General features: G+C 44.2%; 1 protein-coding gene and 1 pseudogene across 1 annotated transcript; both read left to right on the plus strand.

Annotated features, from left to right (window-relative positions):
* The first annotated feature begins 10,373 nt into the window (after positions 1-10,373).
* On the plus strand, positions 10,374-13,111 carry LOC141409557 (testis-specific Y-encoded protein 2-like). Its single transcript, XM_074030628.1, is given in 7 exon segments — positions 10,374-10,406; positions 10,408-10,851; positions 11,458-11,535; positions 11,664-11,775; positions 11,875-12,020; positions 12,128-12,209; positions 12,909-13,111. Coding segments are annotated over 7 exon segments (918 nt in total). The 3' UTR covers positions 12,932-13,111.
* A 13,666-nt stretch (positions 13,112-26,777) lies between these two features.
* Positions 26,778-28,583, plus strand: LOC141409558 (testis-specific Y-encoded protein 3-like; annotated as a pseudogene).
* Positions 28,584-72,089: the final 43,506 nt, after the last annotated feature.

Consider the following 72,089-nt stretch of genomic DNA (forward strand, 5'->3'; position numbering starts at 1 on the left):
AATACTAATTGTTTTAGTAATAGACTCCTGAAGCTGTGTACCTTTTAAACACTTGTAACTTAAGTTTCCTGTTTTGCAAATTAGGCTGAATAAAAAATATATAAATGTTTTGGGACTTCTAAAAATCAACTTGATATAAAATATATGTAGATATTTTATCAAAGAGGTTGATCCTTTTTTTAGAAAAATGACGTTATGTGTATCCTTTTTTAAAAAAAACACTGAAAATGGATAATTTCCTGGACACTTACACTCTTCCAAGACTAAACCAGGAAGAAGTTGAATCCCTGAATAGACCAATACCAGGCTCTGAAATTGAGGCAATAATTAATAGCCTACCAACCAAAAAAAGTCCAGGACCAGATGGATTCACAGCTGAATTCTACCAGAGGTACAAGGAGGAGCTGGTACCATTCCTTCTGAAACTATTCCAATCAATAGAAAAAGAGGGAATCCTCCCTAACTCATTTTATGAGGCCAACATCATCCTGATACCAAAGCCTGGCAGAGACACAACAAAAAAAGAGAATTTTAGACCAATATCCCTGATGAACATCGATGCAAAAATCCTCAATAAAATACTGGCAAACCGGATTCAGCAACACATCAAAAAGCTTATCCACCATGATCAAGTGGGCTTCATCCCTGGGATGCAAGGCTGGTTCAACATTCGCAAATCAATAAACATAATCCAGCATATAAACAGAACCAAGGACAAGAACCACATGATTATCTCAATAGATGCAGAAAAGGCTTTTGACAAAATTCAACAGCCCTTCATGCTAAAAACGCTCAATAAATTCGGTAGTGATGGAACATACCTCAAAATAATAAGAGCTATTTATGACAAACCCACAGCCAATATCATACTGAATGGGCAAAAACTGGAATAATTCCCTTTGAAAACTGGCACAAGACAGGAATGCCCTCTCTCACCACTCCTATTCAACATAGTGTTGGAAGTTCTGGCTAGGGCAATCAGGCAAGAGAAAGAAATCAAGGGTATTCAGTTAGGAAAAGAAGAAGTCAAACTGTCCCTGTTTGCAGATGACATGATTATATATTTAGAAAACCCCATTGTCTCAGCCCAAAATCTCCTTAAGCTGATAAGCAACTTCAGCAAAGTCTCAGGATACAAAATTAATGTGCAAAAATCACAAGCATTCGTATACACCAGTAACAGACAAACAGAGAGCCAAATCATGAATGAACTCCCATTCACAATTGCTTCAAAGAGAATAAAATACCTAGGAATCCAACTTACAAGGGATGTAAAGGACCTCTTCAAGGAGAACTACAAACCACTGCTCAGTGAAATAAAAGACGACACAAACAAATGGAAGAACATACCATGCTCATGGATAGGAAGAATCAATATCGTGAAAATGGCCATACTGCCCAAGGTTATTTATAGATTCAATGCCATCCCCATCAAGCTACCAACGAGTTTCTTCACATAATTGGAAAAAACTGCTTTAAAGTTCATATGGAACCAAAAAAGAGCACGCATCTCCAAGACAATCCTAAGTCAAAAGAAGAAAGCTGGAGGCATCACGCTACCTGACTTCAAACTATACTACAAGGCTACAGTAACCAAAACAGCATGATACTGGTACCAAAACAGAGATATAGACCAATGGAACAGAACAGAGTCCTCAGAAATAATACCACACATCTACAGCCATCTGATCTTTGACAAACCTGAGAGAAACAAGAAATGGGGAAAGGATTCCCTATTTAATAAATGGTGCTGGGAAAATTGGCTAGCCATAAGTAGAAAGCTGAAACTGGATCCTTTCCTGACTCCTTATACGAAAATTAATTCAAGATGGATTAGAGACTTAAATGTTAGACCTAATACCATAAAAACCCTAGAGGAAAACCTAGGTAGTACCATTCAGGACATAGGCATGGGCAAAGACTTCATGTCTAAAACACCAAAAGCAATGGCAGCAAAAGCCAAAATTGACAAATGGGATCTAATTAAACTAAAGAGCTTCTGCACAGCAAAAAAAAACTACCATCTGAGTGAACAGGCAACCTACAGAATGGGAGAAAATTTTTGCAATCTACTCATCTGACAAAGGGCTAAAATCCAGAACCTACAAAGGACTCAAACAAATTTACAAGAAAAAAACAAACAACCCCATCAAAAAGTTGGCAAAGGATATGAACAGACATTTCTCAAAAGAAGACATTCATACAGCCACCAGACACATGAAAAAATGCTCATCATCACTGGCCATCAGAGAAATGCAAATCAAAACCACAATGAGACACCATCTCATACCAGTTAGAATGGCAATCATTAAAAAGTCAGGAAACAACAGGTGCTGGAGAGGATGTGGAGAAATAGGAACACTTTTACACTGTTGGTGGGATTAGTTCAACCATTATGGAAAACAGTATGGCGATTCCTCGAGGATCTAGAACTAGATGTACCATATGACCCAGCCATCCCATTACTGGGTATATACCCAAAGGATTATAAATCATGCTGCTATAAAGACACATGCACACGTATGTTTATTGCGGCACTATTCACAATAGCAAAGACTTGGAATCAACCCAAATGTCCATCAGTGACAGATTGGATTAAGAAAATGTGGCACATATACACCATGGAATACTATGCAGCCATAAAAAAGGATGAGTTTGTGTCCTTTGTAGGGACATGGATGCAGCTGGAAACCATCATTCTCAGCAAACTATCACAAGAACAGAAAACCAAACACCGCATGTTCTCACTCATAGGTGGGAACTGAACAATGAGATCACTTGGACTCGGGAAGGGGAACATCACACACTGGGGCCTATCATGGGGAGGGGGGAGGGGGGAGGGATTGCATTGGGAGTTATACCTGATGTAAATGACGAGTTGATGGGTGCTGATGAGTTGATGGTTGCAGCACAGCAACATGGCACAAGTATACATATGTAACAAACCTGCACGTTATGCACATGTACCCTAGAACTTAAAGTATAATAATAAAAAATAATTTAAAAAAAAACACTCAAGCATTTTCTCATACATCCTATGGCATCAACCATAATGTATTAATTACATATCTATTTTCCCGTGGCATAGTCTGACTAGCCCACTTACTAAATTTTTTTTGTATTAGTTATCAATGAGTTATTGTATACTACCTAATTATATATAACATTAATAAACACATTTCCTCAAGTAAATATAAACTGAAACAAAGTGAAATATTATCTGTTCAAAATGGAAAAAGGGTAATCTATAAATTAGACAGAACCATGGTCAAATTAATGGTTTCTGGTAAGAATATGACAAAAAGAATGTGAGAATAAAATGCTACAATTGGTTTTGGTTACAAATAAACTAATAATACCAATAGATTTCTAACCATAATTTAAGAAAAATTTTTCTAATATATACATAAACATAAAATTATCTTTACCTTCAGAGCACGCTTTTACTGTTAGGTTATTCATTAGAAAAGAAATCACTGAAAACATAAATGAAAATATTTATGCAGACACAATCAGCTCTATATTGGTATGGTATAGTTTGTGAAGTAAGTAGTTCATAAGTGTGAATATAGAGTGTTTAGACTTTAATGTGTTAATATAAAGCATTTAAAGTGTAGTTTATAAGTAAGTATTTTTAAAGAACTTTTACATTCTGATATGCACAATTTACAAACAAACTCAGAAAAATAAGTTTGAGTTGCACTGTGTAGATATTTAAATGCACTTTCTTATGGTACATTATATTTTGCAACAAAATCCATAGAATGGTGTCATTTTACTGTGGGCAATATAGTCTGTCAGCTAATAAAATATCTTTTTCAGGAATACAAAAGTTGTTTATTTTACTAGTGCTCTGCTAATTAAGGATGTTATTTATTATACACAAATTGAAGACAGAAAAATTGCCTATGTGTATATATAGTTTCCGTTCATTTTGGAAGTTTGGGTTAAATCACTACATTTACGTACTAAGCAAATAAAATAAGGTGTCCAAGTATTTATATTACAACCAAAAAGTGAAGATACAAGATTAAGATGAAAGTTTACATTTCTAATTGACTTATTTTTCTTGCTTTCTTTCAATGTTATTTTACTTATTATTGCTTATTTCTTATAAATTTCTTTAAAAATTAGTTATTACTTTTCCCATGTATGCATTATTTTCCAAAACAAGCAGACATCATGTACAGCGAGCTTATTGCTAATATTTGAGAGGGGGATGAAATATGGATGACTATTTCATAATAAAAATACTTCTTTAAGATTGATCACACTACCACAATTGAAGAAAGTAAAAAAAAATGAAAATAATATAGAACATATTTTGGCATTTTAGTTTCTTTTCCTTTTTGTTTTTTAATTCACAAGTTTCTTGGGCCACCCTTCCTTTGATTTATGTCATGCTCCTCTTACCGTACTTCCTTTGTGGCTTTCGCAGGGGTAGTACCTCCGGGTTCCTAAACTTTTTAGCTGGGTACACCTCGACTGTTCCTTCAGCTTTTGGTGACAGTGTTGCACACAGGTGCTTCCCAGAAAATTAGGGAACTGAGGCACAAAATTCTTAATTTTAAGTGAGAGGACATGTTTGTTTCTCAGGAGAAAGAGTTAATGTCTAAATCATCTCCTGTGAATAGAGGAAATGTGATTATTCAGACCATTTCTCTCGGGCTTTTTTTTTAGCAAATGTTAAGAAATGTTAAAATTGTTATTTAGTGTGGATTTATGTATATGGGTATAACTGTATATCTGAAAGTGTTGGATATCAGTTTGTCCTACCAAAAAGCACCTTTATTTTACGTTTATTTGCACAGATTGGTTTCTTGACAGGAATACAAAGACCTCAAAGTTTTTGGATTTTCTCTGTAAAAGGGAATGGGTTTTCAAAGTGTGGGTGTTGAATTATGGAAGGAAACAGTTGGGAGAGAACTCTTTAGTGCTATTAAGAACTTCACTTTTGTTAAACTCATTGATTTTTCTTGAAGATTCTCTTCTTTATTGTCGGACATGAACGACATGCAGAGAAGTTGTGGGAGATGGAGCTAGGATGCCATTTTTTTCATGTGCACTTTTTGTTAAAGCGATTTTTCTCTGTGAATGTGATCATAAATCAAATATATAGGCAACGTATTTACCCACTATGATTAAAAACTTGTACTTTCACTCATCACATGTCAAATTCGTGATTTCCTTGACAGGAATTATGAAATTTTGACATAAATTGCATTACTTTAGTGATTAAGGAAGTCTGGGGCCATAAATAATCTCAGATTAAATTTGCCTCAGTAAAGCCTGTAATTGTCTCCTTCCTCATATGACAGTATTTGAAACATGTTTCATGTATATCTGGCACCGTAAATAATGTAAACTGAATAAGTGGGTGTAGTTGAGATAAATGGTGATAGCTTAAAACGGAGACAAAATAAATGTGTTTCAGTTATTCTGTTAACTTGGCACACTGACTTATTCTTGTAATCCTACCACTTTGTGAAGAGGTGGTGTGAGGATGGCTTGAAGTGATGAGTTGGATATCAGCCTGCATAATATAATGAGCTCCTTTATTGCCATTTTGGCACTAGGGACCCGTTTAGTGGAAGGCATTTTTGCACAGACAAGAGGTGGATAGGGGGAGAAAGTGATGAGATGGACACCTTAGGGAGATGGGGGGCGGCAGTTCCAGGAGACGCACAGGGCAGGGAGGGACTTCCGGTCACAGCAGTGTGACAGGGGGCAGAGGTAGGGCAGCCGGGCTGTGAGGGGAACAGTGCAGGCCAGCATGGAATAGGGAGGATGGATTCTGGATGAAACTGTTCCACCTCGGGTCACACTCAGACATGACATTCTTCCAAGGAGAGCACCACCTGGATCCTCGCATGCGCAGTTCACAGTGGGGCTCCTACTCCTGTGAGAATCCATTACCTTCCCTGATATGATAGGAGGTGGGCTCAGGCAGTGCTATCTGTTCACCACCTATTCTGCAGCCGGGTTCCTAACAGGCCACAGACAGGTACTGGTGGGAGATAGGGTTTGGGGATCCCTGATCAATTGTATATTTGAAATCACTAAAATATTGTAAAAAATTTAATTTTTTATTAAAAAATTTAATCATTTATTAAAATATCAAGCTGGGCATAGTTGTTCACCTTTGAAATCTCATCACCTTGGTAGTACCAGACCAGAAAATCTTTTGAGCCCAGGAGTTCCAGACCAGCTTGGGTACCATGGGGAAACCAGCGTCTGTTAAAGAAACACAAAAGTTATCTACTAGCTCTGAGTGCCTGTAGCTTCCAAAGTAGCTGAGACATGGGAGGATCACTTGAGGCTCAGTAGAGGAGGCTGCAGTGAGCAATGCACTTTGGCAACAGGAAATTTACATCTCAAGAAAAAGATACATAAAACATCACACTGTACAGTATAAATATATAGTTATCAAATAAAATTATTTAAATGCATCACCCTGCATATTGCAGCTTAAGAACATTACAGGCTGGGCGTGGTGGCTCACGTCCATAATCCCGGCACCTTGGGAGGCCGAGGCAGACGGATCACGAGGTCAGGAGATTGAGACCATCCGGGCTAACACAGTGAAACCCATCTCTAATAAAAATGCAAACAAATTAGCCAGGTGTGGTGGCGGGGGCCTGCAGTCCCAGCTACCCCGGAGGCTGAGGGAGGAGAATGGTGTGAACCTGGGAGGCGGAGCTTGCAGCCAAGATCCGAGATCGCACCACTGGACTCCAACCTGGGCGACAGAGCCAGATTCTGTCTCAAAAAGAAAGAAAAAAGAACATTACAATAGCGTTTCTCATATCATTTTTACAAACACGTTTTTGTCAGGTATGTACTGACATGCAGCATTTGTCCATAAAGTCAGTGACCCTTTCACTCTGCATGTTACAAATTTTACATATTTGAACTAAGAAATATTAAAATGATGTCAGCCTCTGTAAGAGAATTTCCCTTGAATTTCCAATGGTGTGTAATAAAATTTTAACTTTTGGGATTATTAATTATTTGTTTCTGAACCATTTACAGCAAAATGATGGAATTAGATCGGCCTGTCAAGCTTCTCATTGGTAGCCTACGTTTAGAAACCAATGAAAAGATGCTTAAAGCAGTATTTGGGAAATACTGGGAAATTCCATATTGGAATGCAACTGTTATATATATGTTTATGTTTGCATATATATGTTGTGTGTCTGTATATATATGTGTATGTGAATATATATGTATTTATATATAAATATGTATATCTTGTTATTTTGTTATATATGGGTATAACTGTATATATGTGTATATATATGTATAAATACATATATATAAACATATAGATACACACACACATATGTTGGTTTTATATATGTATATTTTCCAAAGTACATACATACTTTCATTACACAAAGTAAAATAGTTATTTGATTTTAAACTGTAATTTTCAAGTTTATATTTGCTCTTCAATATTCTAAGAAAATAAGTTTTATATTAATAGTAGGTGATGTTAAGGAAGCAAGTGTTTATGAACGTAACTGACACTGGGTGTACACACCATCACTCAGGTGCGCCTTAATTCCCAGCCAGGTTCCCTCCCTGGACTTATACTGAGGGTTCGCAGACATTTTGCAATCTCTTCACATTTCCTCCCTGGATGAAACTCTAAACAACATGTACATAAAGAAAAGAGAATATTTGCTCACACTGGAGCCCAGTGTGGTCCTCCAGATTCCCTGTGCAGTGGCTTCTCGTATCCGGGAAGGCAAGGCAGTGGGAGTGAGGATGTCAGATAGGAGAATATATGTCAGGGTAACCTGGGATCATCAAAACAGATTATGACAGGCCTGGGAGAACGTTTCTGAAAGGACGTAGACCTAGATGGCCCTCAGGTGGACATCGGCACGGAGAGTAAGGAGGTCCTGCTAGAGCTCAAACTGAGCCCCAGGTGGTAGCAGGCCCTAGGGCAGTGGAAGGAGCTGGTAACACAGCTATCCCTAAAGCGTTGATTATCACCTACTAATTTTAGCCAAATATATATCACAGGTAGTTTAGGGTTGCCCAATCCTGAAATGTGGGTGTTACAGTTCCCTGAAGTGCCTGTCTCCCCCAGCCATGGATGGCCTGTGATTGCTCATTAAGTCTCCTCCATGACCCTTAGGTCCTCCATGTGGGGTACAGAACCAGGACTCAAAGGCCTCGAAATTCCCAGCCCTAGGCTGCTTGCCTGTTCCCTCTCTAATGTTCCCTCTCTAATGCCGTCTGTTCCCTCTCTAATGCCGTCTGTTCCCTCTCTAATGCCGTCCCTCCCTCCCTGGAGTAGAACTGCAATGGATTGAGCCATAGGCCCTGGCTGATGATCTGGGGGACTGCAGAAGGGGGTCCACCGTAGGTCAGGTCACAGTTCAGAGCCCATTCCCCAGAGGCCAAGGAATGACCAGTGAGGTCCTTTCCCACGATGCACCTGCCACGGAACCCTCCTCAGCAATCTTGCCAAAACCCAGGCAGTCATTTTTTAGCCCAGCAGCTGAACGAGCTCAGGTAGGCAATGTTCTGCCTGCAGCTGGAGGCTCTATCTTTATGATCCCGGAACCACCGGACTGAAGTGCAATGAGACACCCCGTTCCCTGGGGGGAGAGGAGCCAGGAAGTTTCATGCCACACAGACCCTCCCACACACCAGCTCCCCTACTATGCTGGGAGGCACTCCTTACCAAGGATGCCAAAGCAATAGTCCTTCAGGATGACTTTCACTGTGGAAGTTAAAGTTGTGACAAAAGGAAATCTTCATTCAGCCGCCAGTAACTGGGGATGACTGAGTTCCTCCACCTGCCTGGCCAACAAGGAGAAACGGGATGGACTCGAAGCGACCATTTCATCTAGCTGGACTGAGGTGGCCTGCTAGCTGGAGTGAAGCATGAGTTTCCCATTCCCAGCTCTGCCACTGAGACACCGCGGGCCCCAGGGAGGCCTCAAACGGACTCAGACACTGGACCCCTCCCGCAGACCCAGGCTCCCCAGCCTGACCTGCACATCCATCGTGCAGCAAAGCAGGACTTCACCATGGTTTCTGACCCAGGACAACAACTGAGTGTGCCAAACAATTTACCTCTGGTCAAGGAGCCTCCAGACGACTCGTTGAGCAAGTCTCGTGACACCCTGCAATTTTCAAGAGCACAGAGAATCTGGAGCATCTGGCCTGTCGCCCTCGCTTGTTGCTTCTCTGTCGCTGTCTGTCGAGGAGGCAACCTCACAACTGTGGTGGTTTTTGGGGTGGGGAGAGCCAGGCCAAGAAACCTGCACTAACTAGGGAAAGGAGACAGAGGAAGTGGTTGCGGCCGAGGGCGGGGGGCGGGGTGATATAAGGCGGCTGCTTCCTCAGGGTTCAGGAGCCGCAGGAGGCCCTTGTGTGCTGGATGTTGGACACGCTCTGCTGACGTCCAGGTGTGTGGTGTCCTCTTGTCCTGGGCTTCCTGACGGGTGGGCCTGTCCACCTGAGGGAAGCCCTGTAGGTAGAAGGGGCTGCAGGGTCGTGCCTGGCGCTCCCTATGGGAATGGCTTGGGTGCAAAGGAGGTTATGTATGCTCAGGGCCTACACCCCTTTGGGTCCAGCGCCAGCAGGGGGGAGACAGGCGCTTCAGCGCTATGGGAGCCTCTGGGTCGGCAAGGCAGTGCACAACGGTGTGCACGCTGGCTGTCCATGGCCAGCCCTGGAGGCTGGCCTCCGGTACGTCTAGGGCATAGGACGGGAGCCCCTTTGGAATGCTCCTTTCCGTACAGCACCCTCCGGGAGGAAGCCTGCTACGCGGAGTCTGTATTGTCATAGACCTGCCAGAGGGCGTGCCGGCCTTCTGGCCTCTGGAGCAGACGAATTCCACCTCAGCCTAACCAAGAGACTTTCCTCCCACGCGCCCGCCCAGACCCACTTTCCCCAGGCCGCCTCGGCTGCCCTCGCCCCAGCAGCCAGAGAGACTTCTCCTCTGGATCTGCAGTATTCCATTCCATCTACCTGGCCTGCCCAGTGAAGTGAGATGTTTCATACGTGCCGTGTGGGTCAATGGCTTGCCACACTCAGGATGTCAGTGAGGGCACAGGGCTTCCATGCCCAAGATTCCAAAGGCCACGCAGCCCGCGTGTGCCTGGATGCAGCGCTACCTGGCGCAAGCCCCGAGGGCTTCTCAGAGGAGGCATAGCTCGGGAGGTTGGGACTGCAGGCCAGCCTAGGTTGCTGCTGCCCGGGGAGACGCCCACCGCCCTCGCACTGACTGGCCGCCAGGGGAGAACCGCGGTCTTGGAGGGGCTCCTGGTGCCCTTTGGTCTCCATGTCTTCCCGCGGCTCCCTGCGCCCTTTGCGTGCAGTCCCTTAGGGGGCGCCTGCTAGCCCGGCGCATGCGCCCTGAGGGCCCGCCGTCCCACCGGCTGCGGTGAAGGGCAGCGGCAGGGTTCCTGCGGTGAGGGTCCGGCAGCACAGGCGGTGGTCAGTGGGAGTCCGAAGGGGGGCACCGTCTTCAGGATGGAGTCTCTACAGGAGGGGGAGGCCGGGGCGCAGAGCGAGCAGGTAGCTTTGGGGGAGGAGGCGGTGCTGGGAGCGGATGACATAATGGCGGAGGTGGAGGTGGTGGCCCACCAGGAAGCCGACGAGAAGCGGCAGGAGCAGGTCCAGCGGGCACAGCCTGGCCCTGGGCCCATGAGCCCAGAGTCTGCACTGGAGGAGCTGCTGGCCGTTCAGGTGGAGCTGGAGCCGGTTAATGCCCGAGCCAGGAAGGCCTTTTCTCAGCAGAGGGAAAAGATGGAGCGGAGGCGCAAGCCCCACCTGGACCGCAGAGGCGCCATCATCCAGAGCATGCCTGGCTTCTGGGCCAATGTTGTATCCTTTGCAGTGTTTCTTCTGCTTTTCCAGTTGAGAGGTGCTCTTGGGAAGTGTAAGGAACTTACGGGCGGCTCGGCGTCGATGTGACCATTTGGGGAACACGGGTGAGTGTCCACAGACAAATGTGGCTGAAGAAAGCCAGAGCAGACACGGGTACTATTTTCCTGCGTGCGTGAGAGAAACGCTTCATGGTGCCAAGCAGCAGACGTTTGGGGCATCTTTCTGAAGAGCAGAAGCGAGTTCTCAGCAGAACACGTGTTGCTGTGAATCAAGCTATTGTTAAGGGACTGTGACTGCTCCGCCTTGCCAGTCCGATCTGGGACTGGGCTTCTTCGGGTATGAGCAGATTCTGCCAGGCCTCAGACACCGGCAGTTCTCTGCATATCGCCCCTCCCCGTGTCAGTGCGGTCAGCCTCACAATGATACACCCTCGGTGAACCCCGAGAGGTCTGAATTCAGGGGGAGGGAGAGGAGAAAGGGAGGTCATTCATGGATGCAGATCTGAAAAAATCCCCTAGCCGCCCCTCTGGGTGCTCTTAGGCCTTCCCCGTTGCTTCTAGCTTTTCTTTCCGTTGCATCTCAAGGCTCTTTGACCTCAATCAGATTGCAAACCACCCTCAGATGTCGGCCCTGCTCACTGACCAAGATGAAGACATGCTGAGCTACATGATCAACTTGGAGGTGAGGCCGGGAAGACTAAGGCTGGAGGGTTGAGTGGGGGAGGGCAAGGGACATAATTTATTCCTGCAGGCAACAGTGGGCACCTCAGCCAAAAAGGTGTTTAAGCTTTCTCCACCTTGTCCGGACAGGTGAAAGAAGCGAAGCATCCCGTTCATCTCTGCCAGATCATGTTGTTCTTTCGGAGTAACCCCTACTTCCAGAATAAAGTGATTACCAAGGAATATCTCGTGAACGTCACAGGTGACAGGTGGCTCCCAGGATGGGTAGTGGAAGGAGGAAGGTGGGTGGATCAGTGCCAACGTGTTCCAGCCCCCTTACCAAAACATCCTCTGTCTGTAGAATACAGGGCTTCTCATTCCACTCCAATTCAGTGGTGTCAGGATTATGAAGTTGAGGCCTATCGCCGCAGACACAACAACAGCGGTCTTAACTTCTTCAACTGGTTTTCTGACCACAACTTCGCAGGATCCAATAGGATTGCTGAGGTGGGTCCTTGCTGGGAAACATGAGGAATGACCCCGGTGTGTTCCCAGCTGCTTGGGTCACCAGTCTGAGCTCTCATGAGGCCTTTTCCGGTTGATTCCCCTGACAGATCCTATGTAAGGACCTGTGGCGCAATCCCCTGCAATACTACAGGAGGATGAAGCCACCTGAAGAGGAAACAGAGATTTCAGGTGAGGCGTACAGTTGGAACTGGAGCTGTCTGATACCCGGGATAAGGGTGTTGACACACCTCTCTATTCAGGGAGCCTGGAGGCTCATTTCAGAAATGTAGAACCTGGGGGTCCGTCTTATCCATGTGGAAATTCCTTGAGAGGAAGACACAGCATGACAGAATCCAGGACATTCATGGCATTGGGCTGAAAAAGGCACATGAGACACTGCACTGCAAAGCAGGTTATAACTGTGGAGTCTTAAGCCCGGGGAAGCATAGTGCGTGTCCACACTCACTGAGAAGTAAAGCCGAGTTATTACCTTCAATCTGTGGCACTTGGTTCCATGGCCGTCAACCCGACGGGGAGTCATCTTACCAACCCCTAAAGCTTGGGCTCCCGGAATGTGCCTGGTTGTCCTCCTTGCCACAGACCACAAAGGACTGTTTAGATCGATGGATTTCCTTAAGCTATTACCCCATCGGATTTCCGTGTGCTTTTAGTGTACAACGCGTCTTGTTAGCTGACTCCTGTCACAGAGAATACTGGAAATGGGGCAGGTATTGCAGAGAATAGTTTGTAACACATGCACGGCAGGAGGAAGTTGAAGAGATCACAAAAGGGGAAGGGGTAGTCTTTTCTCAGCAGGCCGTAAAATTAAAACATTTTAAATGGTGGCTCAGAGGAGATGCAATTTGACATGTGTTTGTGTTTCTCTAGGGAACGCGCAGATGTTGGGTTGAATATGATGGAGCATCGGACACAGGTGCTGTGTTCACCTAACACGGCAGAACTCCTGAAAACTTACTACAGTATGCAGGATGTCAGCACTCAGCATGGTCTTGTGCACAGGAACTAAAGGACAAGCAGATCCAGTCACAGCAAATGAAGACAGGAAGCGGGGTGGGGGAATTGAATTGTATGGAATAAAAAATAAACAGTATTAAGGATGTGTGGCTCTGTGTGTGTGTGTGTGTGTGTGTGTCTGTGTGTCTGTGTGTGTGTGTCGGTTGATCCCCTGGATTCCGCTGTCATAATGAATTGATCAATCTATATGTTTGATTCTCTTCATGAAAATGACCAGTCTGTGTGGGAGCTGGGCCTCTGAATTTGTAGAGTGAATTGGTGTGAAATGTTTTGGGATTCTTTCTATAGCACAGAGTTGGGGAGGTACAAGAAACAGAAGACAGTTAAGTTGACAGCTTACTTCATCCTATGGAAGCAGAGATAGTTCAATGACATTGGGTGATGGACACTGAGATATCCAGGGCCCAGTTTGCTGGGGTAAGGTACCTGCAAAATCCTTCATTTTGGGTATCATCAGTCACATTAAGATAGCACAGGATAATGGAAATGTTAACGTTATCTTTCGTGTCGAATTCACAGCTTATTTTTCTTTAAAGGCGAATGCATAATCTTTTTCTGGGACAATCAGCCTCTCAGGACTTCTCACACACCAACGTGAGAAGAAATGAGCACATAAGGTATATGGAAGCCTTATGGGAAAGGTTTCAGAGGCATATGAGAAGACATTCAGGATACGCCCTTTTTTTTTTTTTTTTTTTTTTTTTTTCTGGCGTAGGTGACTAAGGCAAAACACAAACATGCAGAAGTGAGGGGAAAGGTGGTGGATTTGTGGAATATAAGATTGCCTGAGGATCCATGCCTGGACTGTCTTGTCACTTGATGACCCAGAATATGGACGATGTTGTTGATGTTTACATCTTTAGTTTGGTTAAGCTTTTCTCCAAGATGCTTCTTTAGGTGAGGAGGCGAAAATGTACGTAGCTAACACCAATGCGAGTGCATTTTGTGCATTTTTTTCTTTACGATTTTCCTTAAATTTTTATTAAAGCAATGACCTGGTCTATTAAATATAATACTATAATGTACAAATCAAACCTGGACACTTACCATAACTCTGATACGTAAGAAATTCCTCTTGGATGGTCAGAATGATCTCTACCACGTCCCCCAACGTTGCCGTCACGGTCACTACATTTACGACAGGTTTGCTACGGTCAGCAGGAACATCTTCAGAAAACCATTTGACAGAACCGGAAACTATTATAGTACCTATATCCTCCAGAGGAATGTTCATCCCGACTAGAATAACCATAATCATGGTATCCATAACCTCTAGGTGGTGGACCATCATCCCTGGTGTCTCAGGAACTCGTATGAATTCTGCTTCCGTAAGTTAAAGCAACAAATTCTAAATTATCAACTTCTCGTATCCCAAACATAACTAACTTACAACTTAAACACAATAAAGGACCAAACACACGAATAGTTGTTTCTCCAAATACTATATGCAAATGCTCAAAAGGCACATGGAAGAAATCATCATAATTAGTTATTCAGAAAATGCATTTCAAAACCAAAATGAGATAGCACACTTCACACACACTGGAATGGGAATACATTTTAAAAAGCAGGAAATATCAAGTGTTTGAGAGGACGTAGATAATTTGGAACCCTGACACAATGCTAGCTGGAATGGAAAATGATGCAGCTACTATGAAGAAATGTGGTGGTTCCCCAAGAAAATAAACACAATTATCACAGGACCAAGCAATTCCATTCTCACATACTGAGAAATGAATAAGGGTGCCCAGACAAATAGGTATGTAGAAATACAGTGGTGGAAACAACCCAAATAAAATAATGGGTCAGCAGCTTGTGTAAGGAAAGAAGTGCTACAATGTAAACGATCCTTCAGGGCATCGTGCAAAGGAAAGGAGACAGTTATAAAAAGTCCTGTATTGTTTGAGCCCACCAACATGAAATACCCGGAACAGGTACCTTCAGAGGCAGAAAACAGATTGCTGTTTGTTAGGGGCTGAGGGAAGGGAGAAAACGAAAGGAACTGCTTAACGGGTAGTGGGGTTGTAGTTTGGAGTGATGAAAATGTTCTGGAACTAGATGGAGGTGGTTGTTGCACAACACAGGTTGTATTAAGCGCCACTTAACTATTTACCTTAAAATGTTTAATTTTGTTTTGTGAATTTCATCACCACAACAAAAGTCAACAATTTTTCCATTTTTCCTTTGCCTATCCTTTGTTGCGTGTAACCCTCATCTCTTGGTGACACATGGTCGTTCTCTGGGAGGAGCCTGGCTCTCTGCGTGAAGGACCTCCGTAATTCTCTCATCCACATGACATGGGACATTGAATGTTAAAATGATTTCATATTATGTAAAGAACACAGATTCTGAAACACAATATTTTTCTTGTCTAAAACCACTTTTTACAATGATTTCTTGTATGACTCTGTCCTTCTTTCCCTAAATTCCTAGACTTCCGTGACAACTAAAACATTTCTCCCGGCTTTGGATAATCCCATGGCTCCACAAGGCCTGTTCTACCAACGAGCTGAAGGCAGACATTAATTCTTAAGTCAAAGTTCATTTTTAATTGTTAGTAACCAGTTAGTTATTATTTTTCTCAGATTACTATACATAAGATTTTTTCCATACCTACAAGACCAAGCAACTTTCAGTTTCTACTAAAACTTAAAATATAAAAGTATAACTGTGAACAAAAAATGGACTTTCTGCTATGTACCAGGAAGTGTGCTAGACGTAAGAGAAATAAAAGCAACAAGGAAAACTTAAATATGTACTTAAGTCAATTTAACGATCAACACATTAATACATGGTGCAGTGAGGACAAAATACCCACAATTTACAGTGAAGAAAAACATGTAAAATGTAAGCTGTTTTTGAAGCATAAATGGCTATTTGTGAGACACACGCTGGGAAGATTAACTCTCAAGAAGTCCAGCAAAGCACGTTGGTGATAGCATAAAGAGTAACGGGAACTAACAGGAGATTGGGGTGATGCAGTAAAACAGAACAACTTGAAAGTGTCCAGAATGCAATGATTTTCATGGTAATATAAAGGAATTCCGTACGTAATAGAAGGACACAACTCTTTAAAGCTGCGATAAACACACAATCCCCAGAATTTAAGATTCAATAAGACAGAGACCATTGGTTGGATCAAAATAAGTCCTCAAACACACTGGGAAAAAGGAGTCATTAGGTATTCATGTTACAACAAATCACTGCGTTAACAGGATAACAATATTTGTAGGAGAGAAAGAGCAAGGATGGGGCAAAAATGCCAGTTAGTCATTCTGTTACCCAATTTCAATCTTCTCATGTTCGTTTCTACTTTCAAGTACTTAACACTTCCTTAAATGTAAAAATCTGGTTGAAATATACTTTCTCAAGAATGTATTTTCAGAAAATGTGAAAGAATCTTTTCTTCTTGTGAGTCTGTCTTGGTGTCTCTCTGTAGACATTTTCCACCTTGTAAGTTTGTCTAGCTGTCTATCCATAGCTTGTCTATGCTATAGATGTATTTCCATGAATTGGAACTAAATCCATTAATAGCTTTTAGGAAATACTGACTGATTTCTCTCCTTTCTGTGAGAGTTCCTTCTAAGTTTGAATGCTGCTTGAAAGCTTTGAAGATCTATTTACACTTGTATTGGAATACAAGTGTATGTACTTGTATTCCATACAAGTAACATACAAACAGGACTGCCATACGTTCATTTACGTAACGTTTATTCCAATATCCTTCCAACTACACTTGCACTTCCTCAGGCAAAAAGAAGAGGATATCTAAAGCATTTCAGATCACATGACATTACGCCACCTTCAAAAGTTTAGTAATACCAAAAAGATCCTGAAATGCTGTTAAGTGAAAAGCAGTTTGGAGATTAAGAATAAGGGACGGTTACATCTCCATTCATATCCTCGACAGCATTTTTAGCATCTGCAGCGTTCTCAAAATACATGCAAAGCATTTGAGCTTGCTGATTTCCCCTTCATTTCACAGAAGAACTAAATTATGTGAAAATATCTTACATTTATATAATGGACTCAACGGAGTACTAAGAAACCAAAAACGAAATTGCATTTCACATCATTACTGTGATTCTTACTACTATGTCATCTCAATCGTCAGCCTATTTTATTCCAATTTGTTCTCCACCTCCACAACACACTTACTTTTGCTCATTTTCCTTTCTCAGCAACAGGTGACCTTTACCACAGACCCTTCACCTGCTGCCATGAGAATTTTCCCAATATGAAATATAAACTTGAAAATTACAGTTTAATAACAAATAACTATTTCAACTTATGTCTCCAGTAAACATATTAACTATACATTTACTTTGGAAAAGTAGAGATAAATAGCACCGACATATTAATGTGTATGTATATGCATATATACACACGTATACATACATACACACATATATACACACACATACATACATACATACAACACACATACACATACACACACACACACACACACATAAACAAACATATGTATAACAGTTGCCTGCCAATATGGGAACATATTTCCCAAATATTGCTTTAGGCGTCTTTTCATTGGTTTCTAAATGGAGGCCACCAATGTTAAGCTTGGCAGGCCGATCTGCTTCCGTCAGTTTGCTGTAAATGGTTAAAAAAAAAAAAAAAAAAAAAAAAGTCTATATTTAGGTAATCATAAATAAGCCAAAAAGATAAAATTTTGTTACACACTCTGTTGAAAACTCAAGTGAGATTCCCTTACAGAGGCTGACAGCTTTCTAGTAATTCTTCTTTTTTTTTTTTCATGAAATGACCGTGACTTTTACAATGCAAAACTGGAGATGTTTACTGAGCACATGCATTAAGGGATCAAACACGAATTCCATTATTCAAATTCTGTGAAAAGTTTTCCAGGATTAAAAATAACACCTCAGAATAAATTAACCCACCACACACTCTGTAGGATAATGTAGCCCAGCTCTGTCTTACAATTTATAGCCCTTTTCATCTTTGTATTCACATCATTCATTTATTTGTTTCAGTGTCCCAAGTTATATGAAAGAATGTGTCATCTAAAAAAATAACATTCTTTGTTCAAAGTGACCTGCCACATTACTTGTTATGAATTGTTTCTTGCTTGTTCTGCTAACACTTACATAAAACGTCCAAGCTACTTGGGAGGCTCAGGCAAGAAAATCACTTGTATCTGGCGGGGGGTAGAGATTGTACTGACTGAGATTGCACTACTGTACTCCAGCCAGGATGATAAAAACTCCATCACCATCATCGTCATCCTCGTCGTCATCCAATAAAATATAAAATAAAATAAATCCTTATGGAGCAAATTAACCCGTCACATTTCTACCCTACAGTGCATTGTACTGGTGTTCTCTATTATGCCCTGAACACATAAATCATTCTCTTGTAAAGTCACATTCGCACTTACGTTTACCGAGGCATTGTTCACAATAGCAAAGACATGGAACCAACTCACATGCCTACCAGTGATACCCTGGAAAAAGACAATGAGGCACATACACACCATGGAATAGTAAGCATAACCATACAAACGATGTGTTTCTGTCCTTTGCAGGGACATGGGTGATGCTGGAAAGCATCATTCTCAGCAAAATAACACCAGAACAAAAAGGAAAACACTGCATGTTCTCGCTCTTAAGTTGGGTGTGAACAATGAAAACACATGGATACAGGCAGGGCAACATCACACACTGGGGCCTGTCGGTTGGTGGAGGGCTAGTGGAGGGATAGCATTAGGAGAAATACCTAATGTATGTGACGGTTGATGGGTGCAGCAAACCACCATAGCACGTGTATACCTAGGTAACAGAACTGCACATTCTGCACGTGTACCCCAGAGCTTAAAGTATTTTTAAAAAAGAAATACATATAGACATATACTCTACGTGTATTAAAATATAAACAATGCATAAATTTCATCTCTATGCAAATACATATATAAATACAGATACATGTATTGTATATGTTTACGAATACTTATATTTTTAAATCCATCATATAGATTACATGGTTTATACATACATTAAATTATAAGATATGAACTTCAAAGTGTAAGTTATACTTTTCTATGACATGTAAATTCCATATTACTTGATGGACAGTAAAACATTTTACATGGCATATATTTCATGAGTTCCATGTAACACTGAGGCATAAATAATGGGAACTCTGGTGAAAAGAGTGAAATCAAATAGTAGAGGGAATTTAGAGGAAAGCTCTAAACAAAAACAGCCTACATACTCAGGATCGTTACCTGAATATTCCTTATGCCCTCAACCAAGTAACTTTAGGCAAGCACAACTTATACAGTCACATGAAAGGAGTGAGTGTATCGTCTCCTCTGCCATTCCGTTTGTTGAAGCGTCATCATTTGTTTGGTCTCTCTGCTTGATTCTGATACTCACTTACTCACTTGCAGCTTACAGTTTGTTCTCCCAGTAGCCAGAATTACACTCAGAGTAAAACCGAAAGGATAGGTCTTTGATCTCACTCAAGCATTTTCCTTCATTCTTGTCTTGCCACATGATGGGAGTATGACTCCTTGCTTCGTTCTAGTCTCAGAATTATTTCAATGGTTATTATCTCGGCCTAGAATTATCTTCCCCCATCTATGTTCCTAGATTACTTCCCTAATAATAATTACTGCCGCCCTGAGACTTTGGTAGCCTAGTGACTCTAACTAGTGATACTACAGTCTTGGCAGGCTATGATAAAACACCAGAGGAAAAGAAAAACAAAAATTTTGGCTTCAGCCTTCTCAAATATCTCTGAATATACTTTCAGCCTTCTCAAATATCTCTGAATATACCTCCAATAAATACAGTTTTTCTACATAACAACCGCTTTCTACTTAATTCCTGAAGTAATTCTTGGTGTTGGATTCATTTCATTCTTCACATTGATTCAAAGCGTATATGTAACGTGAAGGCGAATTCAGAATTTCATGTGTCAGCAAATAAAATGTTCAAAATGATGCAAAATACAAATGTGAAATTGTATTTGTGAACTTCACTGTTCTTTCAAATTATATTTAAATACCTACCCACTCAGACAATTTTTTTTTTAACTATCTGCATGTTCTCCTCAGGTGGGAAAAAAGGTATCAGAGTTCTTGAATAATTTATGAAAGACAAAATGACAATACTATACAAGGTTTAACCTATTCACAATACTGTATTCAGCAAACGGGAACATTAATTTTAAAATGAGTAAGTAAACAAAATATGTGATTTTAGTAATTCTAAAATATGTTTACAGGAAGAACATAGAAGAGGCCTTAACATACATAAACGAACAATTGAGGCTGGGCACGATGGCTCGCCCCTGGAAGCCCAGCATTTTGGGAGGCCAATGTGTTTGGATCGCTTGAGGTCAGGAGTGCAAGGCCAGCCTGAAAAACAGGGTGAAACCCAGTCTTGACTAAAAATACAAAAATTAGCTGGACATTGTGGCGTGTGCCTACAATACCAGCTCCTCGGAAGGCTGAGGCAAGGGAATCGCTTAAAGTTGGGAGGCAGCGGTTGCAGCGGGCCAAGATCGTGCCACTTCACTCCGGCCTGGGTGAGAGAAGGAGACTCCATCTCAAAAGGAACACACACACACACACACACACACACACACACGCACACACACATCCCAAAAACTAATGAAGCAAATAAAGTGTGTTTGAGAAAAAATGCTCACAGGAAACTCACATATCCAACAGAAAAAAAAAAAAAAATCCTTTAAAACAAAAGTTCCAGGAGGGGCACATAAGAAAAAAAATTTAACACTTTGCATATACAGTGCAAATAGTAACCTGAAAAGAACCACGGGGGAAGAAACTCAAAATTTACAACTAAGTGCTCTAAAAGAAGTTGAAAGTCCCTCTCCACGTCCATGTATTGCAAACTTGATCCTAAAAACTGACAGGAGCAGAACAATAAAAATATATCGGAAAAGTGGTAAAACACTTCGGGTCTCATATAAGAATTGTAATGGAAAATGCATCAGTCTGCAGTTTTTCCATACATTTATGAACAAATTACATGTTTTCATACATAAATTTGCTTTTCAGTATTCCAGGAAATTAAGTTTTATATTAATAGTAAGCAATGTTAACTAAGCAGGTGTTTACGAAGGTAACTGACACTGGGTGTCCACAACATCATTCAGGTGGGCCATAATTCCCAGCCAGTTTCCCTCCCTGGTCACATATTGAGGTTTCCCAGCCATTCTGCAATCTCTAATTGCAAAATGAAAGGAGGCAGTTACAAAACGTCCTGCAGTGCTTCAGCCCATTAACAGGAAATACCCAGGACGGGTAAGTTGGGAGGCAGAAACCAGATTGCTGTTTGCTAGGTGCTGAGAGAAGGGAGAAAATGAAAGGAACTGCTTGACTGGTAGTGCAGTTGTAGTTTGGAGTGATGAAAATGTTCTGGAAGTAGATGGAGAGAGTTGTTGCACAGCACAGATTGTGTTACATGCCAGGTAACGATTTCCATTAAAATGTTTAATTTTGTTACGTGAAATTCATCACCACAACAAAAGTCAACTATTTTTCCATTTTTCCTCTACCTATCCTTCGTTGCGTAACCCTCATCTCTTGGTGACACACGGTCATTTCTCTGGGAAGCCTGGCTCTCTGCGTGAAGGACCTCCTTCCTTTTAATTTTCTCATCCAGGTGACATGGGACATGTAACGTTAAAATGATTTAATATTGTGTAAAGATCTCAAAATCTGAAACACAATTTTTTCTTGTCTAAAACAACTTTTCAAAATTATTTCTGGTATGATTCTGTCCTTCTTTCCCTTAATTGCTAGACATTCATGACAACTTAAATATTTCTTCCGGCTTTGGATAATCCCATGGCTCCACAAGGCCAGTTCTACTAATGAAGCTGAAGGCAGACATTAATTCGTAAGAAAAAGTTCATTTTTAATTGTCATTTATTAGTTACTGAAGGTTTTTCTTTTCATATGAATTACTGATGACTACTAATGATGTAGAGAAAACAGGTAAAACCATGAAAGTCTTCGCTGAATATAAAGTTTACATACGTCGTCCTTTCTCAGCTGAAGAAGGTAAATTTTCCCATGTTCTTCAATCCGTCTCACACACACAAAGATTGCTGCCTTTGAATGACTGCACGCTAAAATTTTACATAAAAGCGCTCCCTCATCTCTAAGCGATTGGCTCTAGCTTAAACGTTGGCAAATTGACATGCACTAGTGCAGCTCTTCTCATGGTGACCAATATTTATTTTTACTGCAATTAGCAATACACTTAAAGGGGTCATTACAATGATGTACCTGTTTCAAAAATAGAAAACCTCCTCCTTTAACATACTCTTCACATGCTAATTCCTAGAGGTCAGTCTCTCACCTATGATGTGATCGCTGGCTAGTCTTCTAATGGAAATGTGCTAGCTTGTGTATTCTGAAATCAATAAATATTTAACTTCATCGATACTCTACACGTGAAATGTAAAATCGAAAATGCCAGGCTTCAGTTTCCTCCATATGATGATGGAGTCCTTGGTGAGAATTTTAATTTGTTCTGTTTAAATTTCTTTGCTTAGAACTGTTACTTTATTGTCTTACATTCTTCTGTTGAGGCGGCAATCTTACCCTTCGCAGTCTCAGCAATGTGACTTCTTTTTCAATTCTGCGTTTCACCTCGTGCTGCTTAGAACTAAATTCCCTCCTCAAATAATTTCAAATTCTACACTAAGGATGTAGTGTTAAGATTTCAACATCCCTGTACAATCTGAATGATTGCACACATCCCATATATTTACACCCCCCACATATTTCTATACACCATATCTTACTTTACACCCCCCATATATTTCACAACTCTGCACTTTTGTGGGATGCACTTAACTTAAAAATGCTGGCCTCCTTCAAGTCTACCTTTCAAGCGTTAATTTCATTAATCAATATTATTTAACATCAGGGATTGCTTATTTGCAACATGCTCTTTTACTTCTTAGTATCCTCGCATAACCAATGAGAATGCCTTGCACGCAAGTATTACTGAGGTCTCAGAAACTGGATGGCCAGGCACAGTGGCTCACACTGTGAGTCAGTGTGGAAGACTGAGGCAGGTGGACTGCGTGAGCCCAGGGCTTTAATGGCGGCTATGGCAATGTAATGAGATCCTGTCTCTACAAAAATAAGAAACAAGAAAAACAGATTTAGCTATGTGTGGTGGTGCATGCCTGCAGTCACAGCAACGCAGCAAGAGCTTGAACCCAGGAATTTGAGAGCGTAGGGAGCTATCATTGCACCAGCGCACTCTGGGCTGGTGAGAGCAAGACTCCAACCCACAAAGAAACGGAACAAACAATTTTTAGATTGGTATGCCGGGGGAACACTACCAAGGGACCAAGGAGATGGAAGAATTCCTTAAATTAAGAAGCCTTCTATCAAACAATACCGCTGGGAATTTTAGGAGAAATTAAGAGGAATTCTCCAGCAAACACGAGATTAAAACTCATGTTTTCTCACAATGTGAACCCCGGCACTTCGGGAGACAGAGGTGGGTGGATCATGTCGTCAAGAGATCAAGACCATCCTTGGCAACATGGTGAAACCGCATCTCTACCAAAAATACACAAATTAACTGGGCCGGGTGGCATGCGACTGTAGTCCCAGCTACTCGGGAGATCGAGGCAGGAGAATCGCTGGAACCTGGGAGGCAGAGGTTGCAGTGAGCTGAGATGACCCCACTGCACTCCAGTCTAGCGACAGAAGAAACCCTGAAACATAACACAAGAATCATTTTATTGGTGTGAGAGAGAGATGTGGGATAAATGCAGAGTGAAGAGAGAGCAGAATTTGATCAGTTAAATAGGTAAATACAATCTAGATAAGGACAAAAATATGTTAGGAGAAAAATGATAAATTACTGTTCCTATAATTCTGCTATGAGGAAAGCTGTATCGAAACATATGATTAGGGTCCACGAAATTCCATTCAAAGAAACTTAAATATTTACAAATCAAAAAATGACACTTCAGAAAAGTATGTTATCTTTAAAATTTGTATCATAACATACAATTCTTACAAATCCATTATGAAATATTAATTTTAAGAGTAGGCTATGTTCAATTTTAATAATCTTTAAGAATGGCCCATTTAACAACATGAAAATTTTCATATAGCTACAAAAAAGGTAGATATATTCTAATGCCTTGGTGTTGTCACAGGTAAGGAAATGCATATTCTCATATATGGCAGAGTAGTATTAATCTGCCCACTCCAGATCAATAGAGAAAAAAGTTACCACGTAATTATGTGCCTTAGAATGGAGCTACTCAGGAGGCTGAGGGAGGAGAATGGCATGAACCCGGGAGGCGGACATTGCAGTGAGCCGAGATGGCGCCACTGCACTCCAGTCTGGGTTACAGAGCGGGACTCCGTCTCAAAAAAGAAAGAAGAAGAGTGGAGCAGACAATGCAACTTCAACTTTAGAAAACATAGCTGATCAGTTCCACATGTGGTTGTTAAAACTCAAATGTTAGATTTTTGAAGGTGGGTTGCTAGAAAATACAATTGAGATACAGATCCAGGACTCAAAGGCCTCGAAATTCCCAGCCCTAGGCTGCTTGCCTGGCCTCCTCTCTGTTCCCTCTCTAATGCCGTCCCTCCCTCCCTGGAGTAGAACTGCAATGGATTGAGCCATAGGCCCTGGCTGATGATCTGGGGGACTGCAGAAGGGGGTCCACCGTAGGTCAGGTCACAGTTCAGAGCCCATTCCCCAGAGGCCAAGGAATGACCAGTGAGGTCCTTTCCCACGATGCACCTGCCACGGAACCCTCCTCAGCAATCTTGCCAAAACCCAGGCAGTCATTTTTTAGCCCAGCAGCTGAACGAGCTCAGGTAGGCAATGTTCTGCCTGCAGCTGGAGGCTCTATCTTTATGATCCCGGAACCACCGGACTGAAGTGCAATGAGACACCCCGTTCCCTGGGGGGAGAGGAGCCAGGAAGTTTCATGCCACACAGACCCTCCCACACACCAGCTCCCCTACTATGCTGGGAGGCACTCCTTACCAAGGATGCCAAAGCAATAGTCCTTCAGGATGACTTTCACTGTGGAAGTTAAAGTTGTGACAAAAGGAAATCTTCATTCAGCCGCCAGTAACTGGGGATGACTGAGTTCCTCCACCTGCCTGGCCAACAAGGAGAAACGGGATGGACTCGAAGCGACCATTTCATCTAGCTGGACTGAGGTGGCCTGCTAGCTGGAGTGAAGCATGAGTTTCCCATTCCCAGCTCTGCCACTGAGACACCGCGGGCCCCAGGGAGGCCTCAAACGGACTCAGACACTGGACCCCTCCCGCAGACCCAGGCTCCCCAGCCTGACCTGCACATCCATCGTGCAGCAAAGCAGGACTTCACCATGGTTTCTGACCCAGGACAACAACTGAGTGTGCCAAACAATTTACCTCTGGTCAAGGAGCCTCCAGACGACTCGTTGAGCAAGTCTCGTGACACCCTGCAATTTTCAAGAGCACAGAGAATCTGGAGCATCTGGCCTGTCGCCCTCGCTTGTTGCTTCTCTGTCGCTGTCTGTCGAGGAGGCAACCTCACAACTGTGGTGGTTTTTGGGGTGGGGAGAGCCAGGCCAAGAAACCTGCACTAACTAGGGAAAGGAGACAGAGGAAGTGGTTGCGGCCGAGGGCGGGGGGCGGGGTGATATAAGGCGGCTGCTTCCTCAGGGTTCAGGAGCCGCAGGAGGCCCTTGTGTGCTGGATGTTGGACACGCTCTGCTGACGTCCAGGTGTGTGGTGTCCTCTTGTCCTGGGCTTCCTGACGGGTGGGCCTGTCCACCTGAGGGAAGCCCTGTAGGTAGAAGGGGCTGCAGGGTCGTGCCTGGCGCTCCCTATGGGAATGGCTTGGGTGCAAAGGAGGTTATGTATGCTCAGGGCCTACACCCCTTTGGGTCCAGCGCCAGCAGGGGGGAGACAGGCGCTTCAGCGCTATGGGAGCCTCTGGGTCGGCAAGGCAGTGCACAACGGTGTGCACGCTGGCTGTCCATGGCCAGCCCTGGAGGCTGGCCTCCGGTACGTCTAGGGCATAGGACGGGAGCCCCTTTGGAATGCTCCTTTCCGTACAGCACCCTCCGGGAGGAAGCCTGCTACGCGGAGTCTGTATTGTCATAGACCTGCCAGAGGGCGTGCCGGCCTTCTGGCCTCTGGAGCAGACGAATTCCACCTCAGCCTAACCAAGAGACTTTCCTCCCACGCGCCCGCCCAGACCCACTTTCCCCAGGCCGCCTCGGCTGCCCTCGCCCCAGCAGCCAGAGAGACTTCTCCTCTGGATCTGCAGTATTCCATTCCATCTACCTGGCCTGCCCAGTGAAGTGAGATGTTTCATACGTGCCGTGTGGGTCAATGGCTTGCCACACTCAGGATGTCAGTGAGGGCACAGGGCTTCCATGCCCAAGATTCCAAAGGCCACGCAGCCCGCGTGTGCCTGGATGCAGCGCTACCTGGCGCAAGCCCCGAGGGCTTCTCAGAGGAGGCATAGCTCGGGAGGTTGGGACTGCAGGCCAGCCTAGGTTGCTGCTGCCCGGGGAGACGCCCACCGCCCTCGCACTGACTGGCCGCCAGGGGAGAACCGCGGTCTTGGAGGGGCTCCTGGTGCCCTTTGGTCTCCATGTCTTCCCGCGGCTCCCTGCGCCCTTTGCGTGCAGTCCCTTAGGGGGCGCCTGCTAGCCCGGCGCATGCGCCCTGAGGGCCCGCCGTCCCACCGGCTGCGGTGAAGGGCAGCGGCAGGGTTCCTGCGGTGAGGGTCCGGCAGCACAGGCGGTGGTCAGTGGGAGTCCGAAGGGGGGCACCGTCTTCAGGATGGAGTCTCTACAGGAGGGGGAGGCCGGGGCGCAGAGCGAGCAGGTAGCTTTGGGGGAGGAGGCGGTGCTGGGAGCGGATGACATAATGGCGGAGGTGGAGGTGGTGGCCCACCAGGAAGCCGACGAGAAGCGGCAGGAGCAGGTCCAGCGGGCACAGCCTGGCCCTGGGCCCATGAGCCCAGAGTCTGCACTGGAGGAGCTGCTGGCCGTTCAGGTGGAGCTGGAGCCGGTTAATGCCCGAGCCAGGAAGGCCTTTTCTCAGCAGAGGGAAAAGATGGAGCGGAGGCGCAAGCCCCACCTGGACCGCAGAGGCGCCATCATCCAGAGCATGCCTGGCTTCTGGGCCAATGTTGTATCCTTTGCAGTGTTTCTTCTGCTTTTCCAGTTGAGAGGTGCTCTTGGGAAGTGTAAGGAACTTACGGGCGGCTCGGCGTCGATGTGACCATTTGGGGAACACGGGTGAGTGTCCACAGACAAATGTGGCTGAAGAAAGCCAGAGCAGACACGGGTACTATTTTCCTGCGTGCGTGAGAGAAACGCTTCATGGTGCCAAGCAGCAGACGTTTGGGGCATCTTTCTGAAGAGCAGAAGCGAGTTCTCAGCAGAACACGTGTTGCTGTGAATCAAGCTATTGTTAAGGGACTGTGACTGCTCCGCCTTGCCAGTCCGATCTGGGACTGGGCTTCTTCGGGTATGAGCAGATTCTGCCAGGCCTCAGACACCGGCAGTTCTCTGCATATCGCCCCTCCCCGTGTCAGTGCGGTCAGCCTCACAATGATACACCCTCGGTGAACCCCGAGAGGTCTGAATTCAGGGGGAGGGAGAGGAGAAAGGGAGGTCATTCATGGATGCAGATCTGAAAAAATCCCCTAGCCGCCCCTCTGGGTGCTCTTAGGCCTTCCCCGTTGCTTCTAGCTTTTCTTTCCGTTGCATCTCAAGGCTCTTTGACCTCAATCAGATTGCAAACCACCCTCAGATGTCGGCCCTGCTCACTGACCAAGATGAAGACATGCTGAGCTACATGATCAACTTGGAGGTGAGGCCGGGAAGACTAAGGCTGGAGGGTTGAGTGGGGGAGGGCAAGGGACATAATTTATTCCTGCAGGCAACAGTGGGCACCTCAGCCAAAAAGGTGTTTAAGCTTTCTCCACCTTGTCCGGACAGGTGAAAGAAGCGAAGCATCCCGTTCATCTCTGCCAGATCATGTTGTTCTTTCGGAGTAACCCCTACTTCCAGAATAAAGTGATTACCAAGGAATATCTCGTGAACGTCACAGGTGACAGGTGGCTCCCAGGATGGGTAGTGGAAGGAGGAAGGTGGGTGGATCAGTGCCAACGTGTTCCAGCCCCCTTACCAAAACATCCTCTGTCTGTAGAATACAGGGCTTCTCATTCCACTCCAATTCAGTGGTGTCAGGATTATGAAGTTGAGGCCTATCGCCGCAGACACAACAACAGCGGTCTTAACTTCTTCAACTGGTTTTCTGACCACAACTTCGCAGGATCCAATAGGATTGCTGAGGTGGGTCCTTGCTGGGAAACATGAGGAATGACCCCGGTGTGTTCCCAGCTGCTTGGGTCACCAGTCTGAGCTCTCATGAGGCCTTTTCCGGTTGATTCCCCTGACAGATCCTATGTAAGGACCTGTGGCGCAATCCCCTGCAATACTACAGGAGGATGAAGCCACCTGAAGAGGAAACAGAGATTTCAGGTGAGGCGTACAGTTGGAACTGGAGCTGTCTGATACCCGGGATAAGGGTGTTGACACACCTCTCTATTCAGGGAGCCTGGAGGCTCATTTCAGAAATGTAGAACCTGGGGGTCCGTCTTATCCATGTGGAAATTCCTTGAGAGGAAGACACAGCATGACAGAATCCAGGACATTCATGGCATTGGGCTGAAAAAGGCACATGAGACACTGCACTGCAAAGCAGGTTATAACTGTGGAGTCTTAAGCCCGGGGAAGCATAGTGCGTGTCCACACTCACTGAGAAGTAAAGCCGAGTTATTACCTTCAATCTGTGGCACTTGGTTCCATGGCCGTCAACCCGACGGGGAGTCATCTTACCAACCCCTAAAGCTTGGGCTCCCGGAATGTGCCTGGTTGTCCTCCTTGCCACAGACCACAAAGGACTGTTTAGATCGATGGATTTCCTTAAGCTATTACCCCATCGGATTTCCGTGTGCTTTTAGTGTACAACGCGTCTTGTTAGCTGACTCCTGTCACAGAGAATACTGGAAATGGGGCAGGTATTGCAGAGAATAGTTTGTAACACATGCACGGCAGGAGGAAGTTGAAGAGATCACAAAAGGGGAAGGGGTAGTCTTTTCTCAGCAGGCCGTAAAATTAAAACATTTTAAATGGTGGCTCAGAGGAGATGCAATTTGACATGTGTTTGTGTTTCTCTAGGGAACGCGCAGATGTTGATTGAATATGGTGGAGCATCGGACTTAACCTAAAACAGCAGAACTCCTAAAAAGTTACTACAGTGTGCAGGATATCAGTCTCACCATGGTCTTAGGAACAGCAACTAAAAGACAAACAGATCCAGTCACAAAAAATGCAAACAGGAAGGGGGTGGGGAATTTGATTGTATTGAATGAAAAATAAACACTCTTAAGGATGTTGACTCTGTGTGTTTGTGTGACTGTGTGTATGAGTATGTTCATCCCCTGGATTTGGGTGTTGTAATGAATTGATCAATCTATATGTTTTATTCTCTTCTTGGAAATGACTAGTCTGTGTCGGAGCCATGCCTCTGAAGTTGTAGAGTGAATGAGTGTGCAATGTTTTGGGATTCTTCCTGTAGGAGAGAGTCAGCGAGGTAAAAGAAAGAGAAGACAGTTAATTTGGAAGCTTACTTCATCCTATGGAGGTAGAGATAGTTCAATGAAGGGGTGTAATGGATATTAAGATATCCAGGGCCCAGTTTGCTGCGATAAGACACCCCCAAAATCCTTCATTTTGTATGTCATTAGACTCATTGAGATAGCACAGGATGATGAAAATCTTAAAGTTAACTTTCATGTTGAATTCACATGTTATTTTTTTAAAGGTGAATGCATAAACCTTTTCTGGGACAATCAGCCTGTCAGGACTTCTCACACATCAACATGAGAAGAAATGAGCATGTAAGGTGTATGGAGGGACTATGGGAAAGTTTTCAGAGGCATATGAGAGGAGTTTCAGGATACGCCTTTTTTTTTTTTTTTTTTTTTTCTGGTGTAGGTGACTAAGGCAAAACACAAACATGCAGAAGTGAGGGGGAATGTGTTGGATTTGTGGAATGTAAGATTCCCAGAGGATCCACGCCTGGACTCTCTGTCACTTGATGACCCAAGTTATGGAGACTCTTGTTGATGTTTACATCTTTAGTTGTTTAAGCTTTTCTCCAAGACCCTTTATTACGTGAGGAGTCAAAAATGTATGTAGCCTACACCAGTAGGAGTGCATTTGGTGCTCATGCAAACTAGTGAGGCTCTATTCTCCCCAGTGACTGGCACTGCAGATTGTTTCTGAAGTGCAGGCCCCTTTTATTTTCTGTGGCCTTTTCAGTGTACTTTGCATGAGGTTAAAAATGTAAAGAGAATGTAGTTGCAGAGTATGTGTTACAAGCCTCATACAGGAGGACAAAACACAGTGTTCATTCTAGAGTGGTTGGCTGCTTCCCAGGAACATCTGTATCTGTGCGCAGGACAAAGGTTTGCCTCTTACAGATAGGGGAGGAGGATTTCACTGTTGGGTGTGCCACTTTCTTCCCTGTTCCCAGATAAAACACTTCCAACATAAGCATCTGTCGGTGACATAGTAATAGAGTGCTAACATTCCTGTCCCATATGGACTAGTCAGCACAGCTTCCGTGAGAAGAGCTATGTTGTTTCAGGGGAGAGGGTTTGACAGTCAGAGTTCATGAATCTGTTGTGCTGCTTTCCATATGCATTCCACACCTCCTGGTTGGTATCAGCAGTTGAGCTTTGAAAATCTATAGCTTAGTTTTGCCCCTGCTCCCATGAGGACAGCTGTTGCTCTCTAGCAGGAGTCTTGACCTCCTCTGACTACTGTCCCCATGACTCACAAACATGGGAGGAACAGGTTTTCTCAGTAAATTATTCCGAAAACAGCAGGAACTGTTTGGCTCCCACACACTGGCCTCTATCTTACCATGTGCAGGTCAAAGGGCACTGTAGTCCAATAGAGTAACTGTATAGTGGGAGTGGAGCAGCAGATTGGTGTGTGCACTCAGGGCAACTTAGACTGGGAAATGTCTGGGGACTTACCTATAATCAGGTCATCTGAAAAGGTCTTGCCCCAAATTTAATGCATAGCAAAAAGTTGAGGAAAAGGTCTTTCAGTGATTTTTCTAGGAGGAAAATAGATAAAGGAAAGACCATAAGTAGACCCCAGGGCTAGTTTCTGAGCTAGCCTGCTTTAAAGGGGTAGTAAGGGAAGAGCTTTCCCAGAGCAGGCAGCAAACCAGGAATTGACTATAATGGACAGGTGTGCTATGGGCTGTAGCTCAGCCTTATTGGCCACACCACTGACTGAATGTGGCTGACTGGGCATCTTCCTCAAATTTTACATGCAATTCAGTCTAGTGATTTCACATGAGCCCCATTGTTTAGGTATTTTCAGAGATCGTGCTGAATTATACAGTCTGTCTAATGCTTTTTCCTCTGAATATCCGTGCTCATGGGCCACAGATGATAAGGTCACTGACAAATTTGCATTCTACCTCAGTAACTCTGAAGCACCTCTGTTATCTCTATTGTCAGGGTCTTGGTGTTTTCTTCACGTTTAAAGTGACAAGTGTATGTCTGTGTTTGTGTATGTTCGTTTCTCTCTGTGGGTTTATATCTTTCTCTGACCCCATGTATGTTTCTGTCTGATGTGTTTCCACACTGCCTTTGTTAATTTGTACATGCCTATCTCTACAACAATGCTAGACTTTGTCTCTATGTCTTTGGACATTTATCACTCTATCTCCCTTCCTTTGTTCCTTTCCTTCCTCTTGCACCCCTCATTCCTTTCTTCTCTTCCTTCCCTACCCTGCCACCATCTGCATCATCTATCTTCCTATCCTCTATCTCAATTTAGTTTGTAATTCTTAATCTCTTGGCAGTAGCATCAGATTATTGTTTTCATGTCTGGATGAAATTCCTCTGATGAAAAATCTCATCTGATGAAGACGAGTTCTTTTTGTGAGCCATAATGAATCATTTATTTCAGGCCTATCTTGCAATGATGGTGTTAACCAAAAAAAAAAAAAAAAAAAAGAATAACTGTGCTACAGCAAAGCCAAAAATCACACAGATCCCACTCGTCCCACTCAGTATATCCAAAAGGTGAAAAGTGAAAAAGTGCGTTGTGCCTATTGTCCCCAAAGTGGAATGAGAACTTTCAACAGATTATTTCAGATCATTTTCCAGGAGGCAGCTACAGCTCATAGATATGTGTTATGTAACCACAAGAGCAATGATGAAATGAAGAAAATGTACTTCTCCCTGTTTTTATTTTGTATTATCCTTTTAACAAACATCATGTATACAGAATTTCTTCATGACATGTCATAAATATTGTTTAATGAACTCAAATCTGAGTTCTTCGTTGTGTCAAACAATGTCAAAAATCATGATTCGTTATGACCTGCTGCAGATAAGTGATGTGAAATAACAAAACGAGAGCATACAGAAAGGGCACATCATGGTCTGAGAAACTCACCAAAAGGTTCAGGCGAGCTGAATGCATGTCAGGGATTCAGTCAAAGCCACTTCTTGTTGAGGGCTTTGAGGCTAAAGTACTCTTTGTATATTCATGTCTTTTAACTCATTTGTGAAGTTTGGTGTATTATTATTTACAGTGTTCTCATTGCCCTTTCTCATTGTTCTCCCCATCTGGGGCTGTTATTATGTGAAAGCTGGTTTCTTTCATCAGATCGTGTAGGCTCTAATGACATTTCATTTATTATGATTCTCCTCCTACTACATAGTTCTAATTTACCTAATTTGACTCTTTTTTTCTTTGTTTGTTTTCTGAGAATGGATCTTACTCTGTCTCCTAGGTTAGAGAGCAGCACCAAGATCTCAGTCCACTGTAGCCTGGGTACTGCACAACCATGTGATCCTCTCAACTCAGACTCACACAGCTGGCACTATAGGTGCATGCCACCCCTCACAGCTACATATTAATTATCTAATTAATTACTTTTTAGACTTGGGCCCATGTTGCCCCAGGTTGGTCCGGAACTCCTGAGTGCAGGCAATCCTCCCACCTGAGCCTCTCAAAGTGCTGGGATTACAGGTGTGACCCAGGGCCCTGGAATGGCTTTAATTTTTTTTTTTTTCTTCTGCCCCCTCATATCTTCTTTTGAAACAAGCAGTGAAGGTTTTAATTCAAGGACTGTAGTCTCCAGGCCTGTAATTTGTGTTTCAATGGATCACATAAGTTTGGATTTATTTTTATTTTTACATGTATTTTTTAACTTATCAAATGATGCTGCATTCTGTCCTGTGTCATGAAAAAGACTTTGATACAGGTAGGAAAGAAAAACAGTTCTTTATTACAAAATACTTTTAACATTTATTTTCTTAAGGCATTTTAAAAATTGTATGTTTATTTTTAAAATTGTCATATTAGGTGATCCATATTTATAACTTACGGAGTAATGTTCAAAAGGTCATATATGTTATATGTTGGATACATCCAGCTAATCAACACATGCATGACCTCACATACCTGTCATTTTTGTGATGATAAAACTTGACATACACTGTCTTACAATTTTTTAGAGAAAGTATGTGTTATCACTAGTTACAGTCAGCATGCTGTAGAAAATATTTTTAACCTATTCTTCCTTTCTAGCTAGATATATGTATTATTGATCCAGCATCTCCTCAGTGCACCCTCTTCACTAAACACCACCCCAACCATTGGAGTCACTACCTCTGTGAGGGTCACTTTTTAGATTTCATATAGGAATGAGGTTATGTGCTCTTTACCTTTCCATTACCTGGCTTATATCATTTAACAAAATGGCATGCACAGATTCACCAGATTCACATGTGTTATCACAACTGGCAGGATTTCCTTCTTTGTTATTGCAGCACAGTTTTTCCATTGTGCTTGTGTCCCCATTTTTTTATTCACTCTTCAATTGATGGACATTCAGGTTGCTTCTGTATTTTGGATATAACAAAACTGTAGAGTGCAGCAATAATTGCAGGGGTGCATGCACTGCTGCAGCATACTGATTTGTGTACTTGTGGGTGTGCCCAGGTATTCTGATTTGCTGGATCATATGGTGGGTGGTTCTACTTGTAGATTTCTGAAGACTCTTTTTACTTAAACAAAAACATAAAGCTTCTTGTAATGCCTACACTAATTTATATTCTCACCAAAAATGTGCAAGGATTTCCTTTTCTTTGCATTCTCACCAGAAATGAGGGTTTTTTTTTTGTGTGTGTGTGTGTTTTGTTGGTCTTTTAGATAATAGGCATTCTGACTGAAGTGAGATGAAATCTCATTGTGGTTTTGATTTGCATTTTCCCAATGGATTACAGATGATGAGCACTTTTTAGTGTGTCTGCTGGGCAACTGTATGTCTTAAGTTTCACAAATGAGTATTCACATCCTTAGCCCATTTGTTTTCATGCTATTGAGTTGCGGGAGTTCCTTATGTACTGAAATATTCAACCAGTAACAGATATATATATCCAATAATTTCTCCCATCCTGTAAGATGTCCCTTCCCTCTACTTAGGTATTATCGGAGATTGTGTTTCCTGTGGTGTGTCTAAGCACTTTAGTTTGATATGACCCCATTCTCCATTTTTGATGGTGTTTACTGTGCTCTTGCAGTCACTTTGAGTGACTGTCCATACCGACGTCATGGTGCTTCTTCCTTGTGATTTCTTCTGGTATTTTTATCACTTCAGGTCTGACACTGGAGTTTAGTGAGAAATAATCTACTTTTAAAATCCTTTGTGTGGATATTCAGGTTTTCCCCAACCTAGTTTTTAGAAGATACTTGATTTTGCATTGTGCATTCTTGCTTCTTTGGGGAAAGGTCGTGAGCTTCAAATGTAGTGGCTTAGTTCTTATTTAGCCCCTATTTTCATAAGCTCAACTCTCTGCTTTTCTGCCAATGCTGTTCTATTTTGGTATGTAAAACTTTGTAATATATTGTGAAGATAGGTAGTATGATGCTTCCAGCTTTTTGCTTTTTACTGGATTGGTCTGGGTCTTCAGGATTTTTTACCATTTCATAGCAAATTTAGGATTCTCATATTGTTTTTCTATGAAGAATGAGTCATTGATATTTTTACAGGGGTGTATAGAATCTGTAGATCACTTAGGTAGTGATGATGTTAATGTCATTTAGGCAATGTGTGTGTTTGTGTGCACATGCTCAGGGCCAAGAGACACAGGGTGTCCTCATCAATAGTGAGGTGGGCCTTAATGTCCAGTCAGATTGCCTTCCTGGACACACACAGAAGGTCCCCTTCCATTTTGCTGTCTCTTTGCAATGGACTCTCATTTGTCTTTTTTGTGGTATCCATGGGCTAGTCCCATCAACCCAGGAGAGGGGCAGACATGAGCCACCTGAGAAAATGGAAAGTAGAGCCCCAGGAATGAACTGCAAAATACCTAAGGATTCAAAAGGGTCTGTAGGATTCCTCAGTCTTGCCTATATGTTGTAGATGTGATTCTTTTTGAATCTTACCGCATCATGATTTCTAGGTACAGCCTGCCTGTGTTCCCTGGGGTTGCTGTCTCCTAGGTGAGGCTTCCTACAGAACCACAGAGCCTCAGGAGCTGTGGGGAAGTGTGTTTATGTAGGAGTGTTGTGAGTGTTGGATGCCTGCATGTGTGTGTTGCATGGTGTGTGTGTGAGTGTGTGCCTGTAAGTGGAGTTTGCTTAAAGGAGTGTGTCTAATGAACTCCTGCACTTTTTGTGTTGAGTTTCCTAATCTTTTTGTGGCCTGTTTTTACGGCTGTGTGTGGGCTGTGGAACTCTGTGTTTTTCATTTTTCTGCAGATCATGAATCTTCAGTGAATTGGGAGTGGGGCTGAGACCCTCCATCATCCAAATCACCTAACCCTGCAAAAAAAGCCACCCTTCTAGAAAGAACAGTAGCACAACATACCAAAAAAACAAACATCTCTCAGTGTTTCATTGTCTTGCAGCCAACCCAGGGAGAGACTCTAGCAGTCCTGTCCACAGGGCTCTTTGAATTTACCCCCAAATTCAGTTCCCAGTCAAACTTGTGCTTCACATCATGAAGGGGCACTTATCCATCATCTTCAGATTTTTTTCCTGGGACACAGAGTGTGAGCAGAAATAAGGTCAAGTAAGGTTGAGGATACAATCTGGTGAGATGTGGGTGGGGTCCCTCAACTTCACCTGCAAAACAAATAAAGACAGATGACACAGGAGGTCCTTTGGATTTCATCCCTGCATTCCCTTTATTCACAAGCAGTCCATACCATGGCCCATATTTCAGCTTGTAAGGAAAGAGACCACCACTCTTACTGTCTCCTATCTCAGAAAAAGAAAGAGGAAGCAAAAGCTACAGAAAGGTAGAAATGAAATAGACAGTCAGACAGCCCTGCACTGCACCTCAGGCTTGGTAGTTAAAAATCAACCCCTGACTTAACTGCTTGTATTATCTATAGTTTGCAGACATTGTATGAGAATGCACTGTGAAACTTTTGTTTTGTTCTGTTCTGTCCTGATTGTCAATGCATGCAGCCTCCGACATGTACTCCATGCTTGCTTCATTGATCGCAACCCTTTCACACGGACCACTTAGAGTCATATGCCTTTAAAAGGCACAGGAATCTCTCTCTCAGGGCACTCAATTTTTGAGACACAAGCCTGCTGATACTTCCTGCTCAATAAAACTGCTTCCTTCTTTAAACTGGTGTCAGAAGGGTTTTGTCTGTTGCTTGTCCTGCTAAATTTGTTGGTTTGCTGAGTGGGAAGCAAGGTGACTAGTGGAAAGTTGAGATAGTCCCTTAGGCAGCTTAGGACTGCCCTGAGAATCATCCCTGTGGGAGACTCCATCCATTTTGAGCCACACAAATCCAGATAGTGCTTCTGGGTGGGCAATTGCCCCAGTGGGATGCCTCACCAAGGCAGTGCATGGCAGGCCCCCACTGAGGATTGATGCAGTGGCTGAACGATGGAAGGAACTAGAACTTGGAGTCTGGACATCTGGAAAAGGGTAAGACCATTCTTGGAAACTTGCCCACTCCATTTAAGTGGAAGCATGGCCTGATTACCCATGACATGCCTTTATCAGCACTTTGGTTTTGGTTTTGACTTGGCTTGAGTTACATGGTTTAGTGTGAATTAGACAAATGAATGACCATTACCGTTTCCCTCTTGCAGTGTGAGTGTTGTCCTGGGAGAAAAATGGGTCAGACACAAATAAGCCCACCCCACTAGGAACTATGTATAACAATTTCAAGAAGGGATTTACAAGAGATTATGGAGTTACTATGAGACCCCGGAAACTTAGAACTTCGTGTAAGATAGCCTGGCCAGCATTAGAAGTGGGCTGGCCATCAGAAGGAAGCCTAGATATGTCCCTTGTTTCAAAGGTATGGCACAAGATAACCTGTAAGCCAAGGCACCCGGACCAGTTCCCATACACAGACACTTGTTTACAACTGGTTTTAGACCCTCCACAGTGGTTAAGAGGACAGGCAGCAACCGCAGTGTTAGTGGCAAAGGGACATATGTCCAAGGAAGAATCCCGCTCCACCTGCCGAGGGAAACCAGCTCCTAAAGTTCTGTCCAACCCCATATCAGAAGATTCATGGCTATTAATGAAACTGACAATGCCTCCCCTTACCAAGAAGAGAGACTCTCCACTCCTAAACCCACAGCACCTGTGCCTCCACAGGACACACACATCCCTAGGCTGACCAGAGTAGAAAAGCGAGGGTGTGAAACCATGGGAGAAATCCCAACCTTGGCAGCTTGCTTACAACCTAAGACTGGGATACAGATGCCCCTGAGGGAGCAGCAGTATACTGGGGTAGACAAGATCAGGCATATGGTGGAAAGGCCTGCCTTTGTGTATCAACCCTGTACCACTGCTGATCTCATAAATTGGAAAACAACAACAACAACAACAACAAAAAAACAACAACAACATCTGATACTGAAAAGCCTGAAGCTTTAATTGATTTGTTCCAAACTATTATCCAGACCCACAACTCTAATTAGGTCCATTACCACCAGCTGCTAGTGTACCTCTTAACACAGATGAAAGGCAAAAGTTGCTCCAGAAGGCAACCAAGTGACTGGGGGAACATGCTCCAGTCAATTATCAAAACCCCTAGGAATATGTGAGGATCCAATGGCCAGAAATGGCCCCTCAGTGGAACCCAAATGAAGGGGAAGTTATAGAAAGTCTAAAGTGATAGAGGGAAGTTCTAGAAGGGTTAAAGAAGTGAGCTCAGAAGGCCATAAATGCTAAAAAGTAGTCTCTGAAGTCATTCAAGGAAATGTAGAGAGTCTGGCACAATTTTATGAAAGATTATGTAAGGCCTATCATATGTATACTTCCTGTGATCCTGAAAGCCTTGAAAATCAGCATATGATTAACGTAACTTTAGTTAGTCAAAGCACAGAAGACATTAGACGACAACTTCAGAAACAGGCTGAGTTTGTGGGTGTGAACACTTCAGTTATTGGAAATAGTCTATCCAGTGTTTGTGAATAGAGATGCAGCAGGCCATAGAGAAATCTGCAAGGAAAGTGAGTGCCAAGCCAATCAAAAACCTGACCTGCTAGCTGCAGCTACTAGAGAGGTCCCCTGAAGGGCCGAGGATGGGGGGTCCTGGGAAAAACCTCCAGTCTGACCGACCATGCCTGCGGTGTGACCAGTTTACATACTGGAAAGATGAGTGCCCCCAGTTAAAAAGAGAAACTAAATGGCTTTGAGCCAGAGGGTCTCAAACAAGGAAGAAGGGTCCTTGTTTAATCTGGCAGAAGGGTTACTGGACTAAGGGGCATGGGGTTCAGGTATCCCCAGTGAGCCCACAGTCAGGATGACAGTTGGGGCCAAAGACATTGAGTTTCTTGTCGATACTGGTGCTGAACTTTCTATAGTAACAACCTGTGGCCCCCTTATCCAAAAATATTATGGATATAATCAGAACCAGAGGAGTCTTGGCAAAAGAAGTTTTCTGCTTGCTCCATACTTGTGCCACATACTTGTGCCCTAAGGGGACAGGAAGTAATTCTTCATGGCCCTTATGATCCCCTGGGAGGATGAATGGAGACTTTTCTTAATTGAGCCAGGCCAAGAGATAGAACCAACTCTGTCTAAGTGCTGGCAAAGAGTGTGGACAGAAGATAATCCTTCAGGGCTGGCAGTCAGCCAAGTCCCTGCACTCATAGACGTGAAACCTGGAGCCCAGAAGGTCAGGGAAAGACAGTACCCGGTCCCCAGAGAAGCTCTTCAAGGTAACCAGGTTCATCTCAAATGCCTGAGAGTCTTTGGAATTATAGTCCCTTGTCAGTCTCCATGGAACACTCCCCTCCTGCCTGTTCCCAAGCCAGGGACCAAGGACTGCAGGCCAGTACAGGACTTGTGCTTGATCAATGATGCTACAGTGACTTTACATCCAACAGTACCTAACCTGTACACATTGTTGGGGTTATTGTCAGCTGAAGACAGCTGGTTCACCTACCTGGATCTGAAGGACATTTTCTTTACCATCAAACTATCTCCTGAGAGCCAGAAACTGCCTTTCAGTAGGAAGATCTTGGGTCAGGTGTTACCACACATTACACTTGGACCTGGCTTCCCCAAGGGTCAAGAACTTCCCCACTATCTTCAAGGAGGTGCTGGCTCGAGACCTCCCAAAGTTCCCCGCCAAAGACCTAGGCTGCATTTTGCTCGAGTATATCGATGACCTGCTGGGATACCCCATGAGAGTTGGGTGTGCCAGAGGGATGGATGCCCTGCTTCAGCACCTGGAGGACTGTGGGTATATGGTGTCCAGGAAGACAGCTCAGATATGCAGACAGAAGGTACGCTACTTGGGATTCACTATCCGGCAGGGGGAGTGCAGTTTGGGGTCAAATAAAGCAGTTCTTCTGCAGCCTATTGAAGCCTAAGATCAGAAGGAAGGTGAGATAATTCTTAGGAGCTGTGAGGTTCTGAAGACTGTGGATTCCAGACTTTGCAGTACTAGCCAAGACTCTGTATGGGGTTAAAAAGGAGGGTGACCAAGAACCTTTTGAATGGCTGTCCCAACAACAGCAAGCCTTTTGTAAATTACAAAAGAAACTCATGTCAGCCCCAGCCCTGGGGTCTGCCCAATCTGATGAAGCCATTTACACTATATGTGTCAGAGACAAAAAATTGCAGTTGGGGTTTTGACCCAGACTTTGGGGCCTTGGCCAAGGCCGGTGGCTACCTCTCTAAACAAGTAGGTGGGGTTTCTAAATGCTGGCCCCCGTGTGTGAGCGCCTTAGCAACTGCTCTGCTAGCACAAGAAGCAGATAAACTAACTCTTGGGCAAAATCTGAACATAAAGGCCCCTAAAAGCTATGGTGACTTTAATGGATACCAAAGGAGATAATTGGCTAATGAATACTAGACAAACCAAGTACCAAAGCTTGCTCTGTGAAAATCCCCGCATAACCATTGAAGTTTGTAATAACCTGAACTCCACCACCTGGCTCCTGGTATCAGGAAGGCCTGTCAAGCATAACTGTGCAGAGGTGTTGGACTCAGTTTACTCTAACAGATGTGACCTCCAGGACCAGCCTTGGGCATCAGTGGACTGGGAACTGTAAGTGGAAGGGAACAGCTTTTTCAATCCACAAGGTGAGAGCTATGCAGGATATGCAGTGGTAACCCTGGACACTCTCATTGAGGCCAAACTGTTGCCCCAGAATGCTTCAACCCAAGAAGCCGAGCTCATTGCTTTAATTTGGGCTTTAGAACTCAGTGAATGTAAGACTGTATACATTTACATTGACTCTCAGTATACCTTCTTAACCCTCCAAATGCATGGAGAATTGTATAAAGAAAAGGGACTGTGAAGCTCTGGAGGAAAGGGCATAATACATCAGTAGGAAATCTTGTAATTATTACAAGCGGTGTGGAAACCCCAAATGGTGACAGTTAAGCATTGCAGGGGACACCAACGAACTTCTACCACAGTTGCTTTAGGGAATTTCAGAGATGACTCAGAGGCTTAAAAAGCAACATTCACCCCCTACCAGGCAGAAGGAGGATCAACAGCAAAAGAGAGATAGATCTGGTTACCAAACAGAAGAATAGTCATGCCACAGTTGCTAGGAGCCACAATTGTACTGGCTGTGGATGAAACTACCCATCTAGGCCAAGAATCACTTGAAAAATTGTTAGGCTGGTACTTCTATATCTCACATTTGTCAGCTCTTGCCAAAACAGTGACACAGTGATGTATTACCTGCCAGCAGCACAATGTGAGACAGGGTACAGCTGTTCTGCCTGCCATACAAGCTTATGGAACAGCCCCCTTTGAAGACCTCCAGGTGGACTTCACAGAAATATCAAAGTGTTGAGGTAACATGTATTTACTAGTTTTTGTGTATACTTACTCTGGGTGGGTAGAGGCTTATCCAACACAAACTGAAAAAACTTGTGGAGTAACCCATGTGCTTCTTTGAGATCTTATTCCTAGATTTGCACTTCACTTACGAATCACCTCAGATAATGGGCTGGTGTTTATAGCTGACTTGGTGCAGAAGACAGCGAAGGTATTGAGAAATCACATGAAAACTTCATGCAGCCTACCAACCTCAGAGGTCTGGAAAGGTGGAGTGAATGAATAGAAATATCAAAAACAGTTTAGGGAAAGTGTACCAGGAAACAGGATTAAAATGGTTACAGGCTCACCTTATTGTATTACTTAAGATTAGATGTGCCCCTTCTAAAAGAGCAGGATGTTTCACTTATAAAATATTATATCATAGATACACTCCCATATTGTGGGGACTCCCAGGCACTCCTCGAGAGAGAGATGAAGTTGAGTTAGAGCAACAGCGATAGGCTCTAGGAAAAATTACACGAACAATTTCAGTTTGGGTTAGTTAGAGGTGCCCTATTAGCTTACTCTCCCTAGTTCACCCCTTCTCCACAGGTGATCATGTGTGAATCAAGGCCTGGAACATAGCCTCCCTACAGCCATGGTGGAAAGGACCCCAAACTGTCATTTTGACCACTTCCACTACCATGAAGGTAGAAGTAATCCAGGCCCATCACCGTCATGTAAAACCTGCAGTTCCTGAGACCTGGAAGGCAAGACTGAGCCCAGACAACCTCTGCAAGTGACTCTGAGAAAGACCACAAGCCCTGTTCCAGTCACACCAGGAAGCTGACTGGTCTGCACACAGCCAGAGCATAAGGAAACTCATCCTGTGACTTATTCTCATTAAAAGTTTGACTTGTATAATAAAGACTGATTTTTACCCACTTGGAGGACAGTTTCCAGCATATTCATCAGGTTACTGAGGTAGGGCAACAAGTTAAAACAATGTATCTGTTTCATAGTTATTATGAATGCCTAGGAACTTCAAAAGGAACTTGCCTGTATAACTTCCCTCAGCATAAAGTGTGCAGCCCAGGAAATTACCGATCTGATGTGTGCTATAACCCATCTGAGCCTCCTATGATCACTGTCTTTGAAATAAGATTAAGAACTGGTCCCTTTCTAAGTGATGCAATTAAAATAATAGCTAAAACAGCAGGAAAAGGAACCCCCAAACTCATAACCTTAAATTTTTATGCTTGTGCCACAATTAATAGTAACAGCAAGGATTAGGATGGGCTCTCTAGATTAGGAAAAAAGTTATACAGCAAAGAATAAGTATATTTGCCATGAGTTAGGCCTATGTGATGAAATATGTAATTACTGGTCTTGTGTCATTTGGGCTCTTTGGAAAAATAATGAAAAAGATCCAGTATGGCTTCAAAAAGGAAAGGGAGATTCCTCTTGCATGAGTGGCCACTGTAACCCCTTATAACTAATAATCACCAATCCCCTAAACTGCCATTGAAAAAAGGGAGAACATGTAACTCTAGGGATCAGTGGAGCTGGACTGGATCCTCGAGTAAATATTTTAGTCTGAGGAGAGGTCAGAAACTGCTCTCCCAAACCAGTGTTTCAGACCTTCTATGATGATTCAAATGTGCCAGTACCAGAGCTCCCAGGGAAAAAAAAGAAATTGTTCCTGAAGTTAGCAGAAAATGTAGCCCATTCCCTCAATATTACTTCCTGTTATGTATGTGAGGGAACCACTATGGTAGACCAATGGCCTTGGGAAACCTGAGAATTAGTATCCACTGATCCAGTTCCCGATATGATCCCAGTCCAGAAGGCCCACACTAGTAACTTCTGTGTTTTAAGAAACTCAACTATTGGGCAGTATTGCATAGCTAGAGAACGGCAGAACTTCATCCTCCCTGTGGGAATCTTGCCCCATTGCCTTGGGCAAAACCTGTATAACAGAACGGCAAAAACAGTCACCTGGTGGGTTTTAAACTACACTGATAAAAATCCGATTAGTAAGTTTCCAAAGTTGCAAACTGTGTGGACCCACCCAGAGTCTCATCAAGACTGGATAGTCCCCGCTGGACTCTACTTGATATGTAGGCCTGGAGACTATGGCAAGTTACCTGACCAATGGGCAGGTAGTTGTATTATCAGCACCACTAAACCTTCCTTTTTACTACTGCCCATCAAAACAGGTGAGCTCCTGGGCTTCCAGTCTATGCTTCCTGAGAAAAGAGGAGCATAGCTATAGGTAATTGGAAAGATGATGAGAGGCCCTTTGAAATAATTATACAGTACTATGGGTCTGCCACTTAAACACAGATTGACTCATGGGGATACTAAACCCTCATTTACATGTTCAACTGGATCATACAGTTACAAACTATCTTATAAATAATCACTAATAAAACCAGCAGAGCTTTGACTGTTTTAACCAGACAGGAAACTCAGGTGAGGAATGCTATCTATCAAAATAGATTTGCCCTACACTACTTACTAGCAGCTAAAAGAGGGGCCTGTGGAAAATTTTACCTAAGCAATTGCTGTCTGCATATAGATAATTAAGGGCAAGTAGCCAAAAATATAGTCAGAGATATGACAAAGCTGGCACATGTGCCTGTACAGGTTTGGCATGGGTTTGATACTAGATCAGTACTTGGAAAATAGTTTCCAGTGCTAGGAAGATTTAAAACTCTCATAATAGGAATAATAATGATAATAGTAACCTGCTTGTTGCTCCCCTGCTTGCTACCCATGCTCCTCCAAATAATGAGAAGCTTTGTTACTGCTTTGGTGCATCAAAATGCTTCAGCAAAAGCATATTACAAGAACTACTGTAGATCTGTCTTTCAGGAAGACCTAGGTAGTGATGATAAGAGTGAGAACTCCCATTAATAAGTGAGAGTCTCAAAAGGGGGAAGAAAGAAGTTTGTCACCATTGCCTAGTAACAATTTCCTGGGGCTTGGCAATAAAGAAACCTGGAGTTGCATCAGCAGTGGACTTTCACCTGTTTTCTCTGTGGGACCCAGGGGATTGTCCCATGATCCTATGAGAGGGCAGATATGAGTCAGCCTGAAGAAATGTCAAGTAGGTCCAAAGGAATCTCCAGGATCTGTGAGGCTTGCTTAAATATTGTAGGGATGAATCTTTTTGAATTTTGCTCCACTGTGATTTCTGGGTACAGCCTGCCTGTGTTCGCCGGGGTTGCTCTCTCCCAGATGAAGCTTTCTGCAGAAGCACTCAGCCTCAGGAGGCGCCAGGCTGTGTGTTTCTATGGGAGTGTTGTGAGTGTTGGTGTCTGAGCATGTGTGTGGCATGGTGTGAGTGTGTGTGTGTGTGCGCCTGTAAGTGGAGTCGGCTTAAAGGAATGTGGCTAATGTACCTTAGCACTTCTTTTTTTGAGTCTCCCAAACTCATATTGGTCTGTCTGTGTGTCTCTGCATGGGCTGTGGGGTTCCATGGTTTTTTATTTTTTTTTCTTTTTTTTCCTATGGATCATGAATGCACAGTGAACTGTGAGGTGGGCTCAGACCCACCAGAGTCAAAATCAGTGCCCCCTGCACAAACAAAAGCCAGTTTTATAGAAAGAAAGTGAGATCACCACACCAAAAAAAGACATCTTCCAGTGTTTTGCTGTTCTGTGACCAAACCAGGGAGAGACACTAGCCATCCTGTTTGCAGGACCCCTTGAATTTACCTTGAATTCAATTCACAGCTGAGCAGGTGCTTCATGTCATGAGGGGTCACTCCCCTATCATCTTGGGATTTCATCTTGTGACATAAAGTGTGAGCAGCAAGAAGGTCAGAAAGGGGTGAGGATACAATATGGTGAGGGATGGATGGGGTCAGGAAAGTTCACCTGTAAAAATAAAAAGAATGAAGACAGATGAATCAGAAAGTGTTTTTAATCCATCACTGCATTTCCTTAATTGCACAAGCAATCCACACCGTGGCCTGTGTTCAGCTGGGAGTATTTCAATGTGCAAGGAACATTTGGAGTGGAAATTGGGGCCATCCTGGCAAACTCCCAATCTGAGGGCTTTCATACCCGGAGCCAAAGGGAAGTGGAATGAATTGATGGTGGGTGGGATGTGGCCTACACACTTTCCTCTTCTTTTCCTGACTTCCATGTTTCTCATCGGCCTAGGGTTTCCTGGGAGTGGCTAAATGACATCCACACAAAACCTTTCCAAATTCATGGAGAATGACCCTCAAGGGAATCCATTGCATGAGTGTTTCCTTCTAAACCCTGTCAAGTTTTAATGACTGGGCAGCTTTGATACTTTAAAAATTGTAAATTCCCATGACAGTCGCCAACATGGAAACTCTTGTTCCACTTCTGTTGGAGGGCTGCATGATTTCTGTCAGATGAGAAGCAGCCAGACATGTCTGGTTTTTCCCTAGTAATGTAGCCTCTCTTTCCTTTCGTCTACATGGCCTTCTCATTGTGGAGGGCCTCTTTCATTGGGATGTTGCTGGATGGTACTTTCTCTAACAACAGATTATTTAGCTGCCAGGAATATCAGAGAGGAAAAGGGACTTCCAGTAAACTGACTGCCTTCCAGTTGGGAGTCATCATCTTGTTGTGGGAGCTGAGGTTGTTTGCACTTTGCAGGAGGGTTTTGGGTCCTCTGACATGAATCATTGAACATTGCTTGGACTCCAGCACAAGGCTGCTTATTCTTTCTGATGAGCCTTTATTATTCTTTGCATTTTTGGGGAAACCACTGTGCCCCACAATGACTTTTCAGGCTTGCCATCAGCATAGATGGCCTCTGATAAACTGTCTCCATCTCATCTGACCCATAAGAGGCAAGTCTGAGATGTGAGAATATTGTTCCACCTCGGACTTGCCTTTGTCTTTGTTTCTACCTTTCCCAGAGAGCCACTGAAAGACCTAGGGTGAATGGAGGCAGTGAGGTTAAGAACACAGCCATCTTTCAGTGACATCTGCCTCTGGGGTCTCAGGTATGATTCTGTTACCCAAAGAACACCAACAACACACAAGACTCTATCCCAGTACCAGTGGGTTCTGATTCTTGCACATACACATTCTCTTTTGAGAATGGAGTCAGAAAAGGAGTTTCCAGCAATCACCTCACAGTCTCTAAATGGACCTCCTCCAGTGGAACCTGACCATGGAGATGGCCCTACAGGGTGCTGAGGTTGGGGCCTCCAGGATCTTGCAGTGAGTTTTCACAGGCAGCATTCTTCCAGACACCAGGCCAGCTTTGCCTGTGCCATTTTCCTCTGCTTGCTAGGCTGATATCTCTGACAGCTGGGTGTTAGAGCCTGCCCCACGAAGGCACATATGCTAGTCTCAGGGCACCAGGTCTGATTGTAAGCTCTGGCTAGCATCACAATGAATGTCACTATTGCCTAGTGACAAGTCTCTGCACCTTGGCAGAGAAGGTGTCATCTCTCGAATTGCAGTGGCAATGGACTCTCACCTGTCTTCTCAGTGGTATCCATGGGAGGGTCCAAAGATCCTAGGAGGGGGCAGACATGAGCTGGCCTGAAGAAACATCAAGCACAGCCCCAGAGGCAAACCATGCAATCCTTAAGGATACAAAAGGATCTGCAGTATTCCTTAGGCCTGCCTAGACATTATAGGTGTGAGTCTTTTTGAAATTTGCCCCACTGTGATTTTTAGATACAGCCTGCCTCTTTTCCCCAAAGTTGCTCTCTTCCAGGTGTGGCCTCCTGCAGAATGATGCAGACTCAGGATCTTCCGAGCTGTGTGTTTCTATGGGAATGTTGCGAGTATCGGATGTCAGTGTGTCTGGTATTGTGTGTGTGTGTGTGTGTGTGTGTGTGCGCGCTTCTAAGTGGTGTCTGCTTAAAGGCATTGGTTAATGCACTTCAACGCTTCTCTTTTCTTAGTCTTCCAATCTTTTGATGGCTCGTCTTTGTGACCCTGCTTGGGCTCTTGGTTCTTGTGTTCTTTATTTTTCTGTGGATCATAAATCTTCAGTAAATTGGGAGGTTGATCACGACCCACTGAGTTCCAAATCACCTCCCCCTGCAAAAACAAAATAAACTATTTTAGAAAGAAAGAGAATCCCACACCAAGAAACAGACATCTCCCATTATTTCCTTGTCCTGCAGCCAAAATAGGGGGAGAGAGTAGCAGTTCTCTCAGCAGGGCCCCTTGAATTTACCTCTAATTTGGTTCATAAGCAAGCACTCCTCCACCATCTATGGATTTTATTCTGGGACATAGAGTATGAACAGCAATTAGGTCAGATAGGGGTGAAGATATAATCTGGTAAGGGGTAGATATGGTCCCACAACTTCACCTGCAAAAATATTGAAGACAGGTAACACAGAAGGGGCTTCAAATTCCATTTTGCATTCACATAATTGCACAAGCAGTCCACATGATGGCCCTGTGTTCAAGTGGGAGTACTCCAACATGCAAAAATCATCAGAAATGAAAATTGGGACCATCCTGGCAAAATCCTAATTTGTGGGATTTCATACCAGGAGCTACATAGGAGTGGAATGGATTGATGGTGGGTGGGATGTGGGCCTCCACATTAGCCTCTTTTTTTTTTTTTCTTTTTGACTTCCAGGTCCCTTGTCAGCCAAGAGTTTCCTGTGTCTAGCTCAACAACTTCCACACTAAACATTTCACAGTTTATGGTGAAAGACCCTCAGGGGAATCTACTGTGTGAGTGTTTCTTTATAAACACTGTCACTTTTTGATGACTGGGCAGTTTTGGTACATTTAAAATTGTAAATCCCTGTTACAGCCACCGACAAGGAAACTCTTGTTCTCCTACTTCCATGGGAGGGTTGCATGATTTCTGTAGGATGAGAAGCAGGCAGCCACATCTGGCTTTTGCCTGGTAATCTAGCCTCTGTTTTACTTAATCTGTCTGGCCTTCTCATTGTGGAGGGGCTCTTTAATAGGGCTCTTGCTGGATGGGACTCTCTGTGAGGCCCAGGATGAAGGGAGGCAGTGAGGTCAAGGTCTCCTCCATCTTTCACTGAAACCTGCCTCTCAATTCTCAGATATGATTCTCTCAGCCAAAGAACCCTCAACGACACACCAGACTATATTCCAGTCTTAGTGGGACTTGATTTTTGTACACAGCCTCTTTCACAAATTGAGTCAGAAGAGTAATTTCCACAGACAAACTCACAGTCTAGAAATGCTGCCTCCTCCAGCATGACCTGACCATGGAGATGGCCAGAAGGGGCCCTGAGGTTGAGACTTTAGGGTCCCAAAGTGGGTTTTTGCATGTAGCCTTTTTCCTGATAGCAGATCAGCTCTGCCTATACCATTTTCTTCTGCTTAGGTAGACTGATGGCTTTGACAGCTGGGTGCTCCAGCCTGCCTCATGAATGCACATGCACTAGTCTCAGGGCACCAGGCCTCATTGTGAGCTCTGGCTAGCATCACAATGAATGTCACCATTTCCTAGTAACAGGTCTTTGTGGCTTGGTGGAGAAGGAAACCTCCTTGGAGAAGTGTCCACCATGGACTCTTGCCTGTCTTTTCTGTGGGACCCATGGGATAGTCCCATGATTCTAGGAGAAGCAGACATGGGCCAACCTGAAGAAATGTCAAGCATAGCTCCAGGAATAAACTGCAAAATTCCTGAGGAGCCAAAATGATCAGGAGGATTTTTCAAAGCTGCCTAGTTGTTGTAAGAGTGAGTCTTTTTGAAACTTGCCCTACTGCGATTCCTAGGTACAGGCCTCCTGTGTCCCCCAGGGCTGGTATCTCCCAGGTGTGGCTTCCAGCAGAACCAGGCAGCCTCAGAAACTGCCTGGCTGTGTGTTTCTGTGAAGAGTTGCAAGTGTTGAATGTCTGTGTGTATGCCATTTTATGTATGTGTATATGTGTGTGTGTGTGTGTGTGTATGCCTGCAAGGGGAGACTTTTTAAAGGAATGTGGCTAATGCCCTTCAGTGCTGCTTTTACTTTTTTGAGTCTTCCATTCTGGTGGCCTGCCTGCGTGGCTCTACTTGGGCTGTGGGGCATTGTGATTGTGTTCTTTATTTTTCTGTGGATTATGAATCTACAGTAAACTGGGGAGCCAATTGAGACCCAATGGGGTCTAAATCACCTCCTGCTGCACAAAAGCCACTCTTCTAGGCAGAGGAGAACCACACCACATGAAAAAACAGACATCTCCCAGTGTTTTATTGTCCTGAGGCCAACCCATGGAGAGACACTAGTGGTGCTGTCCTCATGGCCCCTTGAATTTGCCTCAAATTCAGTTCACAGCCAAGCAGGTGCTTCACGTCATGAGGGGGCACTCCTCCATTGTCTTTGGATTTCATCCTAGGACACAGAAGGTGAGCAGCAATAAAGTCAGATAGTTATGAGGCTACAATCTGTTGAGGGGTGAATAGGGTCTCATATCTTCACCTGGAAAAAAAATGAAGACAGATGAAACAAAAGATGCTTTCAACTCTGTTCCTGCATTCCCTGAATTGCACAAGCAATCCACACCAAGGCACAGTGTTCAGGTGGGTGTACTTCAATGAACAAGAAACATTTGGAGTGTAAGTTGGGGCCATCTGGAAACTCCTGTTTTAAGGACTTTCACACTCAGAGCCAAATGGGTGTGGAATGGATTAGTGCTGGGTGGGATGTGGCTTCTACACTTACTTCTTCTTTTTCTGACTTCTGTGTTTCTTGTTGGCCTAGGGTTTCCTGGGTCTGGCTCAATGACTTCCACACTAAAAGTTTCCCATTTCACATAGAATGAACCTCATGGGAATCCATTGCATGAGTGTTTCCTTCAAAACCGTGTTACATTTTAATGACTAGGCAGCTTTGATACTTTAAACTTGTAAATTTAGGTTACAGTCACAAACAAGGAAACTCCTGTTCTCCTACTTCTATTGGAGGGCTACATGATTCCTGTAGGATGAGAAACAGGGAACGATGTCTGGCTTTTGCCTGGTAATATAGTCTCTGTTTCATTTCATCTACATGGCCTCTCATTGTGGAGGGGCTCTTTAATTGGTCTCTTGCTGAATGTGACTGCCTCTCACCACAGATTATTTGGCTGCCAGGGATTTCAGAGAGCAAAGGGGACTTTGGGAAGGCTGGATGCACTCCATGTTATGGGTTGTTTTCTCATTGTGGATGTTGAGGTTGTTTTCACTTTGCAGGAGCATTTGGATTCTCTCATAGGAATTATTGTACATAATTCCTATTGTACATAATTCCTATTGTACATAATTGTGTTGGATACCAACACAATGCAGCTTGTTCTCTCAGGTGATCCTTGATTTTTCTTTGCTTTTATGAGGAATCCACATTGCCCCTCTACAGCACTACTGGACAGCCTTTTCATGATGACCGTCACCACATACAGCCTCTGAGACACTGTCTCAACCTCGTATGCACCTTTGGGAGGCCAGTCTGAGGTATGAGAATAATGTTTAACTTTGGACTTGCCTTTGTCACAGTTTCTGCTTTTCCCAGAAAGCCCCTGCGAGGCCTTGGATGATGGGAGGCAGTGAGGTCAAAAGCTTGGACATCTTTCACTGACATCTGCCTCTGGGGTCTCAGGTATGATTCTATCACCGAAAGAATCCTCAAAAACACACCAGACTATGCACCAATCCCCATGGGATGTGATTCTTCCACACAGCCTCTTTTGGGAATGGAGACAGAAGAGCAGATTCCAGTGACCACACCACAGTCTCAAAATGCAATCTTTGACAGTAAGACCTGAATATACCAGACTATATTCCAGTCTTCATGGTACCCTATTCTTGCAATAGCCTGTTTCAGGAATGGAGGCAGAAGAGCAGTTTCCACTGACCAATTCAGTCTCCAAACGCCTCCTTCTCCAGCTCGACCCTACCACAGAGACAGCCAGATGGGCCCTTACTTCTAGAGGCCTTTAGGTTGAGGCAACAGGCCTGATTATGAGCTATGGCTAGTGTCACAATAAATGGCACCATTGCCTAGAGACAAGTCCCTACAGATTGGCATAGGAGACCTCCATGGAGGTGTGACAGCTGTGGACTCTCACATATCTCCCCTGTGGGATCCATGGGATAGTCCGATGATCCTAGGGGAGGGCAGATGTGAGCCATCCTGAAGAAACATCAAGGAGAACTCCAGGAATAAACTGGAAAATTGCTAAGGATTCAAAAGAATCTGTAGGATTCCTCAGACCTGACTAGACGTTGTAGGGATGAGTCTTTCTGAAACTTGCTTCACTGTGATTTCTAGATACAAACTGACTATGTTCGCTGGGGTTGTTCTCTCCCAGGTGTGGCTTCCTGCAGAACCACACAGCCTCAGGAACTGCCAGGCTATGTGTTTCATTGATAGTGTTGTGCGTGTTGTATGTCTGCATATGTGTGTGTCATTCTGTTTGTGTGTGTGTGTGTGTGTGCATGGCTGTAATTTCCATCGGATTAAAGGACTGTGGCTCACACACTTTAGCACTTTGTTTTTTGAGTCTTCCAGTCTTTTGGTGGCCTATCTATGTGGCTGTGCTTGGGCTGCAGGGCTCCCTGTTCTTTATTTTTTTGGGGGATCATGAATCTGCAGTGAATTATGAGGCGTGCTGAGACTCATCAGTGTCCAAATAACCTCCCCCTTAAAAATAAAAGCCACTCTTCTAGAAATAAGAGGAGCACACCACACACACACACACAAAAAAACAAATATCTCTTAGTGTTTCATTGTCCTGTGCCAGCTCTGGGAGACACACTAGCAGTCCTGTCCACAGGGCCCCTTGAATTTCCCGGGAATTAAGTTCCTAGCCTGGCAGGTGCTTAACGTCATGAGGGGGACTCCGCCATCATCTTGGGATTTCCTCCTGGGACATAGAATGTGAGTAGCAATAAGATCAAATGGATGAGGATAAAATCTGGTGAGGGGTGATGGAATCCCACAACTTCACCTGAGAAAAAAAATGAAGAGATATGATGAAGAATGTGCTTCCAACTCCATCCCTGCATTCACTTATTTGCACAAGCAGTCCATACCATGCCTAGTGTTCAGGTTGGAGTACAAGGAATATTTGGAGTGCAAACTGGGGCCATCCAGGCAAACTTTCTATTTGAAAGCTGTAATACTAGGAGCCAAATGGGTGTGGAATGGATTGATGCCTGGTGGGATTTATCCTCCACACTTGCCTCTTCTTTTCCTGACTACTATATTTTTTGTCCATTTAGGGTTTCCTAAGTCAGGCTCAACAAAGTCCACATTAAATGTTTCCCAGGTCTTGAAGAACAACCATCATGGGAATCCATTGCATGAGTGTTTCTTTCTAAACACTGTCAAGTTTTAATGACTGGGCAACTTTGATACTTTTAAAACTGTAAATTCCCCTTACAACCACCAACAGTGAAACTCATATTCTCCTACTTCTATGGGAGGGCTGCAAGATTTTTGCAGGATGAGAGGGAGTCAACTGTGTCTAGCTTTCACCTGGTAATCAAGTCTCTGTTTTATTTTATCTGCATAGCCTTCTCCTTATGGATGGACTCTTTCATTGGGCTTTTGCTAAATGTGACTGCCTCTTGCCACACATTATTTAGCTTCCAGGGATTTCAGAGAGCAAAATGGACTTTGGGTAGGCTGGCTGCACTCCAAGTTTTGGGTCATTGCCTTTTTGTGGGGCCTGAGGTTGCTTCCACTCTTCAGAAGGTTTTGGGTCTTCTGATGGGAATCATTGAACATTGCCTGGACTCCAGCACAAGCTCGTTCTCTCATTTGAGTCTTGATTTTTCCTTGCATTCATGGGGAAGCCCCAGTGCCCCTCAAAAGCACTACTGACCGTCTTTCTCAGGCATGCCATCATCACAGATGACTTCTGAGACACTGTCTCAACATCATCTGCACCTTCGAGAGACCGGTCCAAGGTGTGAGAACACTGCTCCACATTGGACTTGCCTTTTTCATGGTTCCTGCCTTTTCCAGAGAGTACCTACAAGGCAAAGGATGAAGGGAGGAAGTGAGGTCAAGAGCCCGGCCATCTTTTGCTGACACCAGCCTCTGGGGTCTCAGGCATGATTCTGTCACCCAAAGGAACCTCAACACACCAGACTATATTCCAATCCCCAAGGGACCCAATTCTTGCACACAGCCTCTTTCAGGAATAGAGTCAGAAGGGCAGTTTCCAGTGACCACCTGACAGTCTCAAAACATCTTCTCCTCCAGTGGGACACGATCATAGACACTACCAGAAGGGGCTCTGAGACCGAGACTTTTAGAGCCCTGCAGTGGGTTTTCACAGGCAACAATTTCCCCCATACCAGAACAGCTCTGCTTGTTCTGTTTTCCTCTGCTTAGGCAGGCTGACAACTCTTACACCCCAACGACCTAGACTGCATCACAAATGCACATGTGCTAGTCTCAGGGCCCCAGGCCTGATTGTGAGTTCTGGCCAGCATTACAATGAATGTCACTGTGGCCTAGCGACAAGTCACTGTGGCTTGATAGAGGAGACCTCCGTAGAGGTGATTCAGTGGCAGATTCTTGCCTGTCTTCCCTATGGGATCCATGGGGTAGTTTCATGATCCTAGGAGAGGGCAGATGTGAGCCAGTTAGAATAAAAGCCAAGCAGAGCTCCAGGAATAAATCGTGAAATTCCTAAGGATTAAAAAATTCTGCAGGATTCCTCAGGCCTGCCTAGATGTTGTAGGGATGAGTCTTTTTGAAAGTCACCCCACTGTGATTTCTAAGTACAGGACGAATGTGTTCCCCACGGTTGCTCTCTCTCAGGTGGGACTTTCCACAGAACCACACAGCCTCAGGAGCTGTTGGGCTGTGTGTTTCTGTGGGAGGGTTGCCAGTGGTGGATGTCTGTGTGTGTGACTTTGTTTGTGTGTGTGTGTGTGTGCACGTATGAGTCTGTGCCTGCATGTGCAGTCTCCTTAAAGGAATGTGGCTAATGCACTGCAGCACTTCTTGCTTTTGAGTCTCCCAAACTTTTAGTGGCCTGTCTGTTTTGCTCTGCTTATTCTGCAGAGTTTCACCTTCTTTATTTTTCTGTGAATCATGAATCTGCTGTGAACTGGGAGGTGGGCTGAGATCCTTCGGTGTCTAAATCACCTTCCACTGAAAGAAGTGGAGCACACCATACCCAAGAACAGATATCTCTCAATGTTTCATTGTCCTGCAATCCAACCCAGGAAGAGAAACTAGCAGTTCTGTTTGCAGGGCCCCTTGATTTTACCTCAAATTTTGATCTCACTTGAGCAAGTGCTTCATGTCATGAGGGGGCACTTCTCCATTGTCTTGAGATTTCATCCTGGGACATAGTGTGAGCAGCAATATGGTCAGATAGGGGTGAGTATACAATCTGATGAGGGCTGGATGGGATCCTGCAAATTCACCTGCAAAAAAAATGAAGACCAATGACACGTAAGTGATTCCAACTCCATCCCCGCATTCCATTAATTGCCCAAGCAGTGCACACCAAGGACAAGTGCTCAGATTTGAGTACTACAACATGCAAGAAACATTTGGAGTGCAAATTGGGGCCATTCTGGCAAACTCCGATTTGAGGGCTTTCATACCCTGAGCCAAATGAAATTGGAATAGATTGATACTGGGTAGGATATGGCATCCACACTTGCCTCTTCTTTTCCTGACTTCCATGTTTCTCATCAGCCTAGGCTTTTCTGGTTCTGGCTCAATGACTTCCACGTTAAACCATTCCAAATTCACAAAGAACAACCTTCATGGGAATCCATTGCACGAGAGTTTCCTTCTAAACGCTGTCAGGTTTTAATGACTGAGCAGCTTTGATAATTTTTAAACCATAAATTTCCATTACAGCCGCCAACATTAAAGCTCTTGTTCTCCCACTTCTACTGGAAGGCTGCCTGATTCCTGTAGAATGGAAAGTGGGCAGCAATGTCTGACTTTTGCCTGGTAGTCTAGCCTCTGTTTCATTTCATCTGCAATTTTCTCATTGTGGAGGAACTCGTTCATTTGGCTGTTGCTGAATACAAATGCTTCTCACAATAGATTATTTAGCTGTCACAAATTTCAGAGAGCAAAAGGGACTTTAGGTAGACTCTCTGTGCTCTAGGTTGTGGGTCATTGTCTCATTGTGAGGACTGAGGTTTTTGCACTTTGCAGGAGGCTTTTGGGTTCTCTGACAGAAATCATTGAAAATCATTTAGAATCTGGTAAATGGCTGCTCATTCTCTCAGGTGAGCTTTAATTTTTGTTGAGTTTCATGGGGAATCCCAGTGTCTCTCAAGAGCACTACTGGATAGCCTTTTGAGGCTTGTCATTGCCACAGAAGGCCTCTGAGACACTGTCTCAACCTCATCTTCACTCGTGTTAAGCCAGTCCAAGGTGTGAGAACACTGCTCCACCTGGGACTTGCCTTTGTAGTGGCTCCTGCAATTTCCAGAGAGCCCCTGGGAGTCCCAAGATCAAAGAGACAGTGAGGTCAGGAGCCTGTCCATCTTTCACTGACACCCACCTCTGAGGTTTCAGGCATAATTGCATCACCCAAAGAACCCTAAATAACAGACTATATTCCAATTCCCATGGGACCAGATTCTTGCACACAGCCCCTTTTGAAAATGGAGTCAGAAGAGCAGTTTCCTAAGACAACCTCACTCTCCAAATGCCTCCTCCTCCAGTGGGTCCCTACTATGGAGATGGCCTAAAATGGCCTTGATCTCAAGACTTTTAGGATACCTCAGTGGGGTTTCACAAGCAGGATTTTTCCTAATACCAGGCCAGCTCTGCCTGTAACATTATTCTCTCCTTAGGCAGGCTGATAGCTCTGAAAGCCAAGTGCTGGAGCCTGCCTAATGAATGAACATGGGTTAGTCTCAGGACACTAATCCTGATTGTGAGCTCTGGGTAGCATCACAATGAATGTCATTATTGTCTAGTGACAAGTCGCAGCAACTTGGCAGAGAAGGAGACCTCCATGAGTTGTGTCAGCAGTGGACTCTTGCCTGTCTTCTTTGTGAAATCCCCAAGATAGTCTCATGATCCTAGGAGAGGGAAGATGTGAGCCATTTTGAAGATACACCAAGCACAGTCCCAGCAATAAATTGTCTAATCCCTAATGATACAAAAGGATCTGTAGAATTCCTCAGGCCTGCCTAGACACAGTTGCAATGAGTCTTTTTGAAACTTGCCCAACTGTGATTTCTGAGTACAGCCCGCCTGTGTTTTCCGGTGTTGCTCTCTCCCAGGTGGGGTTTCCTGCAGAACCACACAGCCTCAGGAGCTGCTGGCTCTGTGTTTCTGTGGGAGACTTGTGAGTGTTGGATGTCTGTGTGTTTGTATGGTATCGTGTGTTTGTGCCGGTGTGGGTCCCAGGCTGTCAGAGGTATCAACCTGCCTAAGCAGAGAGTAATGGTACAGGAAGAGCAGGCATGGTATGGGGCAAAAACTGCTTGTGAAAAACAACTGCAGGACCCTAACACTCTTGACCTCAGGGCCCCTTCAGGTGTCTCAGTGGTTGCGTCCTGCTAAAGGAGGATGCATTTTGATAAGTGAGGTGTCCCTAAGGATTCAAAAGGATCTGCAGAATTCTTCATGATAGCCCAGATGTTGTAGGGGTGAGTCTTTTTGAAACTTTCCCCACTGTGATTTTTAGGTACAGACCACCTGTGTTTTCCAGGGTTACTCTCTCCCAGGTGGGGCTTACTGCAGAATCACACAGGCTCAGGAGCTGCCAGGCTCTGTGTTTCTGTGAGAGTGTTGTGAGAGTTGGATGTCTGCATGTGTGTGTGGTATTCTGTGTTTGTGTGGGTGTGCGTCTGTCCCTTCAAGTGGAGTCTGCTAAAAGGAATGTGGCTAATGCTTTTCAGCACTTCTCTTTTTCTGAATCTCCCAACCTTTTGGTGAGCTATCTGTGTGGCTCTGCTTGGACTTTGGGACTCTGTGTTCTTTATTTTTCTGTGGATCATGAACCCACGGTGAACTGCTAGGACTGCCAAGAAGTGCTTCCAAATCACCACCTCTGAAAAAAAAAAAGCCAAACTTCTAGAAAGAAAAGGAGCACACCATATGGAAACAAACAAACAAAAACAAAACCAGCCAACCAACCAACCAAACAAACAAACAAACAAAAACATTTACCAGTGTTTCATTGTCTGGCAACTAAACCAAGGGAGACATTTGCAGTCCTGTGTGCAGGGCCCCTTGAGTTTACCTAAAATTGGTTCCCAGGGGAGAAGGTGTTTCACTTCATGTGGGGGCACTCCTCCATCCTCTTGGAATTTCATTCTGTGACATAGAGTATGAGCAGCAATTAGCTCAGATAGGGTTGAGTGTACAATCTGGTGAGGGGTTGCTGGGCTCATGCAACTTCACCTGAAAAAAAAATGAAGACAGAAGACACAGAAGGTGCTTCCAACTCCATCCCCACGCTACCGTAATTACACTAACAGTGCACACCAAGACCTGGTGCTCAGGTGGAAGTACTCCAATGTGCGAGAAACATTTGACATGCAAAAAGGGGCCATCCTGGCAAACTCCCGATTTGAGAGCTTTCATACCTGGAGCCAAATGGCAGTGGAAAGGATTGATGCTGTGTGGGGTGTGGCCTCCATTCTTGCCTCTTCTTGTCTAGACTTCCATGTCCCTCATTGGCATATGGTTTTCTGGGTCTGGTTCAATGACTTCCACACTAAAAATTTCCCAGTTCATGGAAAACGATGTTCATGGGAATTCATTGTGTGAATATTTTCTTCCAAACATTGCCATGTTTAATGACTGGGCAGCTTTGATACTTTTAAAACTGTAAATTCTCAGTACAGCCACCAACAAAAAACCTCTTGTCCTCCCATTTCTATTGGACGGCTGTGTGATTACTGAAAAATGCGGAGCAGGCAACCTTGTCTGGATTTTTCCTGGTAATTCAGCCTTTGTTTCATTTCATCAGCATGGCCTTCTCACTGTGGATGGCCTCTTTCATTGAGTTGCCACAGGAATATACCGCCTCTCGCCCCAGATATTTAGCTGCCAGAATTTCAGAAGGCAAAAGGGATTTCAGGTAGGCAGGATGCCCTCCAGGTTGAGGGTCATTGTCTTCTTGAGGTTACTTGCACTCTGCAGGAGGCTTTTGTGTCCTCTGACAGGAATCATTGAAAATCTTTGGAATCCAGCAAAAGACAGCTGATTCTCTCAGGTGAGCCTTGATTTTGAATTGCTCTCATGTTGAATCTACTGTGCTCCTCCACAGCTCAACTGAACACACTTTTTAGTCTTGCCATCCCCACAGACATCATGGAGACATTTTCTCAACCTTATCTGGATGAAGGCAGACAGTGAGACCAAGAGCCAAACCATGTTCCACTGACACTCGCCTCTGGGGTCTCAGGTACTATTCGCTCACTCCCTACAGTGGGATTTCACAGGCAGCCTTTTTCCTGATACCAGGCTGGCTCTGCCTGTACCAATTTTCTCTGCTTAGACAGGCTGGCCGCTCTGACAGCCAGGTGCCCGAACATGCTTCAGGAATGCTCAGGCACTAGTTTCAGGACATCAGGCTTGATTGTGAGTTCTGGCTAGCATCACATTGAATGGCACCACTGCTTAGAGACAGGTCCCTGTGGCTTTGGAGAGGAGACCTTCAAGTAGGTATGTCAGTGATGGACTTTCACCTGTCTTCTCTGTGGGATCCATGGGAAAGTCCCATCATACTAAGAGAGGGCAGATGTGAGACAGCCTGAAGAAATGTCAAGCACAGCTCCAGGAATAAACTTCAAAATCCCTAAATATCAAAAGGATCTGAAGAATTCCTCAGGTCTGCCCAGATAATGTAGAAGTGAGTCTTTTTGAAACCTGTCCCACTGCAATTTCTATGTACAGCATGCCTGTGTTCCCTGAGGCTGCTGTATTTCAAGTGGGGTTTCCTGCAGAACCATGCAGCCTCATGAGCTGATGGAATGTGTGTTTCTGTGGGAGTGTTATGAGTGTTGGATGTCTGCATGTTTGTGGCATTGCATGTTTGCATGTGTGTTTCTGTGCGTGCCTGTAAGTGGAATCTGCTTAAAGGAAGGTGGCTAACACACTTTAGCACTTTTTTCTTTTGAGTCTTTCAACACTTTGGTGGCCTGTGTGGCTCTGCTTGGGTGGTAGGGCTCCATGTTCTTCATTTTTATGTGGATCATGAATTCTCAATGAATTCAGAGGCTGAATGAGACCCACCGGCCTCCTAATTCCCTCCTTCTGCAAAAAAAAAAAAAAGCCACTCTTCTGGAAAGAAGAGGAGCACACCACACCAAAAAATGGACCACTTTCAGGATTTTATTGTCCGTTGGCCAACTAGGGAGAGACACTAGTAGTCCTGTCCACAGGGCATCTTGAATTTACCTTGAATTTGTTTCCCAGCTGAGCAGGAGCTTCAGACTGTGAGGGGGCACTCCTTCATCATCTTGCAATTTCATCCTGGGACATAGAGTGTGAACAACAATAAGGTTAGATGGGGTGAAGAGAGAGTCTGGTGAGTGATGAATGGGGTCCCAAAACTTTACCTGCAAAATAAATAAATAAATAAATAAATAAAAAATAAAGTGAAGACAGCTGACACAAAAGGTGCTTCCAGCTTCTTCCTGGCATTCCTTTAATTGCGCAAGCAGTCCACACTATGGCCCGGTATTCAGGTGTGATTAGTCCATCATACAAGGAACATTTGGCGTGCAAATTGGGGCCATCCTGGCAAACTCCCAATTTGAGGACTTTCCTACCAGGAGCCAAATGGACATGGAATGAATTGATATTTGGTGGGATGTCGCCTCAACACTTACCTCTCCTTTTCCTGATTTCCATGTTTCTCGTTGGCCTAGGGTATCCTGAGTCTGGCTCAATGACGTCCATACTAAATGTATCCCAGTTCACGGAGACTAACCCTCCTGGGCATCCATTGCATGAGTGTATTCTTCTAAACACTGCCACGTTTCAATGACTGCAAACCTTTGATACTTTTAAAACAAGGAAACTCTTGTTCTCCCACTTCTATCGGAGGGCTACATGATTCCTGAAGGAAGAGAAGCAGGGAGCCATGTATGGCTTTTTCCTCATAATCTAGCCTCTGTTTTATTTCATCTTCACAGCCTACACATTGTGGAGGGTCTCTTTCTTTGGGCTCTTGCTGGATGGGTCTGCCTCTCACCAAAGATTATTTAGCTGTCAGTGATTTCAGAGAGCAAAAGGGACATCAGGGAGGATGGCTGTGCTCCACATTGTGGGTCCTTGTCTCGTTTTGGGAGCAGAGGATGTTTGCACCTGCAGGATGGTCCTGTGTCCTCTGACAGGAATCACTGAACATTGCTTGGACTCCAGCACAAGGCACCTCTTCCTCTCAGGCAAGCTTTGCTTTTTCTTGGCTTTCATGGAGAATCCACAGTGCCTTTCAACAGCACTACTGGACAACCTTTTCAGGCTTGCTGTCACCACAGATGGCCTCTGAGACACTATTTCAACCTCTTCTGCACCTGTGAGAGAACAGTCCGAGGTGTGAGAACACTGCTCTCCCTTGGACTTGCCTTTGTCGTGGTTTTTGCTGTTCCTAGAGAGCCTTTGCAAGACACAGAATGAAGTGAGGCAGTGAGGTCTAGAGTCTGGCCATCTTTCACTGACAGCCACCTCTGGGGTCTCAGGTATGATTCTACCACCCAGAGAACCTTAAACAACACACCAGACCATATTTCAATCGCCAAAAGACCTGATTCTTCCACACAATTGCTTTTGGGAATGGAGTGAGAATAGCAGTTTTCAGCAAACGTCTCACATTCTCCAAACCCCTACTCCTCCAACTGGACCAGATGACAGAGACAGCCTGAAGGAGCCCTGAGTTCAAGAGTTTTAGGGCCCCTCTGTGGGTTTTCACTGGAAACTTTCTTCCTGATACCAGATCGACCCTACCTGTACCATTTTCATCTCCTTAGGCAGGCTGACAGCTCTGACAGTTGGGCACATGAGCCTGCCACATGAATGCTCATGTACTAGTCTCAGAGCACCAGGCATGACTGCTAGCATCACAATGAATGTTTCCTTTGCTTTGCCTAGCAACAACACCCTGCAGTTTGGTGGAGAATGATAAATTCGTGGAAGTACGCAGGTGGTGGACTCTCGCCTCTTATGTGGGATGCACGGCATAGTCCCACAATCCTAGGTGAGGGCAGATGTGAGCCCGGCATAGTCCCACGATCCTAGGTGAGGGAAGATGTGAGCCAGACTGAAGAAATGCCAAGCAAAGACCCTAGAATAAACCTTGAAATTTCTAAGGAAACACAAGGATCTGCAGGATTCCTCAGGCCTGCCTAGGGGTTTTAGGGATGAGTCTTTTTGAAGACTCTCTGTGATTTCTAGGTACAGCCCACATGTGTTGCCTGGAGTTGCTCCCTCTCAGGTAGGGCTTCCTGCAGAACCACACAGACTCAGGAGCTGCTGAGCTACGTGTTTCTGTGGGAGTGTTGCAAAAGCTGGATGCTGTGTGTGTGTGTGGCATTGTGTGTTTGTGTGTGTGTGTGCCTATAAGTGGAGTGCCTATAAGTGTGCCTATAAGTACCTTTTGATAGCCTCTCTATATGGCTCTACATGGGTTGCAGGGCTGTGAGTTCTTCATTTATCTGTGATTCATGTATCCACCATGAATTGGAGAGGTGGATGAGACCTGCTGGTGTCCAAATCACCTCTCCATGAAAAAAAGAAAAGCCACTCTTCTAGAAAGAAGAGGAGCACACCACACCATAAAACATACATCTCACAGTATTTCATTGTCCTGTGGTCAACCTAAGGAGAGACACTAACAATCCTGTCTGTAGGATCCCTTGAATTTACCTCCTAGATTTGTTCTTAGTTGAACAGGTGCTTCAGATCATGAGGGTGCACTCCTCCATTTTCTTGGGATTTCATCCTGGGACATATAGCATGTGAGCAGGAATAAAGTCAGATACGGGTGAGGATACAATCTGGGGAGGGGTGCATGGGCTCTGACAACTTCACCTGCAAATAAAAAATGAAGAGAGATGACACATAAGGCACTTCCAACTCTATCCTTGTATTCCTTTAATTGCACAAGCAGTCCACACCATGACAAAGTGTTCAGGTGAGAGTACTCCAACAAGGAACATTTGGAGTGCAAATTGGGGCCATCCTAGAAGACTCCAGAATTGAGGGCTTTCATACCCTGAGCCAAATGGGAGTGGAGTGAATTGATGCTAGATGGGATGTGGCCTTCACACTTGCTCTTTTTTTTTCTCAGATTTACATGTTCCTCAACGGTCTGGGGTTTCCTGGGTCTGGCTCAACGACTTCCACACTAAACATTTTCCAGTTCACAGAGAACCACCCTCATGAAAACCCATTGCATGAGTGTCTCCCTCTAAACTCTGAAACGTTTTAATAACTGGGTAGCTTTGATACTTTTAAAACTATAAAATTCTGTTACAGCCGCCAACCTCAGAGACATTGTCTCAATCCCATCTACACCTGTGAGAGGCCAGTCCTGGGTGTGAGAACACCGCTTTACCTTGGACTTGACTTTCTTGTAGTTCCTGCCTTTCCCAGAGAGCCCTTGGGAGGCCCAGGATTAAGGAAGGCAATGAAGTCAAGATCCTGGCCATCTTTTGCTGACACCCACTTTTGGGGTCTCAGGTGTGACTCTGTCACCCAAAGAACCCTCAACAACACAGCAGACTACATTACAATCCCTATGGGACATAATTCTTGCACACAGCCTCTTTCAGGAATGGAGTCAGAAGGGCATTTTCCAATGACCACCTCACAGTCTCAAAACGTCTCCTTCCCAGAGGGACCTGACCACAGAGATAGCCCAAAGTGGCCCTGAGTTTAAGCTCCCACTGTGAGTATTTGCTGGCAGCTTTTTCCCATTGCTAGGCCAGCTCTGCTATGGGCCCCTGAGCCTGTCAAACAAACGCAGATGTCCGAGTCCCAGGGCACCAAGCCTGATTGTGAGCTCTGGCTAGTCAGAATGAATGTCACTGTTGCCTAGTGACAAGTTCTTGCGGCTTGGGGGAGAAGCAGATCTCTGTGGAGGTGCATCAGCCACGTACTCTCGCCTTTTCCTTGGGATACATGGAACAGTCCCATGATCCTTTGAGAGAGAAAAGACATGAGCCATCCTGAAGAAATGTCAAGCAGAGCAGCAGGAAAAACCCATAAAATTCCTAAGGATCCAAAATTATCTGCAGGGTTCTTCAGGCCTGCCTGGATGTTGTAGGATTGAGTCTTCTCGAAATAGACCTACTGTAATTTTTAGGTACAGCCCACCTGTGTTCCCTGGGGTTGCTCTTTTTTGGGTGGGACTTCCTGGAGAACCACATAGTCTCAGGAGCTGCCAAGCTGTGTGTTTCTGTGGTAGTGTTGTGACTATTGGATGTCTGCATGTGTGTGACATTGTGTGTTTTTCTGTGTGTGTGTGTATGTATGTATGTGTGTGTGCTCCTGTAACTAGAGACTGCTTAAAGGAATGTGGCTAATGCACATCAGCGCTTCTTTTTGTTGAGACTTCCAATTTGTTGGTGTCTGTGTGGTCTGTCTATGTGGCTCTGCTTGAGCTGCTAGGCTGTTTTCTTTATTTTTCTATGGATCATGAATCCACAATGAATTGAGAGATGGGCTGAGATCTACCAGCATCCACATCACGGACCCTTGCACAAAAAGCCCCTTTTCTAGAAAAAGGAGAAGCACACCACACACACACACAAATAGAATATCCAAGTGTTTCATAGTCCTGTGGCCAAACCAGGGAAAGACACTAGTAGTTCTGTCCGCAGGGCCCCTTGAACTTACCTAGAATTCAGTTTTCAGCTGAGCAGGTGCTTCATATAACGGGGGGGCACTCCTTCATCGTCTTGGGATTTCACTCTGGGATAAAGAGTGTGAGCAACAATAAGGTCAGATAGGGGAGAGGATACAATCTGGTGAGGGATGGATGGGGTCCTGCAACTTCACCTGCAAAATAATGAAGACAGATGACACAGAAGGCACTTTGACCTCCATCCCCACATTCTCTAAATTGCAAAAGCTACCCACACCATGGCCCAATGTTCAGGTTGTAGTACTCCAACATGCAAAGAACATTTGGAGGGCCAACTGTGGCCATTCTGTCAAACTCCCAATTTGAGGGCTTTCATACCCAGATCCAAATGGGAGTGGAATGGATTGATGCCTGGTGGGATATGACCTCCACACCTGACTCTTCTTTTCCTGATTTCCATGTTCCTCATTGGCCTAGAGTTTCCTGGGTCTGGATCAGCGATTTCCACATTAAACAATTCCTAGTTCATGGGCAATGACCCTCATGGGAATCAGTTGCATGAGTATTTCCTTCTAAACACTGCTATGTTTTAAAGACTGGGCAGCTTTGACATTTTAAAACCATAAATTCCTGATAGAGCTGCCAACAAGAAAATCCTTGTTTTTCCACTTCTTTTGGAGGGCTACATGATTCCTGTAGGATGAGAAGGAGGGAGGTATTTCTGGCATTTCCCTGGTAATCTAGCCTTTGCTTCATTTCATCTGCATGACCTCCTCATTGTGGAAGATCTCTTTCATTGGGCTGTTGTTGGATGTGACTGCCTCTGGCCACAGATTATTTAGATACCAACCAGGGATTTCAGAGAGCAAAAGGGACTTTGAGTAGTCTGGCTGCACTCCAGGTTGTGGGTCATTGTCTTGTTGGGGGGGCCAAGTGTGTTTGCACTTTGCAAGATGCTTTTGGGTTCTTTGACAGGAATCATTGAACATTGCTTGGACTCCAGCACATGTCAGCTCATTTTATCAGGTGAGCCTTGATTTTTCTTTGATTTCATGGGTAATTCAGACTGCCTCTTTACAGCACTATTGGACACTCTTTTCTGGCTTGCCATCAACACAGATGGCCTCTGAGACACTGTCTCAACCTCATCTGCACCCATGAGAGTCTAGTCTGAGGCGTGAGAACACTGTTCCAAATTGGATTTGCCTTTGTCCCAGTTACAGCCTTTCCCAGGGAGCCCCTCCATGACCCAGAATGAAGGGAGGCACTGAAGTCAAGAGGCAGACCATCTTTCTCTGGCAGCCACCTCTGGGGTCTCAGGTATGATTCTATCACCCAAAGAACCCTCAACAACACCTCAGACTATATTTCAATGCCATGGGAACCAATTGTTGTACACAGATTCTTTTGGGAATGGAGTCAGAAGAGCAATTTCCAGTGACCACCTCAGAGTCTCAAAAAGCCTCCACATTTAGTGGGACCCAACCACCAAGATGGCCTGAAGGGGCCCTGAGTTTTAGGGTCCCACAGTGGGTTTTCATAGGACATATATATATATATACGTACGTATATGTATATTTTGATACCAGGCTGGCTTTGCCTGTACCATTATTGTCTTCTTAGGCAGACTGATAGCTCTGACAGCCAGGTGCCTCACAAATGTGCTTGCGCTAGTCTCAGGGCATTAGGCCTGACTGTGAGCTCAATCTAGCATCACACTAAATGTCCCCATTGCCTAGCAACAAGTCCCTGTGGCTTAGCAAAGAAGGAGACCTCTGTGGAAATGCTTCCATGATGAACTCTGGCCTGTCTTCCCTGTGGCATCCACAGGATTGTCTCATGATACTAGGACTTTCTAGATGTTGTAGGGGTGAATCTATTTGAAACTTACCCCACTGTGATTTCTAGGCACAGCCACCTGTGTTTTCCAGGGTTACTCTTTCCCAGGTGGGGCTTCCTGAAGAAACACACAGCTTCATGAGCTTCCGTGCTGTGTGTTTCTGTATGAGTGTTGCGAGAGTTGGATGTCTGAGTGTGGGTGTGGTATTTTGTGTTTGTGTGGGTATGTCTCTGTCCCTTTAAAGCACTTCAGCATCCCCCCCCTTTTTTGAGTCTCCCAAACTTTTGGTGGCCTTTCTGTGTGGTTGTTCTGACTTCGGGATTCTGTATTCTGTATTTTTCTGGGGATCATGAATCTGCAGTGAATTGGGAGGCATGCTGACATGCACCAGCATTCAAATCACCTCACCCCGAAAAACAAAACAAAACAAAACAAACAAACACTTTTCTAGAAAGAAAAGCATACCACACCACATGGAAAAAACTGACATTTCCCAGTGTTTCATTGTCCTGCAGCCAACCCAGGGAGAGAAAGTAGGAGTCCTGTTCACAGATGCCCTTGAATTTAGCTTAAATTCAGTTCCCAGCTGAGAAGGTGTTTCATGTTGTAAGAGGGCACTCCTACATTGTCTTGCAATTTTATCCTGTGACATAGAGTGTGAGCAGCAATTAGGTTAGATAGAGATTAGGATACAATCTGGAGAGGAGTGGATGGGGTCCCACAACTTCTTCTGCAAAAAAATAAAATAAAATAAAATAAAATAAAATAAAATAAAATAAAATAAAAAAGACAGATGACACATAAGGGATTTCCAACTCCAACCCAGCATTCCCTTAATTGCACAAACAGTCCACACCATGGTCCAGTGTACAGGTGGAAGTGCATCAACCTGCAAGGAACAAATTGGGGCCATGCTGGCAAACTCCCCATTTGAGCACTTTCATACCTGGAGCCAAATGGGTGTGTAATGGATTGATGCTATGTAGGATTTGGCTTCCATACTTGCCCCTTATTTTCCTGACTTTCATTTTCATTGTCAGCCTTGAGTTTTCTGGGTCTGGCTCAGTGACTTCCACCATAAATGTTTCTCAGTTCATGGAGGACGACACCCATGGGAATCCATTGTGTGAGGAGTTTCTTCTGAACGCTGTGACATTTTATTGACCTGGCAGCTTTGATACTTTTAAAACCATAAATTCCCTTAACAGCCACGAACAAGAAAATTATTTTTCTGCCTCTTCTATCAGAGGGCTGTGTGATTCCTGAAGGATGAAAAGCATGCAGCCGTGTCTAACTTTTTCCTGGTAATTTAGCTTCTGTTTCATTTCATCTGCACGGCCTTCTCATTATAAAGGGCCCTTTTATTAGGCTACTGCTGGATTGGACTGCCTCTGTCCACAGATGATGTAGCTGCCAGGGATTTCAGAGCACCTAAAGGGACTTGGGGCAGGCTGGATGTGCTGCAGGTTGTGCGTTGTCTCGTCATGTGGGCTGATATTGTCTGCACTTTGCAGGATTGGATTTTTTGTCCTGTGTCAGAAATCTTTAAACATTGCTTGGACTTCAGCACAAGTCAGCTTGTCCTCTCAGGCGAGTCTTGATTTTTCTTTGCTTTCAAGTCAGGTTCACAGTGCCCCTCAACAGCACTACTGGACCCCATTTTGAGGCTTCCAATTGCCACAGATGGACTTAGAGTTACTATCTCAACCTCATCTGCACTCATGGGAAGCCAGTTCAAGGTGTGAGAACACTGCTTCCACTTGGACTTGCCTTTGTTGTGGTTTCTGCCTTTCCCAGAAAGCCCCTTCAAGGCCCAGGATGAAGGGAGGCTATGAGGTCAAGGGCCTTGCCCTCTTCCAATGACACACACCCCTTAAGTCTCATTTATGATTTCATTATCTAAAGACTTATTGGTAACTCACTGGACCATTTTCCAATCCCTATGGCACCCAATTCTTGCACAGAGCCTCCTTCAAGAATGGAGTAAGAAAAGCAGTTTCCAGTGACCATCCCACAGTATTAAAATGCCTCCCCTTGCAATGGAACCCGACCATGGAGATGGCCCAAGGCAGCCCTGGGGTCAAGACTTCTAGGGTCCTGCGGTGGGTTATCACAAGCAACCTTTTCCCAATACCAAGTTGACTCTGCCTGGACCATTTTTCTCTGCTTAGGCAGGCTGACAGCTCTGATAGCCAGATATCCAAACCCCCTCACAAATGGATATGTGCTAGTCTCAGGACAGTAGGCCTGAGATGTGACCTCTGACTAGTGTCACAGTGAATACCACCATTGCCTAGTGACAAGTCTTTGCGGCTTGGCAGATGAGACCTCTGTGGAGGTGCATCAGCTTTTGACTTTTGCCTATCTTCTCTCTGGGATTTATAGGATAGTCCCACGATACTAGGAGAGGAATGAACTGAGCCAGCCTAAAGAAACTTCAAGCAGAGACCCAAAATCAGTCTGTGAAATTCCTAAGTATCTAAAAAATCTACAGGATGCCTCAGACCTGCATAGACATTGTAATGGTGAGTCTTTAGAAACTTGCCCCATTGTGATTTATAGGTACAGCCTGCCTGTGTTCCCCAGAGTTGCTCTCTCCCAGGTGGGGCTTCCTGAAGAACCACGCAGCCTCAGAAGCTGCCAGGCTGTGTGTTTTCTGGGAGTGCTGTGAATGTTGGATATCCGCATGTGGGTGTGGCTTTGTGGCTTTGTGTGTTTGAGTGTGTGTGTGTGTGTGTGTGTCTGTAAGTAGTCTGCTTAGAGAATATGGCTAATGCACTGCATCACTTCTTTTTTTTCTGAGTCTCCCAACCTACTGTTGGCCTGCCTGTGTGGCTCTGCTTGGGCTGTGGGGCTCCATGTTCTTTATTTTTCTGTGGATCTTGAATCCACATTAATTTGGGAGGCTGGCTGTAATCAGCTGGGGTCCACATCACCACCTCCTGCAAAAAAAAGCCATGCTTCTAGAAAGAAGAGGAGGAGACCACACCCAAGAACAGAAATCTTTGAATGTCACTTTGTCCTGCAGCCATCCCAGGGAGAAAATCTAGTGGTCCTGTCCACAGGGTCCCTTGATTTACCTCAAATTCAGTTCCTAGCTGAGCAAGTGCTTCATGTCATGAGGGGGCACTCCTCCATCATCCTGAGATTTCATTCTGGGACAAAGGGTGTGAGTAGCAAGCAACAAGGTCAGAGAAGGGTGAGGATACAATCTGGATGGGGTCCCACACCTTCACCTGCAAAAAAGAGAAGAAACATGACAAAAAAGGTGTTTCCAAATGTATCCCCTCATCACTTAATTGCACAAGCAGTCCACAACATGGCCTGGTGTTCAGGTAGAAGTACTGCAATGTGCAGGGAACATTCAGAGTGCAAAGTGAGGCCATCCTGTCAAACTCCTGATTTGACAGTTTTCAATCCCTGGGCCAAATGGGAATGGGATGGATTGATGCTGGGTGGAATGTCGTCTCCACAATTGCCTCTTCTTTTCCTGACTTCCACATTCCTCATCAGCCTAGGGTTTTCTGGGTCTGGCTCAACTTCTTCTATGCTAAACATTTCTGAGTTCATGGAGTACAACCCTCATGGAAATCCATTCTGTGAGTGTTTTCTTCTAAACATTGTCACGTTTTAATAACTGAGCAGCTGTGATAGTTTTAAAACCATAAATTCCTATTACAGCTGCCAATGAGGAAACTGTTATTCTTCCATTTCTATCAGAGGGTTATGTGATTCATTTAGGATGAGGCTAGCCATAAAGTTGTGACTAGCTTTTGTCTTGTAATGTAGGCTCCGTTTCAATTCTTCTATATGTCTTTTCTCACTGTGGAGGGTGTCTTTCATGGGGTTGCTGCTGCATGGAATTGCCTCTTGCCAAAAATATTTTGGCTGCCAGGGATTTTAGTGAGCAAAGGGATTTTGGGTTGGCTAACTGAACTCAGGTTGTGGGTTGGTGGTCTTTTTGTAGGGACTGAGGCTGTTTGTACTTTGCAGGAGTCTTTTGGGTCCTCTGACAAATCTTGGAATGTTGCTTGAACTCCAGCACATGTCTGCTCTTTCTCTCAGGTGAACTTTGATTTTTCTTTGATTTTATGAGATTCCACAGTTCTCTCAACTTCACTACTGCACACCCTTTTCAGTCTTGCAATTGCCAAAGAGGACCTTTGAGACATAGTCTCAACCTTACCTGCACCAGTGAGAAGACATTTTGAGCTGTGAGAACACTGCTCCAATATTGACTTGCCTTTGTTGTGGTTCCTGACTTTCTCAGAGAGCCACTGTGACTCACAGGATGAAGGAAGGCAGTGAGATTAAGGGCTCAGCCATCTTTTGTTGACATGCACCTCAGGGATCTCAGTTATGATTCCATCATCCAAAGTCCCCTCAACCTCTCACCAGACTCTATTCCAGTCTCCATGGGACCTGATTCTTGCACACAGCCTCTTTCAGAAATGGAATCAGAAGAGTAGTTTCCAGTGACCACATTACCATCTCAAAACCCCTTCTCCATCATGACCCAACAATGGGATGAAAAAAACACTAGCAGTCCTGTCCACAGGGCCCCTTGAATTTACCTCAAATTCAATTCCCAGCCAAACAGGTGCTTCACATCATTAAGAGACACTTTTCCATCATCCTGGGATTTCATTATGGGACAGAGAGTATAAGCAGGAATAATGTCAGATAAGTGCTACTTCCTGAGTGGGGTTTTCCTTGACTCAATTGGCTGGTTCCCTTTTTCCTAGTCTCTTTCCTGAATGAAGATTATTTCCTGATTCCGTATGTTGGATACATTTTTCCTTAATGGGAATTTTCCCATCTTTCTGGCCTGTCAGGAAGTTTATCTCCATCATTATCTCCATCTCTATCTTTCTTTATCTATCTATCTTTCTATCTTGCTGTCTCTATCTCTAATCTCCATTGAAGCTCTTTGACGCCTTTCTGTTCTTTATTTAGATTAGTAGCCAAATAAAACCCACCTTCTTGAATGCTTGTGGACTTTAGACTTTGCTTACTCTATATCCTTGTTGTTGGCATGCATTTTTCAAGGATAATTTGGAACTTCAGTGATCTTTCAGAACTTAATACCTCCCTACACTGGTGTCCCTTTGATGTCTTCCTTCTTATTATTCATATTTCTCATTTCTCTTCTCACCACCTTCAATCTTCCCTTTACCTCCCTTAAATCCTTTGACATATCCTCCTTCAAACCTCTCATCATCCATTCTTCTATCTACCCCTAAACAAGATTTTTCCTTCCTATTTCAGCCTTTCAACTCTCTATTCTCAACAGAAATATAGGCCCACTAAATCAGAGGCTTTTGTGGGACTCAAATATATCTTCCCCACCCTCCAAAAATTATTGGCCTGAAACTGAAATGAAAAATGCTAATTAGAAGAGATTGAGTATTTTGTCTACCCAGCCTTTGGAGACATCCAGGCTGCAACTAGATGTATTCTATGCCTAAAATGTAGTCCTCTGGATCAATAGATTAAATATGAGGGCAAAATAGTATCATAAATGTCTTCTTCAGCAATACAGACAAAAGATATTAGACCTCATATTGAATATGCAACCTTGTCTAATTTCCCAGAAGAATAATTTAGAGACAATAAAAAAATGGATATAAACCAGCCTCATTCATGACTAAATTTTAAGAGGGTTGTAAAATCTGTTTGCTCTATCTATATTTTTATGCATATATGCTGTGTGTGTGTGATATATTTCTACCTCTGGATATTATTACCAAGTTAATTCTTAATATCACTTAAAAGGATGCTATTCAAATTGGCTTAGAGATAAATGAGCACTATTGTGAATTACACACTCCTAATAATCCTAGAAATATATATTCAAGTTCACACCACTCATGCAAATATTTAGTAACTAAGATTACTTTAAAATTGTTTAATACAAACAGCTACGTATTATGAATTGTTGTTATTACTAAGTATAAAAAGACATTTGGGGGACAGACATGGTAGCTCATGCCTTTAATCCCAACACATTGGGAGGCCGATGCAGGTGGATCATCTGGGTTCAGGAGTTTGAGACCAGCCTGGCCAATATTATGAAACC

The sequence above is a fragment of the Macaca fascicularis genome, chromosome Y (genome assembly GCF_037993035.2).
Source record: "Macaca fascicularis isolate 582-1 chromosome Y, T2T-MFA8v1.1".
In the NCBI taxonomy this organism is placed as follows: domain Eukaryota; kingdom Metazoa; phylum Chordata; class Mammalia; order Primates; family Cercopithecidae; genus Macaca; species Macaca fascicularis.